Source organism: Martes martes, assembly GCF_963455335.1.
Source record: "Martes martes genome assembly, contig: scaffold_287, whole genome shotgun sequence".
Lineage (NCBI taxonomy): Eukaryota > Metazoa > Chordata > Mammalia > Carnivora > Mustelidae > Martes > Martes martes.
In genome coordinates this window covers 1-65,571 of record NW_027666338.1, presented here as the reverse complement: position 1 = coordinate 65,571, position 65,571 = coordinate 1, and the positions used below count along the sequence as shown (strand labels likewise).

Sequence of the window (65,571 nt, the reverse complement as noted above, 5' to 3'; positions counted from 1 at the left end):
TGACAGAGAGAGAGACAGCGAGAGAGGGAATACAAGCAGGGGAAGTAGGAGAGGGAGAAGCAGGGAGCCTGATTTAGGGCTCGATCCCAGGACCTTGGGATCACTACCTGAGCCGAAGGCAGATGCCCAACAACTGAGGCACCCGGCTGCCCCTGAAAAAAATTCTTATCACTAGTATATATTAATTCTTACTATTCTATTTTTTAAAAACATTTATTTATTTGGGGGGGCACAAGGAGAAGCAGGGGGGGGAGGAGCAGAGGAGCAGAGGGAGAAGCAGACTCCCCGCTGAGTAAGGAGCCCAACTCTGGGCCACAATCCTACTACTCCAGAATAATGACCTGAGCTGAAGACAATCAATGACTGAGCCACCCACGTGCCCCTAATTCTTACTATTTTTTTTAAAGACTTATTTATTTATTTTAGAGAGAGCATGAGCAGGAGGGACAGAGGGAGAGAATCTCAAGCAGATTCCACAATAAGTGCAGAGCCCAAGGTGGGGCTAGATCTCACCACCCCGAGATCGTGACCTGAGCAGAAACCAAGAGTCAGTAGCTTAACTGACTGTGCCACCCAGGCACCCCAATTCTGACTATTTTATTTATATTTATCTATCCATCCAGTCGCTCACTCTTGCTGTTACTTATTCATTTATTCTTGCCATTGTTTATTTATTTAGCACTATAAATTGCTGTTGCACCTAGGTAACTAGTTTACTAGGGATAGTAAAGATACCAGGAGATTTGTTTGAAAAACCATTTCTCACAATCCTGATTCTTATCCTTATGGTCATAGATTTAGTACTATAGATTACTTAGCACTGGGCAACTAGTTAAACTATAATAACTACAGATAAATAGTTGAAGCTAGAATGTAGAAACCACAGTAAACTCAGCCAAAAATTCTTATTTACCATTGAAATAATACAACAGTTCCTCAATTTTCCAAGACCGGTTAGGGAAAAAGTCATCAGGTAACTGAATTTCTCAGCCCTCTATTGCAAAAAATTTCTTCACTTTTGCTGTCAAGCTATTCAGTAAGCCATAAGTTTAAAAAGAAATAAAAACCAAGAAGCAAGGATCTAGCTATGAAGCCAAAATAATTCCCTGGAAGACCAGTATGGCAAGAGGGCAATAAGCACAGTTCCTATGAAACATTACAAAATGCCTTAAGAAGCACGTAAAGTTAGGGGCGCCTGGGTGGCTCAGTAGGTTAAGTGCCTGCCTTCAGCTCAGGTCATGATCCCAGGGTCCTGGGATGGAGTTCTGCATCGGTTTCCTTGCTCAGCAGGGAGCCTGCTTCTTCCTGTGCCTGTTGCTCCCTCTGCTTGTGCTCTCTCTCTCTCTGACAAATAAATAAATAAGATCTTAAAAAAAAAAAGAAGCACATCAAGTTAAGTTTCGAACTAAATGCAAATATGAATTGAGCTATGTCCAAGTGTGTACTAACGCAGAAAAGAGAGGTGGAATTAGTTACAAAGGGCAGTTTACTTATTTTTTTAAAGATTTCATTTATTTATGACAGAGAGAGATAGCAAGAGAGGGAACACAAGCACAGGGGAGCTGGAGTGGGAGAAACAAGCTCCCTGCTGAGCAGAGAGCCCGATATGGGGCTCGATAGCAGGATGCTGGGATCATGATCTGAGCTGAAGGCAGACGCTTAACGACTGAGTCACCCAGGTGCCCTTATTTATTTTTTTAAAAGATTTTATTTATTTTTGCGAGAGAGAGAGAGAGAGAGGTGGGGGAGGGGCGGAGAGAGACGCAAACTCCCTGCTCAGTAGGGACCCTGATACAGGACTTGATCCCAAGACCCTGGGATCATGACCTGAACCGAAGGCAGATGCTTAAACCAACTCATCCACCCAGGTGCCCCCAAAAGGCCGTTTATTTAAAAAATTCTGGTTCAAGGCTGCCTGGGTGGCTCAGTGGGTTAAATGTCTGACTCTTGAATTTGGCTCAGGTCATGATCTCAGGGTTATGAGATGGAGCCTGCATGTGGCTCTAAGCTCAGTGGGGAGTCTGCTAGAGATTCTCTCTCTCCCTCTGCCCCTCCCCCCTGAGCACAGTTGTCCTACCTTTCTCTCTTTCTTTCAAACAAATAAATAAGTCTTTAAAAAATTTTTTTTTAAATTCTGGTTCAGCGTGGGAGGTGTTAAGCTTTCTTTCATTTCAGCATAATTCCTCCATCAACCTAGGTTGCTGGAGTTGACATTAAAATTGTCCTTAGTCAAAGAAAGTAGGACTAGATAAAGGACTAGCTGGGTGATAGGGCAGTAGCAAAGAAAAGTCACCTTGAAATGTAAACTGGATCGCTCAGGAAAGGGACAGGGATTCTGGGTCATTCTCCTGAACCTATACCTCCATGTAGATGCTATATTTGGCTCAAAATCAATGGATTCCATTATTGATACGTAGCAGGTGACCCATAAAACATACTTGGTATTAAAATTAGCAATATGAGTGACCCTGAGAAAACAAAGTACAGGCAAAGCAGAAGCCCAAAATGTCCTGATTCTTCTAGTCAGCCAGAGTAAACCCATGTCTCCACGAGAATTAGGCAGACATTAAAAACGGAAGGAATGTGATTAATATGGAGGCAATGGAATCTGGTCTTGAGAGAAAAGAATAAAACAATTCATAGCACTCCACCTTTCCATTCTGGTTGTAAAGAGTACTCCCAGAGGATTCCAAAACAGATAGTTATTTATTTATTTGACAGAGAGAGAGAGATCACAAGTAGGCACAGAGGCAGGCAGAGAGAGGAGGAAGCAGGCTCCCTGTTGAGCAGAAAGCCCGAATCAGGGCTCCGTCCCAGGACCCTGAAATCATGACCTGAGCTGAAGGCAGAGGCTTAGTGCACTGAGCCACCCAGGTGCCCCTAGTTGTTTTTTTTTTTTTTTAAGATTTAATTTATTTATTTGAGAGAGAGAGAGGCTGCACACATGTGCGCACGAGGTGGGGGGCAGATGGAGAGGAGCAAGTAGACTCCACCCTGAGCAGGGAGCCTGCCATGGGCTTGATCCCAGGACCTGGAGAGGTCAAGTCAGACACTTCACTGACTGAGCCACCCAGACGCCCCCTAACAGAGAGTGTTTTGACTTAATGTCTTGAAATGTGGTGTTGCTTGAAGATAGAAGGGACTGTAAATATAACCCTAGAATACCCTGCTTAAGTAAGACTTGGGAGGAAGAAATAAATATTGAGTATTTGACTTTTAGAGTCTGCGGAGTATGTTACAATAATTAATATTCTCTTGTGTTTGATTTCTAAATCTTATAATTTATTCAATTTATATTCTGTCAGAATATAATGTCAGAATACAAATGTTTTAAGCAGTAGGACCTAGTGAAAACATAAACCACATTCTTACACCTTCTTTATGGAAAGAGTGAGAAAATAGTGTTCTTAACTTTCCACAACTTTATACTTTGTGTACTCTGCAAAAGATGAGGGAAAACCATTCTATTTCCATACCTTGAGCAGCCAGGGTTAACTCAGTTTTAATATAACCTTTATATATAATATAATCCAGATGCTGTCAAGAACATAGGTACTTTCAGGGCGCCTGGGTGGCTCAATGGGTTAAAGCCTCTGCCTTCGGCTCAGGTCATGATCTCAGGGTCCTGGGATTGAGCCCCACATCAGGCTCTCTGCTCAGCAGGAAGCCTGCTTCCTCCTCTCTCTGCCTGCTTTTCTGCCTACTTGTGATCTCTGTCTGTCAAATAAATAAAATCTTCAAAAAAAAAAAAGAACATAGGTACTTTTGAACAACCAGGAAGATCATACAACATGATGCATTTTTTTTACACCTAGACAAAATAGAGTATTAGACAAAATATTTGTCTGTAAAATTTTATCTGTAAAAAAATACTTGTAAAAATTTTTCACACCTAGACAAAATAGAGTAATAGACAAAATAGATAACTTCTTTCTCTAAAGCCCTACCGTCTCTCCTTTCCGGATGACTCCTCTGCATAGCTTTGTTTCTTTTCCACTCTACTACACTGATGTGAATCCAGCTTTGCTGTGTGTAAGCTGGCCTGAAAGTTATTCAGAACAGCCCTTCTCAGATCCAGGCAACTCCTCTGGCTCAAGGAGGAGAGATTACAACAAGGGCAACGTCTCACAGATGATACCTGGTGTACACAGTGGGTACAGTGATGGGTCAGGGATATTAGTCAATTTAAGAGAGGATAAATTCAGGCTGCCTGGGGGGCTCAGTCGTTAAGCGTCCGCCTTTGGCTCCGGTCATAATCCCAGGGTCCTGGGATCAAGCCCCGCATCAGGCTCCCCAATCAGCAAGGAGCCTGCTTCTCCCTCTCCCACTCCCCTGCTTGTGTTCCCTCTCTCGCTGTCTCTTTCTCCATCAAATAAAGAAATAATATCTTTTAAAAATAATATAAATAAAAGGACCGGCTTCCTATTATACTGCCTAAAAATGTATGCTGTCCCCCACACTGGACTTCCAGGACTTCATGGCAGGGCTTGTTGGCTCAAACTCTCTTATACCGCACCCGTCCCCCAACAGGTAATGTTGCAGAGGTTCCATACACATACACTGTTACTCCATACACATACTCCATACACTGTTAATACACCCAGTGTCACCAAAGCACGGCAGTTTGGAGCAGGGACTTGATGTCAGACAGACAACCACGTGAAGATTCAGCTCTGTCACTTGCAGGCACAGGGACCTTGAGAAAATCACCTACCCTCTCTAACACTCAGTTTTGTCATCTGTAGGCTGGGAATAATTACAGAATATAGATAAGACATTTAAAGAACAAGAGATGTCCTTCCTCACTTCTCTGTCCCAAGAATGAGATGTAACATGGGCCAAATCTAATTCCTACCAAAATAAGCTACATACAGAAAGCTTATAAAATTATCTTAAGCTGTTTTCTCCAGGTTTCAGCCTTAAAATGGGAGCTGACTGTCATTTAAAAAACAGGATTACTGATCTCCCTAGTACCTTCAAGATCTGGCACATGCCACATTGATTAGGTATTTTATTTACTGCCACTACTCTAAATCATAGATTTGGAACACATGGCCAAGGAAGCAAAAAGCTTGAGTGAATGAAGAATAATTATGTTATAATTGCAGTGCTGTAGGAGGCACTGTGTGATTTGGTATCACATACCTTTGAACTAGGACTACTGGGGCGCCTGGCTGCCAAGGTCGCAAGACCATGCAAACTCTTGATCTCCAGGTGAGAGTCTGAGCCCCACATTGGGTATAAAGATTTTAAAAAAGAAACTTAAAACAATAAATACGAGTACTGACATGTTCTAAAATAATTTATTTCTGCCAAGATCTTGGTTTCAAGGTGCTATTTCTCATTAAGGAATCAGGGTTCCTTGGTAAAAGGGCTGATCTTAGGTCTGGGACAGGAAAAGTAAAAGAGTTGCTCAGGGGATCTTTGCTCCAGAAAACAAGTACCTGCTCAGAGACCAGTAAGGCCATGCCAGAAAGGATCACAAGTAGTTTAAAAGAACTTCTATTAACAAATATGGGATTCAGCCATCGGAGAGAATAATCAAAATAAAGAATATAAAATAATGGGGGCAACTGGGTGGCTCAGTTCATACCTCAGGGTCGTGAGATGGAGCCCCATGTCGGGCTCCATGCTGAACACACAGTCTGCTTGAGATTCTCTCTTCTCCCTTGGCCCCTCCCACCTGTGCTCTCTCTTTCTCTCAAATAAAGAAATAAATCCTTTTTAAAAAATATTTTATTTATTTATTTATCAGAGAGAGAGATCACAAGTAGGCAGAGAGGCAGGCAGAGAGAGAGGAAGGGAAGCAGGCTCCCTGCTGAGCAGAGAGCCCGATGCGGGGCTCGATCTCAGGACCCTGAGACCACGACCTGAGCCGAATGCAGAGGCTTTAACCCACTGAGCCACTCAGGCGCCCCAGAAATAAATCCTTTTTTTAAAAAAAGATTTATTTAGAGAGAGAGAGAGAGAGATAGAGAGAAGCAGACCCCCCGCCGAGCAGGAAGCCCAGGGGCTCCATCCCAGGACCTGGAGATCATGACCTGAGTTGAAGGCAGATGCTTAACCTACTCATAAATAAATAAATCTTTAAAAACTAATTTAAAAAATAGAATACCAGCTGAGATGGTGACTGCGCTTACCGTGGTGAGCATTGCATAATGTATAGAATTGTGGAATCACTATGTTGTACACCTGAAACTAACACAGCATTGTGTGTCAACTACGCTTGATTTTTAAAAAAATGGATACTCTGGGAAAAAATTACGTTATTGTTAATAAACTCTAGCTAGGCATTGTTGACTGTCATGGTCTCTAATCTTCAAAAAACAAAAAATATAAAAATATTTTAAAAACTACCAGCTTGGGCGCCTGGGTGGCTCAGTGGGTTAAGCCGCTGCCTTCGGCTCAGGTCGTGATCTCGGGGTCCTGGGATCGAGTCCTGCATCGGGCTCTCTGCTCAGTGGGGAGCCTGCTTCCCACTCTCTCTCTCTGCCTGCCTCTCTGCCTACTTGTGATCTCTCTCTGTCAAATAAATAAATAAAATCTTTAAAAAAAAACCTACCAGCTTATAAAGGAGAAAAAACATTAACATTTATGAAGTAATCTTGTCAAAATTTTTAACCTGAATTGATTCAGTTACATTGATAGAGCTAGCCTGCAGTTGATGGGAAATACAGGAAATATGGGAACAAATTAAATGACACCATAATCAAACAGAGTAATCCGGAAGGTGGGACAATCTACAAGACAACTTTTCAAAAAGCCAATGTCATAAGGAAAAAAGGTGGGAGATAGATGTGTCATAGAGTAAAAGAATCTGAAGAGGCATAATATCTAAACGCAGCGTAAGTGCGATGCATGACCTAGATACTTATTCTGAAAATAGCTATAAAAGACAGTTGAGACAACTGGGGAAATCTGAATACAGACTAGGTATATATGACATTGCTGTTAGTTGTTTTTAGATGTGGCAATAGCATTGTGGTTATGAAGGAACATATCCTTTTTGAAGGAGATGTCTAATGGAAATATTTAGAGTTATAAGTATCGTAACAACTGACTTATTTTCTCAAGGTTCAGGAGACACAGAGAGAAAACAAATTTGACATTTAAGTTTTTAAAAATGTAGGTGAAAGATGTGCCAGTGTCATCCTAGTATTTCTTCCTTTTTCCCGAGTATCTGAAATGATTTGACAATAAAAATAAACCAGGCAAAGGGCACCTGGGTGGCTCAGTCTTTTAAGTGTCTGCCTTTGGCTCAGGTCATGATCTCAGGGTCCTGGGATAGAGCCCCACATTGGGCTCCCTGCTCAGTGGGGAGCCTGCCTCTCCCTCTCCTCCCCACTCGTGCTCTCTCTCGCAATCTATGTCTCTCTCTAAAATAAATAAAATAAAATAAAGTTAAAATAAAATAAAACTGGGCAAGGAAAGGATATAAAAATAAATATTTCCAGACATGGTATATGCTCCCTTCATAAAATTCATTTTCCAAGAAAATTATATAAAATATAGCTAATACTTGTAACACATTTAAGGGGATTTCTAAATAAATTTGAGGACTTAGTTAAGCACCAGATTTATGTTCTGCAAATTACACACCCCAACAAAGTTACTCTTGTAACTGGGAAAGTCTGTACCGATACTGGTTAAAACAGGCAGAGGCAGGATCACTAAAATGCTTCTGAGGGTTTGGTCTCGACAGAGAACCCAAACAAATCCTGCAGAAATATCGCATATAGCTAGTACCTGTCATCTCATCTTGTTATGCCCACCAATTTCTGGAGGGAAGGATAGAAATGAAAAGCATCGGGACTATAAAACCAAAAAGAGGGGCGCCTGGGTGGCTCAGTGGGTTAAAACCTCTGCCTTCGGCTCAGGTCATGATCTTAGGGTCCTGGGATCGAGTCCCGCATCAGGCTCTCTGCTCAGCAGGGAGCCTGCTTGCCTCCCTCTCTGCCTACTTGTGATCTCTGTCTGCCAAATAAATAAATAAATAAAAATCTTTAAAAAAAATAAATAAAAAATAAAACCAAAGAGAAGCTCACTTCTCCAAAGAGATCCAGTACAACCATTCCCTTTTTTCATGAACAATTGAGATACACAGGAAGCACGACAAATACCTTTTTATTTCATGTTTAATAGTGAGGCTAGTAAAACAAAATACTTAGCAGGCGTTCCTCAGCTAAATAATTAGCAAACCTTCTTTTTTTAAACATTTATTTATTTATTTGAGAGTGACAGAGAGTGAACAGAGGGAGAGTGAGAGGGAGAAGCAGACTCCCCATGACTGAGAGCCTGAGGTAGGGCTTGATCCCAGTACCTTGAGATCATGACCTGAGTGGAAGGCAGGCACTTAACCAACTAAGCCACCCAGGCACCCCATAAATAACTAGCAAACCTTCTGATAAGTAATAGGTACAAACTAAACACAGATGCTCCAAGTGGAGTATAGTAGTTACATGTTCATGCCAAAATTGAAAATTGCTGGGGCGCCTGGGTGGCTCAGTCATTAAGCGTCTGCCTTTGGCTCAGGTCATGATCCTGGGGTCCTGGGGTTGGGCTACCTGCTCGGCGGGAAGCCTGCTTCTCCCCTTCCCACTCCCCCTGCTTGTGTTCCCTCTCTCTCTCTCTCTCTGTCAAATAAATAAATAAATAAAATCTTTAAAAAATAAAAAAAAATTGTAAATTTTATTTTCAATGTGCAATTTAAACTAGGAAATGATTTTTTTAAATTCCAATCAACACCTGGTGCCATGTCCTGCACTCTATCACAAGGTCTGAGGCATGTCATGAAATGATTAAGTATAATGAGAATTTCCTCAGTTAAGTAGTTAGGGACTTATCACTAGGTTAAATTGTCATAAACACAAGGGACAATAAAATCTGAAGCAAACATCATTATATCTCTATTGAAAATGTTAAGATTCTTCCTTTTTTATTTTAAAGATTTTATTTATTCATTTGGCAGAGAGAGAAGGAACACAAGCACAGGGGAGCTGGAGAGGGAGAAGCAGGCTTCCTGCTGAGCAAGAAGCCCGACTTGGGGCTTGATCCCAGGACCCTGGGATTATGACCCCAGTTGAAGGCAGCCGCTGAAGGACTGAGCCACCCAGGCGCCCCAAGATTCTTCTTTTTATGCAGCAAAAGATTTACCTACTCAGATTAGTAGAAAAATGTCTACATTTCCAGGGCTTCACATCAGGGTGCTGTATCCCAGGATAAGCGGGTCTGAGGACAAAATTAGGAATGTGTGTGTGTGTGTGCAGTTTAGTCTTACAAGCCACTTGACTTTGAATGGGTGTGATGTTGAGAACAATCAATATGAAATTAACAGTTATGAAAGCACTTTGAGGGGCATCTGGGTGGCTCAGTTGGTTAAACGGCTGCCTTCGGCTCAGGTCATGATCCCAGGGTCCTGAGATAGAGTCCCGCATCAGGCTCCCTGCTCAGTGGAGAGCCTGCTTCTCCCTCTCCCTCTCCCTGCCACTCTGCCGCTCCGCCCCTACTTGGTCTCTGTGCTCAGTGGGGAGTCTGCTTGAGATTCTCTCTCCTCTCCCTCCATCATCCTCCTCCCCGCTCATGCTCTCTCTTAAATAAATAAATTTTTAAAAAAAATTTTTTAAAAGGACTTGGCAGATATAATTAAGGTTACAGACCTTAACAGAGGGAAATTATCCTGGGTTAGCTGGGTGGGGCCCATCTAATCACACAGCAGCTTTAAAAGCAGAGAACTTCACCTGCCTAGAGGCAACAGACGTGAGGGTACACAGAAAGCACGAGAAGGAAGTTTCTAGAAGCAAAAAACTGCCTCCAGCTGACAGACAACAAGGAAATGAGGTCCTCGGTCCCCAAACAACAAGGAATCGAATTTCACTAAAAACCTGAATAAGCTTAGTAGTGAATTCATCCCCAAAGCCTCCAGAAAGAAATACAGCCCTGCTTATACCTCGATTTCAGCCCTGCCGCATTGTAAACGGGATCCAGCGAAGCTACCTATTACCTAGACTGCTGACCTACAGAACCAGGAGATGAGAAACTTGGGTTAAGGGACAAAGTCTGTGGTCATTTGTTATGGCTGCAGTGGTCAATTCATACATGCTAAGTTGGGGAGGATTCTGAGTCTAGATCTGGGGACTGTGGGAAAGCGCTCATTGACTGATCAAAGATACGCGCCATGGAAACAACACAGAGGTGGCTTATAGGGTTCATCATTTGTCACTCATGATGGACATGCTGTGCTCAGGGGTTGAAATTACCTAGCTCTTCCTTCTGCCAGGAAAGCCCTGCACAGCGCCCCTCTCCCCCCACACCCCAGATACCTGTAAAGGCTTGTTCTCTCACTTTCTTCTGGCCTAAACTCAAAAATTTCATCTTTTACCCTTCTCCTGGAAACATTTTACACCATGTCCCTGCTCCATTTTTTTTTTTTTTTGGCTTTGGCTGTTATCACCTCGTCATACCTTATTTACTTGGCTTACCCCCTGCGTCCCCACCAGTAGAAGCAGGCTCTGTCCACTCGGAGGTTTCTGTGCCTTCTGTTTGACGATATATTCCCAGAACCTAGAACAGTGCCCAGAGCCTAAATAGCTGTTGAAATGAACATTAAAATGAAGAGACTTTTTTTTTCTGGTTTATCAAGGTCACACATCCCAGCATACAACGGTCACCTTATATGGAGGGACTGGAAGGGAGGTTGGTCGGCACAGAGTACAGAAGGCATAACCGTGGCGGACACGTGTTCCCGTGCTGGAGCTTGGCTCTTCTGTCACAGCTGGCAGCCTGGATGGAGGCAAGTCAGCACACTCCCATCCCGTTCAAGGAGGACTGGAGGAGGACGTGGTCACAATATGCAAATGATTCCTCTCGCACTAGTTCTTTCACCTGGAAGGAAGCAGAACACACATGACCAAGCTGGATGTCTTCCCATCCAGTTCTCCCCCTGATGCTATCACACAAGGAAATCCTTCAGCTTCTGGGCCAATTTCGGTGCTTAGATATGTAAAACTGGGTCACTTCAAGAGCCAACCAAGTGTGGCTGTCCTTTGCTTACATGCTATAAAAAAACAAATTAACCCATCTCGAGGATGTGGGCTGCAGACAGCAAGCTTGTTGAATCTAATCCAAGTAGTCTTGGATTTTGATCAGAATCAGAAGAAAGAGTACTTTAACGCAAGAGTGTACCCATGTCATAGCACTTTCTGGGTCAAGCTCAACAGCGAAGGCAGGTGTTTCTTGAACTGTACGCATGGATGCTGCAGGGCCCGTCTGAAGGTCTGCTTTGGAAGCCAGATCATGGATGACCAAGTTCACTGCCTCAATTGCCCCAAACCAGAGTGCCCTTCAGTGACCACCTGGAGTCACGTAACAGCTTACCTGTCTGGAAGCTCACTTCCCACTTCCAGTTCCCCACAGGAACCTGCTTCTCGAGAACTTCATTTTAGCGGCTCACCAGGACATTCCCAGGCCTGGAGCCAGGCCTTAATCTCTTCTCTGTCCAGCAAGAATGCTGCTTGTGTCTCACTTTAGGGTTCAGCAAGTCAGAACCCATCTCTGCTGACCCTGAAATCAGCAGTCCTCGGCAGGGCAAGTGCTACTTTGTAATGCTGGCCCTTTATTTACCTTGTAAACCTGCTAAAATTCCATCATCCTTGGGAATGTTCTAACCTTTCTTTTTTCGAGCTTGCTTTCGGCTCGGGTCATGATCTCAGAGTCCTGGGATGGAGCCCTGCATCTTTGGGCTCTCTGCTCAGTGGGAAATCTGCTTCTCCCTCTCCCTCTTACTCTGTGCGCTCTCTCTCTCTCTCTCAAATAAATAAAATCTTTAAAAATAGTAAATTAATTTTTAAAATAATAAAATGCATTTTAGGGAGGAGGAAGAACTGTGGATTGATAGTGAAGTGTTTCTGATTCTCTACAAGCCCATCCATCTAGATACTCTGCAATAATTATTAGAAATAGAAAGGTACAAATACTGCTATCATGTTTATACCCGTTACAAGCCCCCAAAAGAGTTTGACTGTCAGAGGGAAAGCTCACATTCCTCAAGTTTAAGCAATCAAAGCATGAAGCATTTGATCCTTGGGGCGCCTGGGTGACTCAGTCAATTTAGCCTTTGCCTTCCACTCAGGTCATGATCCCAGGGTCCTGGGGGGAGCCTCACATGGGGCTCCCTGCTCAGAGCCTCGTTCTCCCCTCCTGCCACTCTCCCTACTTATGCTCTCTCTTTTTCTCAAGTAAATAAATAAAATCTTAAAAAAAAATAAAGCATTTGATCCTTTCTTCCTTTGAAGCGTTCTGATCAGTTTAATTTGGAAAGGAAATATGGAGGATTTTCCACTAAAGATTTATTTTTATTTTTTTAAGATTTTCAAATTCATTTATCTGACACACACAGAGAGACAGTGAGAGACAGAACACAAGTGGGGACGGGGGGTGGAAGAGGGAGAACCAGGTCTCCTCCGACAGGGAGCCTGATGCGGGGCTCGATCCCAGGAACCCTGGGATCACGACCCAAGCCGAAGGCAGATGCCTAACGACTGAGCCACCAGGTGCCCCTCCACTGGAGATTTAAAATATTTTTCAGCAGAACAACTGTGATTAGAAAATTTTTTTAGGTAAATGTATAAAAAATATATCTCCCATAGGACAACTTCTTTAAAAATCTGATGATTTAAAATTAACAAGGAATAAAAAAGAAAAAAAGGGATAATGGTGGACTAGATTATATCCAACTAACCTGTTTGCCAAAATAAGTTATAAGCCAACTAACCCGTTTGCCAAAAACAATGATAAATTCTAGCAAAAATGAAAAACTGCAGGCCTTGATGAGTGACCTAAGAGAGGCAGAAGCTGAAGGGGATCAGGCCGTCGGAAGAAGGGAAACATTATCGGTCACATCCACATCTAGGTTTGTCGCCCTGCAGTAACCCCCAGGCTGTACGGCACGTGGTCACAGAAAGTGAGCAGAAGCTGCAGCATTCAGGGGTGCTAGATTGGCTGTAAATGTCGAGGATAAACTAGGAAAGGGAGATTCCACGGGAAGTCCTCAAATCTGCATATAAACTTCTCTCGGATTCTTGAAAGACTCTAAACTCTAAAATTGTACACGTGTGGGCTTCAAATCCAAAGAGCGCAGGGGCAAAGCGACAACCAGAAGATTAAAAGATAGGCGCCAAGAGTCCAACAGTGTCCACTGCCATGGAGACAGACACAGGAGTTTATTCAACCCAAGTTAGGGGCTCTGGGACAAGACATCACGGTTCCTAGGGAAACCACAGAAAGGCCGCATTTGGGGATGAAAGAGTGCATAAGTGGACCAAGAGATTCTCCCTAAAAAGAAAGGGAAAACTGAAACAGACATGTACTAAAAAAGGATAAAATCTGTCAGTAATGAAACTACTTGCTAGAACAACCCATAACATGGTTTAGAGGAAAATAATAGAAAACCCAGACTACCAAGCACAGAGTTTCTACAATGGTCAGGGAATGAATGAAGGAATGAATAACTAATGAAAGTAAAACAGTAATCACCAAATTCCCCTAAGTTGATCTGTTTATTTAATGCAAGTCCTATAAAAATCCCAGCAATGTTTGTTGCAGACATAGGCTAGCACATTCTAAAGTTTATATGGTGGGACACCCGGGTGGCTCAGTTGGTTAAGCGTCTGCCTTCGGCTCAGGTCATGATCTTGGGGTCCTGGAATCGAGTCCTGTGTGGGGCTCCTTGCTCAGCGGGGAGCCTACTTCTCCCTCTGCCTGCTGCTCCCCCTGCTTTACTCTCCCCCCTCTCTCTGACAAATAAATAAATAAAATCTTTAAAAGAAGAAAATTTATGTGGAAAATCAATTGACCTAGAAGAGCTAAAAGAATTTCTTAAGTAGGCTCCTTGCCTAATGTGGGGCTTGAACTCATGACCCTGAGATCAAGAGTCGCACCAGCCAGGCACCCCAGAGCTAAAAGAATTTGGGGGGAAAAGTGAAAATGGGTGGAATTATTCTATCAGATGTTAAGTTTTATTATATGCTGAATGAAATTTAGAAAATGTGGTATTGGCAGAAGTAAAGAAACATAGATCAATAGAACAGAACTGAGAGCCCAAACACAGACCCACACAAATATGCTCACATGTTTTTGTCAAAGCTGCAAAGCACATTAGTGGTTGCCAAGGGAGGGATGGGGAGTGACTGCTAAATGAATGAGGGGTTTCATTTGGAGGTGATGAATATGCTTTGAAAGTAGAGGGTGGAGGACATTATGAATGTATTAAATGTCACTGAATTGTATACATTAAAATGGATAATTTTATGATGCTTGAATTTTACCACAATTTAAAAAAATGATATAAGGGAAAAACAATCAGTATGGAAAGACTGTGATAAAGGGCACAAGTGGAGTAAGAATCGGGACAACACATCAGTTTGAGTGTCCTGAGACTCTTATAGGTACTGTGTTCCCCCAATCCAATCCCACTCCCATTAAATCTAGATTGTTTCAGTTTGGGTACATATTGATGAAGTTGGCAATAACAGAACAAATATTGAGATGAAAAGCCTTAGGGTATAAAGGAGCTAAATCTAAAAATTGATAATCAGTCCTTTTATACTTTTCATTTTTCCTAAAATTTGTTTCAAATTTTGAATTGTGGAAGGCTTGTAGGTATTTTTTTCCCTGTAGAAAATTAAGATCTAATATCCAGATTTCAAGAACAGGTAGAGCCTAAAACCATATGTTACTTTTGGCCTTAAGCTTTTTATACCGAAATTAATGCAGATGATGTAAGTGAGGCTTTTAAAGATTTTTTTTTTTTATTTGACAAAGAGAGAGAGATGGCAAGTAGGCAGAGAAGCAGGCAGAGAGAGAGAGGGAAGCAGGCTCCCCGCTGAGCAGACAGCCGGATGCCGGACTCAATCCCAGGACCCTGAGATCATGTCCTGAGCTGAAAGCAGAGGCTTAACCTACTGAGCCACCCAGGCGTCCCAAGATTTTTAATGACCAATAAAAACATGACCTTATCAAGTCACCATTCCATCTGAGGTTATCTGGTAGTTAAATCTCTTAGGATAGTGATGACGCAATCAAGGAAAGAGGACCCATGAATAGAGATATTACAATTAAAAACAGCCAATTTCTCTGCACAGAATCTATAATTACCCAATCTCTATATTGTGCACACGAAACTAATATAACATTGTATATCAACTATATTTTGAGAATAATTTTTTAAAAATAAAATTAAATTTAAAATACCCAGTTCAGGGGTGCCTGGGTGGCTCAGTGGGTTGGGGCCTCTGCCTTCGGCTCCGGTCGTGGTCACGGGGTCCTGGGATTGAGCGCCGAGTTGGGCTCTCTGCTCGGTGGGGAGCCTGCTTCCTCCTCTCTCTCTGCCTGCCTCTCTGCCTACTTGTGATCTCTGTCTGTCAAATAAATAAATAAAAGCTTAAAAAAATAAATAAAATACCCAGTTTAACTCTAGCATCTGACACTATTAAAATACAGGAAGAAAAAGAATACATTAATCTCCATCAACACACGAATAAGTGGTTTCAAAATAGCTATTTGGGCTATAGATCTAGACAAAGTGTAGTGAGCCTGAAAACCTCCAGTTTGAGAAGATGGCTAACCTTTGGCAGGAATGCAGGGATTATGCAGTAACCTTAGCAAGGCAGGCTGGAGAGCTGGTTCTTGAAGCTCTAAAAAAATGAAATGAATGTTATGGTTAAAAATTTTCAATTGATCCTCTAACTGAAACTGACCAAAAAGTAGAAAAAAAGTAATGCCTATCGTTTCTTATCAAATTCCCTATTTAATTACATGGCGACTGGCTTATATTCAGTTTCTCATTAATCCTCGATAGACTTTGGCTTATCAACCTCAAAAAGGAAATTGTTCTGATTTGATATATTAAAAAATATTAATTTACTGCTTAGCCTTGTCCCTTGGCACATGACAGATTATTAAGTCTCATTATACTCTCATGCGAGCCTTGTATTTGATGACATGAAAAGTGAATCCAAATTTTTTCAAGTTAGGGTATTATTTTATTGTGTATATTATATATATATGATACAGAGATTTGGCTATTGTAATTACTGATATGTACTACTAGTCAAGAGTAGTAAAAATATTTCATACTGTTAAAAAAATTTGCTATTTACAGCAAAGGTCCTGGAAAAAGCGACACGAAGATGATCTTCACCAACGAGAAGATGGTGCCAGACTGCTCCTGAGAACACACCTTCAGAGGAAGATGAAGGATGGGGTCCAGGGCCCTCAGCTGAAAGCTGCTGCCACACAGGTCTCTGCAGGGAGGAAGGAGGTGAGTCACAGCGGCAGCTACGCAGAGCCCGCAGCGTTGCCCGCCGGGGGGATGGGGGCTTCGAAGAAACGCTACGCTTTCCCCCTCCCGAGGCAACACCCCGGAACCACAGCTAGCACGGGAGGGGGGCCACGCGGGAGATCGCGGACACCTCGGCTCACAGAAGCCGCTGCGGCGCCACAACGCAAAACTGGGGGACCGGGGGAGACATTTTGGGTGCACCGGCAAAACTCGTCCCCAGGAGAGGGATCGTCCTGGCAACAAGGAGGGTGGTGTGTGCCAGTGTAAATAACCCGATCGGGCAACAGGTACACGCCCTCGGTTCCGCAGGAGCCCCTCTCCCTGCCCGAGTCCCAGGGGACAAAAAGCCTTGTCCTTGCATAGCCGCGGGCTTGCATCTCCTGCACCCAAGGACAGCGGGCCACCGGCAGCATCTCGCCGAAAGGGGCCGGGCGGCTGGGAGCTGGCGACCGAGCGATGCCTGCCTCGGCACCTGGAGAGTGGGGGGAAAGGGAGGACAGAGAGCCCCTCGCTGGCCTTGGAGGGGGCCCCTCTCGTGTTACTCTTGCGGACGCAGGACGCAGGACCCTCCCGCCCAATGCGATCGCCGCGTCTACTCCACCCAGAGGGGCGGCAGCGGACACCACTTGCGGACCTCCAGCAGCACGACCGGCTGCCGCTTCTCCGCGAGCCTCGTGAGTAGCCCCTTAGAAGAGTCCCTTCCAGATCCCGGGTGGGCCTCAGCTCCTCACCGCGACTGGGGCTCAGCACAGCCTGGAAGCACACTGTTCTTCTCTCCCTTAGAAGCTGACGCCACCCGGTCTTGCACAGCGGCGTGGTTCCGCGGGGGCGGGGGCGGGGCGGGGGCGGGGCGGTGTGGAGGGCGGGGGAAGACGGGGTGCTGGAGGACACGGTGGGTCCTTGTAAGCCGGCCGAGGGCACTTGGGGACACTTCAGATGGCCATGGCCTTCTGATGGTGGCTCGGGCACGCGGGTGCGTGAAAGCAGCCGACCCCATGCACTGACCGCACGGCGCACACAAAACAATTACACAGAGAATGAATTCATAACTTTATTGAAAACACAACAAGTGCCCCCAGATAGAGGGTCCGTGACTTTGCACGTCTCTCGAATACATTTAGCGGGCATTTAGTGAACTGCTCTTTCCGGTGAGCTCCACAGAACGGGAATCGGCTGCAAATGTTGCCCCGTGGGAAAAAACGGTCACGGAGGCCATTCCGTGGGAAAAGAGCTTACAGGAAAACCATGGACGGGGGATACCCGGGAGCGACCACGGGAGGGCAGCCGCAGGGCGGGTAAGGCGGAGGACGCCAGGGCGTTGGAGGCAAGAAGACAACAGGAAAGGGTGGCATGGGCGGCGGGGGGGGCCCCAGCAGCACTGGCTCGCGAAGAACCCACATGTATTCCGCCGGCTCCTGAATGAGGATGGTACGGCAGGGTCCACCCACGTTAACGACGACGGGGGGGACCATGGCCACGGGGGGCATGTTTCTGAACCTCAGTGCCCTCTGATGTCTCCTCCACTTGGCCCTCCTATTCTTAAACCAAACCTTCAATCAGAGAGAAAAAGGGATCGTTTTAGTACATTGAGCATTGAACGTCATCCATGAAAAAACACAGCAGGCTACTCTCTCTGCCTTCAAGCTTTGCAACCGCATGGGGGAAGCTATTTCCTCCTTGCTAAAACAGCTTAGGGAAGGTAGGGCCATGGGCCCCCCTGCAGCTCACCCCGACAGGGCACCCACCCCGTGCCAGGCTCTGGCTCAGCTCCCTGCTTTGACTGGCCTCCCACCTTGCATGTGACTTCTCCCCGTTCTCAGCAGCAGGCGCAGCTGAGGAACTGCTCTCCGTCCCTGCTGTGACTTTTACCCCTGGGATGCCTGTGTCCTCCCAGCCAACCGACAGCTGCGCAGTGGCCACTACTCCCTAGGCACTAGGCAGGTGTCACCCTGCTTCTGGGGGAAGCTCAGATCGTTCAAAGGCCCTGCTGAGGGGAACAACCCCCATATTGAAAAGCCCATCTTCAACACAGTGTGAGCAAATAACCCAGAGGAACGTGCTGGGTCTTGCAACAACAGCTTTCCTTTAAGGATGACAAAAGGGTCATTCCTCTTCTGAAACCTCTTCCCAGTGAGAAAGAGGGCATTGTGAGCGAGGCTTTGGGCCCGGAGGGCCCAAGAGTCTGTGGCTGGTCTTGCTGGGACAGAAGGAAGCTGGACACTATCTGAATATTATAGATGTTGGGGACAATGCCTGTTTACATGAACTAGGACCAGATTGATGAAATTCTTACACCCTTGCCCAGCCAGCAGCCTGGGGGCAGAGAGGCATGCCACCCTCACTGTGCCCCATTCGGCCTCATCCAGCCTGCCCCACCCTCCAGGCTTTCCTGGGCTCAGCAGCCTGTCAGTTCCCTCTGCTCTGGCTGAGGTTCCAGCACCCTGGACAAGACCCCTGCTCTCTTGCTCTAGCTCTCTCTCAATAAATAAATAAATAAATAAAATCTTCAAAAATAAAAAGGCAAATTCAAAGTGCTGTAGAGTTCGGAAACAGAGGAGAACGTTATGTGTTTTTCCTCACTTGTGTCTTGTGACGCCTCTTCCCTTCAGACCCGACTGAGAGAGCAGGGTGCCAGCCCAAGCAGGGGAACATCAGCTCACCCAAACTTAAGGGTGCCTGTTCCTCTGAGCTTGCTTTGCCTGCTCTACAAAGCAGAGAGGCCTGGGCCTCCCCAGGTCTGGGCACAGCTGACTGGGAGCCCAGCCCCTGGTCCCGGGGGCCTGCTTTGTAGGCTGTCTGTGTGGCCTCCCTACCTCTGGTCCGCAGCCCCTCTCCATCACAGATTACACTCTGTGCGGGTACCGAAGCAAATACACCCACCCTGACTTTTCTATTCCATTTTTCCCTTCTTACTTCTCTTTTTTCCCCCCAAATTATCCTTTGATTCCACTCAGGCGAGAGATGGCCTCAATCGCCCCCTGATCCATGGACCCACAAATTAGCCATCACCCACTGAGCCAATGAAAAAGTCTTTCCAATCAGCACATGCCAGAATCCAGCCTAACTAAGAGCCAGTCTCCACTAGTGACAAATGCCACACAATCTCTTCGTAAAAGGACCACAAAAGGAAGACCAAGATCTCAGGTGTCAGACATTCCTCTCCGGAATGTCCACTAACCTGCTTGGTGGTTTCAGAAATTAGAATGTGAGTCCTATCCCGAAGGCATCATCCTCGCCTGCCGCTTCCCCCTGTGCTCCCATCCCACGACAGCCACCTGGCTGGACCGGCCTCCACCTTTGCTAGCTTGGTGGGACCTCGCTGGGAAGTGTTGTTTCCGTCTATTTTCTCTAGGAGACCGATTTCGAAGGTGGCACCTCCCCCCTCCCATCTCCACCATAATACACCATCTACTATTTAAGAAGGTTTTCAGGCTGACAGATCTTTCCTCTCTCAGGCTGAAGGAGTTCCAGAAAATGAAGACGTAGGCCTGCCACTCTCCACACCTGTTTGCCAAATACTTAAAAGCAACAGCTCTAAAAATAAATTAATGAAATTTAAGATTTTTTAAGTAAAACAAAAATATTTTCTTCAATTGAAAGTGAAATTGCCTTCGTCTGAATCCTAGAGCAAGAAATCGTATTATATTAGGGCGCCTGAGTGGTTCACTGGGTTCAGCGTCTGCCCTCAGCTTGGGTCAAGATCCTAGAGTCCCAGGATCCAGCCCCATGAGGGGCAGCTCCCTGCTCAGCAGGAAGCCTGCTTCTCCCTCTGCCCCTCCAGGCTGGTGGGCTTGGGTTAGCTCTGTGGTGTCCTCACTCACTCTCTCAAATAAATAAAACCTTTAAACAACAACAAAAAAGTAATCATATGTATTAAAAAAAAACAGCAAGAGATCTAGACACTTGCACTAAAAACAGTTAAGAGTAAAAACAAATGTTTGAACTTTTAAAATTAAAAAAAATTTTATACTGACAGAATAAAATGGTTTTTGTCTGAATCCTAGAGAAATAAAATCATAATATTAAGAGGGAAAAGCATAGCAGGAGCCCCAGGCGGTTGTACTTGACGCCCTACCCTCCGCATAAGTCTCAGCTTCACTGGACAGAAGGTAGTTGCTTATCTGCTGTGTCATATGTGTGAAATCTTCCCTCAAGTCTACGCCAAAATATTTGTAAATTCGCTCCTTATGCAACGAGCTTATGCTCGTTTTCAGAAAGTTAGTGTAATTCAGCTCCTTAGTGCATTAATTTGAATGATTTCCACTTCAGACTGCCTCCCGACGTGACCCGATGATGAAGAGGGGCCCACATGATAACCCTCTCAGGAGTGGAGCTATACGTGAGTAGGTGAGCTTGTGGCTATCCTTTTCTTTCTATGTGTATAAAATGTCTATGTTTCTGGAGCTATTATTATAAAAGAACATTACATATTATATATATAAACATATATATATTACAAACTAAAGCCCATTATAAAATGGGGTACAGATAATATATGTATATATATACATATATATTATATATATATAATACATATAATATATGTATTATATATATAATATATACAAGTCACATGAGTACTTATACGGGAATATATACGAAGTACATAAATATACCCTTATACTATAATACTTAAATAATACATGAGGATGCTGTTGTAGAAAAACATTACTACTATATAATGATATTGCTGTATCAACATATGATCATACCAATCAAGAACTAGTATCACTTAATAATAAATATTAATCTGTAATTGATACAATAAAGAACACTCTACTGGCTCTAGTATATGGCAATTATATACTACATAAGACTATAATAATCATATCATGGATAATACTTATATTAATTATCTGTGAATTATATAAATATATTTTATATTAGCTCTAACAATTAGGTCACACTGATATACATATATAGTATTCATCTGTTACTGAAAATACTTAAAAAAAGAATATACTTCTGATATACTGCAGATTCCTTGTATATACATTCAACATATCAAATGTATGTTCTGTCCTAGGTAAAGATATACGCATCTATTCTATGAATGAATGTACTTCATTTAGTATATAATTGATATGCATACTTACTCCATTCCATGTATTTCTATCTTACATATTGGTATTAGATATAAATACGTAGGTAGGTCCGTATATAGATAACTATTACCTATAAAAATAGTGCGTATACTATATATATGCTCTGTAATTCTGGTTACATTACTATTTACACTATATTTAAAAATCCATCTAAATATGAGTATTCTATGTCTAATTCAGTGACATCTTAAAGTATATATACGTACAGTTTATACAAACATATATGTGTATTGTATACAAGGGATACTATACTATACTAATTTTTCCATTCCTTTAGGAAATCGCGTTCCCCTGGAAATGGGCAATTTCCCTAGCCTGGGCTTTCTTTCTCCCATTCTCCCCCCCACCGAGACCCAGAAGTTTAACACTTATTTCCCAAAACCAGCAAAGGCAACCAGACCCGGGAAGGTGAGAAGGTCTAGGACAGAGGTGTCCAAGTCCTGAAGCCGGTTGTAGAACCGCTCCCAGCCCAATGGTTTTTTTCTGGTTTACTGACCTGCACTCTGGCTTCAGGCACATCCATGAATCTTGCAAGCTCCTGGCTGAGGGGAGAAAATCCCAAGTACTCAGGATTGGGAGTTGGGGGTGAGTTAAAATAGAGGATTTTTCCTTCCTCTTCCTAAAATTGTTCCTCAGGGAGGCGTCCGTGACATCTGAGGGACCAATCTCTACATTAGGAAAAGTCACACCATTTCGGGATTTACAGTGAGATTCAGGTGACCAAGAATGGAAGGAAAGCCAGGTCTCCCGATTGAAGGAGGCAAAGTCCCCGAGAGCACAGGACATTCTAATTCAGTTTCTTCTCGTGCTACCAATTTCAAAATGAAGAAAAATCTCTGAGGATCTCTCTCTACAGACTTTCGATCTTTGCTCTTACCCATTTTATGGATTAACTTAGAGCCCTCCCATAAGGTGCTGTCCATCCACATGTCTCTCTCTCTCTCTCTCTCTCTCTGACTTTCCCCCCCATCTCTCTCTCTCTCTCTCTCTCTGTGATGATCAAGTTCGAGTACATTCCCACTGGGTGCTAAGGGAGGGCACCGATTGCTGTTCATTCCTTGGTGGTGTTATTTTCAAGTTTTGGTCTCACTGACTTCCCCCCTCCTCCCCCCGCCCCACCCCCCCGCCCACACCGGCAGACGCCGCACCCCCACCACTCTTCTGGAACCTCTAGGCTGAGCTTTCCTTCTGCAGGGCAGCTTTCCCCCAAGCAAGATTTTTTTTTTTTTTTTTTGACAGACAGAGATCACAAGTAGGCAGAGAAGCAGGCAGAGAGAGAGGAAGAAGCAAGCTCCCCGCTGAGCAGAGAGCCCAATGCGGGGCTCAATCGCAGGACCCTGGGATCGTGACCAGAGCCAAAGGCAGAGGCTTTAACCCACTGAGCCACGCAGGCGCCCCACCTCAAGCAAAATTTAATTGTACTTTTTTTCTTCAGATGTTCAGATTTTCATTTTAAATAATCTCTACGACCGGCGTGGGGCTCGAATTTAAGACCCCAAAGTCAAGAGTCCCAGGCTCGACCGAGCCAGCCAGTCGCGCCTTTTCTTTCTTTCTTTCTCTTTTTCTTTCTTCCTTCCTTTCTTTTTTAAACTTTTAAGGTTTTTCAAGACCTCTAGCAAAACCTAAGGGAAGGCAGAATATTCAGGAATCCAGATAGTTTCCGACTGTAGTCTTTGTAAAAATGAGGGGCGCCTGGGTGGCTCAGTGGATTAAAGCCTCTGCCTTTCGCTCAGGTCATGATCCCAGTGTTCTGGGATGGAGCCCCGCGTCGCGTCGGGCTCTCTGCTCAGCAGGGAGCCTGCTTCCTCCCTTCTCTCTCTGCCTGCCTCTCTGACTACTTGTGATCTGTCTGTCAAATAAATAAATAAAATCTTAAAAAAAAAAAAAAGTGACGACGAGTAGGTTTCTGACGACGTTAAACAGAGGTAGGCTCCTAAGCCATTCGCTCCCGCGTCCCAGACCTGCGGCCCTGGTCCCCGCCAGCCGGCTTCCAGCAGGACCTTCCTCTACTAAGGGCGGCAGACACTTTGCGGGCCAGACGCGTTCAAATGGGCGTGAACGTCCGCCTTCAGTCCCCACCCGCGCCCGCGTGCCCGGCAGCCTGGAGGCCGCTGGCCTTTCCATCCGCGCCGAGGACCCACACGCTGAGAGCCCGGCCGCGCCCCACCGGGCCGCCCCGACCCCCCCCCCCCCCAGCCGCCCGCGCCCCGCCCCGGGCCCGCGCCTCCCGGGGCCCGCGCCTCCCGGGGCCCGCGCCCAGCGCCGCAGTCCGCTTACCGCATCAGCGCATTGGGATACTGGGTGCGCTGGAACAAGCTCTCCAGCTCGCGCAGCTGCAGCCGGCTGAACGGGACGCGCTGGGCCCCCGGTGCCCGGCCTGGGGCGGCGGCCTGGGGCGGCGGGCCCTCCGGCAGCGGCGGCCCCTCGGCCCCCTGTGGCCCCTCCGGCTCGGGTTGGCCCTCCTGCCCCTCCTGCCCCTCCTGCTTCTCCTGCTCCGGCTGCCCTGGCGCGGGCGGTGGAAATTCTGCGGCCTCGCGGCCGGCCGCCTGCTTGTCGACGCCGTCGCCATCGCTGTCGCCGACGCCATCGCTGTCGCCGACGCCATCGCTGTCGCTGACGCCATCGCTGTCCGCCTCCTCCTGGACTTCAGCGGCTCTAGGGCCCTGCTCAGGTGCGAACTGGGCCCCCGCTTCTGCCGCCGCTCCCTCTCGGGCGTCTCCGGGAGCCTCGGGGTCTCCGGGCTCAACGGTTAGCGACATCGCCTCAGGCTGGGTTTCTGCAAAGGACGAGATCCACACAAAAAGATCAGGGCGTCGGAGCCCGGGGCTGTGGGAAGGGGGGGGGTGAGGGACAGCCTCTGCGGGGTGACCGGACCGCTCCCCTCGCCCGGGGACCTTGGTCCCTGGGGCTTGACGCCGGCCCCTGTCCCAGCGGGCCCGGACCTTGCGGCTCTTCCCGCTCCTCGTCGACGCCCAGGCTGAGGAAGCCGGTGCCATGGTCTTGGTCTGGGCCCGGAGGCTCCATATCCCTGGTGCCGTCTGGCCCAGATTCCCCATCAGACCCTGTGGGATCCATGGGTGACGCAGAGAGCGGTGGCCTGCCAACGGGCTTCCGCCAAGCGGTCCTGGCGTTGTCAGGTACCGGAGAGTGTGAGTAGCCGTCCTCCCTATATATACTGCCCCTCCCCGCCCCCCGCTGCGGGGGGCGGTTGGGCTCGAGGTGCGCATGCGGCTCGGGCTCGGGCCTCAAGCCTGCGTGTGCACTTGCGAGGGTGCTCCGCGGGGGGAGCACTTGGCCGAGGGCATCCGAGCCGTCGGGGCCTAGCTAGAGAGGCTGCGTCTTCCAGTCGGCGCTGGGCTCACACGCCCCGGACTGGTGGCCTGTGCCCCCCCCCCCCAGGGGAAGGTTCCGCGCTGGATCGTGCCAGCCCGTGTGGGCAGGGGAAGACGTAGAGCCCACCCTAGCTCTGGAGACCCCGCCGAGGGCTCGGGAGAAGGTCCCTGGCCAGTCCTGCGAATCCAGCAGCGGCCACAAGGCAGGGAATAGTCATCCGAGGAATGTGATGGGCTCTGAGGTGGCGCCCTCTGAGGCTTTTCGGGGAGGCGGCCCAAGTCAGAGCCCGCCACACCCCCGGGTCCCCGGGAACGGGAGCTGGTGCTGGGGTCTTCTGAGCGCGCCTGGTGCCCAGATGCACTATGCAGATGAAATCACTCTTGCCCCTTCACAGGGGCCTGGGCCTCCGGGATTTTAGTCCCGAAGCCACACCTCAGGACGGGGCTGCGAACCTGCACGGGGCTTAGCGCGTTCCAAGTTGGCTCAAACTGGACAGCCCTCCCACGGGTTGGGGTTTTGTTCAGTTTTCCTTGTTCAAACTTTGCTCTTCTCATCGCCACCATGGATGCCGAAACCCCTTCGGGCACAGCGCCTATACCTCCGCCTCGAGACTCTCTCTACAAGCATGCGTGTCCCTTATGGTGGGACCCTTTGGATCTGGGTCATTACCCACTTTCTGGCCTTTGTTCCCCCCCCCCCCACACACACACACACAGACACCCTCCTCCCCTGGGTTTTCCAAGAAATATCTTCCTGAGCCCTTGCTGAGGAATAGGTGAATTTTATTTCTTGTTTGTCGTTTTTCTTTTCCGTTCTTGTTTTTGTTTCTTCTAGCGAGGATACATCCTTATTGGTTGGAGAGTTGAGTTGAGCAAGTTTTTGGTTTCTCCAGGTGAGTCCGATAAAGCGACAGGGCCCAGAGGTTTGGGGTATGGAAGGAATCGATGATAGTGAGTATACAGTTTGTCCCAATTCAGTAAATGCCAGGTGTCCTGCATTCTTTCAGAAGTGAATTTTACATCCAAAGAAGAAAACCCTAAGCAAATACAGAGCTCAGCCTGATGGTAGGCATGATTTTTTTTTTTTTTTTCAAATGAAAGAGAGCAGGCCCGATTGAGGGCTCTGTGGTTTTCCCTTCCGGAACTGTTTTATAGATACTCCAACACCTGTTAGTATCCTAAGTATTGGAAATAGCTCCTAGGCCCGGGTCCTGTGCTGGACAATGTCCCTGACAGACCCCGCGACCACCGCACAGCCGAGCTCACCACTCTAGTTGAAATCCGAAGCTACAGCATTCCCACGGGCTCCCGAGGGCATCGTGGGCCCAAGGTACCTCAGCCACCGCGCCTGAGGGGGAGAAGTGCCCCTGCCTCGTGGTCCTGGAGGATGGCTCGGACACCCACCGCAGGTTTGGGGACCAGTCCCTTTTCACAGAGGTGGTAAGGGATGGAGACTGCACTACCCCTTCCTGACTCGAACCAAATGTCTCCTCCTGGGCTTTGGTCTTGTTGAGTGCCGCCGGCCCCCGCCCGGCACCCCCTGGCCAGGTACCCCGGGCACAATTTTGACCCGAGGCTACTTATTGCGTGAGAGACCTCAAGGGCTTCCGTCCTATGCCTGTTGGCCTCCCTGCGGTCTGCGCGTGCCCTTTCCTGTCTCCGTCTCCACGGAGCGGTCCTGTCTGCTGCCCTTCAGTCTCGCGCGGGACCCTCGGCCTCTCTCGCCCTAACTGGGCATCAGGTGTGCTAGCATTTACTTACACCGTTTCCTTCAATCACTTCACCCTTGGCACACCTTAGAAAGCAAATGAAACCTCGTCCTTAGCAAAAAGAGCCGGGAGTCACGGTTCCTTGGGCCCCGCTCATCGGAGGGGGCCTCTGGAGCCAAAAGGATGCCGGCGGCCTCCGGCTGGCTCATCCCTTGCGAGCTGGCGGAGCTGGCGATCTGCTTGGTCTCACTCTGCCCTGGTTTCCTCATCTGTAAGAGGAGAGCAACGACCTCGGCAGCGTGCTGTGTGACTGAGATGACACTCAGGAACTTTGGCCGATGGCCCTGCCCTGCGCTCCCCCATCTGGACTGCAGCCCGTCTTGTGTTTCTTTACTCACAGGCGCCGTGAGAGCAGTGAGCCGCTGGTTCATCGCCGGCGGTCGGCAACGAGGACAGAACGTGATCTTGTGACCTAAGGTCTCTAGCCTTACCTGTCCCGTGGGGCTCTGTTTCGGTTTTTTTGTTTTCTTGTTTTCTTGTTCTTATTTTTCTTAAGGAATCTCTCTACCCAGTTTGGGGCTGGGACCCCTGACTCCAAGATCAAGAGCCACGGGCTCCCCGACCTGAGCCAGCCAGGCTTCCCCCACCGTGTCCCTTGGTACCTACACGGGCTTCAGGCAGTAAACCTGTGTTGGCCGCTGTGTTTCCAGGGCCCTCTGCCAGGCAGTGCGGGGAAGGTGTCCGGTCCAGACCCAGCCGTCCTGGCGCCCTGGTTCTCCCAGCCCACGGGAGAGACAGAAGCTGGAAGTGATGGAGTCCCAGCACCACTAACGGGCTCTGTGACCCAGGTAAATCAGCTGACCTGTCTGGGCCTCCCAGGCCCCCTCTGCGAGATGGGGATCACGATGGCCCCCGCTCTCCCGAGGGGAGCAGTGACTCTTACTCGAGGTGATGCAAGTAAGGCCCAGGGGGAGGGCTCAGTCCGCTGGAGCCCACGCTGGAGTGAAGGGGTGAGGACTGACTGGGGTCAGGCTGGACGTGGCCCCTCCCTGCGGTCAAAGGAGCCGGACAGGGAGTCTCAGCCCTGCTCCCGAGCGGAGCGATCGGACCTGTGCTTGCTCGTGCTGGTGACCTCCCGGGAGTGCTCCCTGTGCACTGCAGCCTGGCTCGTGGGCCTTACCGCTGTCCCTTGAGGAGGGCTGGGCGCTGGGTGCCAGGGCTGGTAGAAGCATCGCGGGTTTTTCCTTTTCGCCTTAAGCAAGGCAATGCAGGCTGAGAGAGGTTCGGTGACTTTGGCAAGGTGACACAGCTTGGTGGAGGGGGGCCCAGGAGCCAAACCTCTGCAGCGACTGGTCCTAGCAGCCCCTGGTCCAAGCCGATTTGGCTTCTGGGGAGTCGTGGGGCTTCCCTTCCACCTCAGAGGGCGTCAGAGTCCGGTCCGTCGCAAGCAGGCTGTGCCTTGAGCTTCGGGACAAGGGGGTAGTGTGAGCAGCCCCAGCAGGGAGGAGAGAAGAGGTCTGAACTTGTCTCGGGGCACCCGGACACGGCCGGCGGGCTCTGGAGTGTGAGCTGGAGAGGAAGCTAGGGAGAAGTCTGCAGGGAACCCTGTATTGAGGGGCCAAAACGTTGCAACGTCAGGTGGGGGCTGAGTTCAAGGAGGGCGTTGGAATGTGTACCTTTGGGATGATGGAAGCTGACAGTGGTTGGGCACGGGGGCGCCCTCGTGAAAGCGCGGCTGTAGGATGAGTTTCCGGGGCGGGGGGAGCCTCTGCTGGCCCCCGGCTCCGTTCATTGCAGTTAGTGGGGGTGGGGATCAAGGTCCGGAGCCGGAGTCCTTACTTGGAGGCCACCGGTGTCCACCAGGTACGTCGGGAGTCCCCTGGAATTGGAGTGGAAAATTCCGTGTGTGATGGCATTGCAGTGATGTGTACCTTTCATCAGCTAGAGGGGGTCAGTGCCCCTAACCACCCCCTCCCACCTTAGGAAACATCAGAGGAAAGACCAGGGTCTTGAGTAGAGTAAGCGGCTGTGGACTTGGGGCACACGCATCGGGTTTCAGGGCACAGCCTCGTTCGTCTTCTTTCCTGCTCTCTGCTCACTGCATCGCAGGGGCAAGGCTGACTGTCTCTGTGCCTCCGTTTCCCCAGTGGGAAATAGGGCAACGATCCCTGTCACTACCACTGCCACTAGAATAATGACAATCCTCCCACGGACTTCTTATGAAGTCAGAATGAAGTATGGAAAGATGGCTGCCTTTTCTCTCTCCTTCCTTCTCTCCTTTCACTCTTCTTTCCTCTCTCCCTCCCTCCTTTCTTCATTCTCTCCCTACCTCTTCTCTTCTCTTTCCTCCCTCATCTTCTCCTCTCTTCTCCCTCCTTCCCTCCTTCCCTCTCTCCTTTCTTTCCTTTTATTCTCCTCTCCGCTATCCATTCTTCTCTTCTAGCTGTGGTATTTTTTTTAAGATTTTTTTTAAATTATTTGACAGAGAGAGCTGGAGCAGGCGGTCAAGCAGTGGGGAGCCGGATCGGGAAACGAAGGCTCCCTGCCGAGCAGAGAGCCTGATGACAATGTGGTGCTTGATCCCAGGGCCCTGGAATCATGACTTGAACTGACGGCAGATGCTTAACTGACTGAGCCACCCAGGCGCCTCATGGTTGTGAAAATTTAAAGGAAACTCAAAGCTGGGGCACCTGGTTGGCTCAGTCAGCAGAGCCTGTGACTCTTGATCTCGGTGTTGTGAGTTTGAGCCCCCTGTTGGGTGTAGAGGTTACTTAAAAAGATGTTTTTTAAATCTTTTTAAAAAATGAAAGTAACTCAAGACATTATGTCTTTTCATTTCTACATCTTTATGTGTGTGGCATTTCCACAAAAGATAGCCATTTCGCCGACATAATCACCGCGTCATCCAAGCACATAATAGCAACCATAATCTGTCAAAATCAGGCCCAGGCAGCTACATCTTGACTTCCCTCATTGCCTCAACAATAACTTTTTATAGTTGTTAATTTTAGAACTTAAGGGGCACCCGGTGGCCCAGTTGGTGTAGCGTCTGCCTTCAGCTCAGGTCATGATCTTGGGGTCCTGGGACTGATCCCTCTCTGGCTACACGCTCAGTGGGGAGTCTGTCTCTCCCACTCCCTTCTGCCCCTGCCCCTGCTTGTGTGCACGTGCTCTCTCTCAAATGAATAAATGAAATCTTAGCAATAAATAATAAATAACGTGTGAGAGTTCTGCATTTTCATAATACTGTGTGTTCATACACCGCTTATCATTCATGTAGGGAAAGGGACATTGTGTTTTCTTTGAAACATAACAGCTTAACCCACCTCTTTGTTTTAATCCACCTTTTTAAAAACAACTTTTCCTTTTCTTTCCTCGTTGTATTGTATGCATCTTATATATGTTGCCTTAAATCATAAGGTAGAGAATAAGTGGATGAATGAATGAATAACAGAAAAGGTAGTTAAAGCACAGAAAAGAGAATCCTTTTAAATGGTTCAGGTATAAGAAGAAATGAGAAATACCTGGCTTGTACCTAGTGATTTAGTCTGTTTAATTTGAATCCAGAAATATTGCATAAAGATACATTAATGTGAATCCTTAATTCATTAGAATGTCCACGGTATGGGGTTAATTTGGCTAATGAAATCTTATGATGGGGACACCTGGGTGGCTCAGTCATTTAAGCATCTACCTTCGGCTCAGGTCATGATCTCAGGTCCTGAGATCGAGCCCCACATCGGGCTCCCTGCTCAGCAGCGAACCTGCTTCTTCCCCTCCCTCTGCCTGCTGCTCTGCCTGCTTGTGCTCTCTCTATCTCTCTCAAGTAAATAAATTTTTTAAAAATGTAATGAACTGAGAATGAACACACAACTTATGTTTTTTTTTCTTTCCATCCTTTCCATTGACGAGAAACGTGAAAACATGCACAGTACGTTTTTCTTCTCAAATTCAAAAATTTATTGACGTGAATTGAATATTTAAGTCAATCAGTTTCATTATGGCCCCTTGTGAGTTGTGTGATCTTGGGGATGCTATTCATTCTCTGTCTGTGCTCGTTTCTCTGTCTGCATACGAGGTTCAGGGTGATTCGTGAATGTTGCTTGGCGAGGTAGTGGTTCACAGTGAGCCCTCGGAAAGCTGTGGCTCTTATTACTGTCCATTCGTGTTACATGTGAAACACCACCCAGCTGTGTTGGGGGAAGCAAACAACGTGGAAGACTCAATCTTGTGCAAAGGACCCTAGAATGCCAAATAAGTATTAAGAGTTATTCAAAATATCATTTGTCGGGGCATCTGGGGAGATTCAGTCAGTTGAGCGACCAACTCTTGGTTTCAGCTCAGGTGATGTTCTCAGGTCTTGGGATCAAGCTCCACGTCAGGCTCTGCACTCAGTGGGGAGTCTGCTTGGAATTCTGTCTCTCTCTCCCCATCCCTCCCCCTGCTTGTACACTGTCTTCCTCTCTCTCTCTCATATAAATAAATCTTTAAAATATATATATTATATATAATATATATACACATGCGTGTATATATATATTATATATATTATATATAATTTAATATATATTAAATATATAAAATATATATATTTATATATAAATATATAAAATATAATATATATTATATATAATATATATACACATGCATGTATATATATAATAATGTATATATATAATGTGTATATATAATAATATATATAATATATTATATATAATATACATATACACACGCGTGTGTGTATATATAATATATATAGTGTATATATATAATATACATAATATATATTATATATATACACACACGCGTGTGTATATGTATATTATATATAATATATTATATACACACATGTGTGTATATATTATATATGCATATATAGTATATATGTATATATGTATATATAATATATAATATATTATATACACACGCGTGTGTATATATTATATATGTATATATAATATATGTGTGTATATATGTATATATAATATATAATATATTATATAATTATATAATTTAATATATATATTAAATATATAAAATATATATATTTATATATAAACATATAAAATATAATATATATTATATATAATATATACACACATGTATATATAATGTATATATAATGTATATATAATATATACATATATGTATATATTATATATACATATATAATGTAATATACATATATACATATATAATGTATATATAATATATATACACATGCATGTATATATAGATAATGTATATATAATGTGTATATATATAAATGTGTATATAATAATATATATATTATATATAATATACATATACACGCGTGTGTGTGTATATATAATATATATATAGTGTATATATAATATATATATTATATACACACGTGTGTGTATATATTATATATGTATATATAGTATATATGTATATATGTATATATAATATATAATATATACACACGCGTGTGTGTATATATTATATATGTATATATAATATATGTGTATATATGTATATAATATATTTAATATATATACGTATGTGTATATATTATATATATTATATATATTATATATGTATTATATATGTATATATAATACACACACACACATATGTGTGTGTGTGTGTGTGTATAATTTGTCTATTGCCCATGGGTTAAGTTCTTTTCCTGGTTCTCAGGGGAAGGAATGGTGAGAAGGAGCAGGGTGAGGCTAATGGACTTCGATCTCTGACCTTGAATTTGGTTGCTACTCTTGGACGCTACCTCAAGACCGTGAGCTCTCTTTCCTTATCTTTTCACAGCCCATCTGAATCAGGATTGTGGCCAGCTTTCTTGTTTCTTGCTTAGAATGAAGATTTATTCTCTTTTTAACTAAAGGTTACAGGGAGTTTTGAAACTATATAGAGTGCATTCATCTAACAGAATGTCAGGCTCTATGTGAAATAGATGGCAGAAGATCCAGGTGCTAAACTGACACCTTGAAATTGTTTTATTTTTTATTTTTTAATTTATTTTAGAGAGAGTCTATGTGTGAGTGAGCATGAGTCAGGGGAGGTGCAAATAGAGTGGGAGAGGCAGCGCATTTCAAGCAGACTCCACACCAAGTGCGGAGCCGCTGGTCAGGCTCCCTGCTCATCAGGGAGCCTGCTTCTCCTCCCTCTGCAGCTCCCCCTGCTTGTGCTAGCTTGCTCTCTCTCTCTGTCACATAAATAAATAAAATCTTTTTAAAAAAATGTTAGAACCTAAGCTTTATTGTGTGCATACTGATAAAATACAGGAGAACTCTTGGGAGTCATTTGCATATAGAATTCTAGCCTTAGGAGGGGGAGGAGGAAGTCAAAGGTAGCCCCAAATTAACTGTAACTGCTGATGGTTAGAAGAGGCAATAAAGCAGCATGGATTTTTGTGTTCTCTGCCCCATCTCAGCACACCGTGGACTCTTCAGGTTGTTCCAGGAAGCTGTATCATTTTCCATACTGACCCCCAGCCTGAAGCCCGGGACAGCAGGTTCCTCTCCTGTAATCCAGTGTTAAGGGTAAAATTCCATGATTTTTCTTTAAATTGTGTTTGATATACTAGACCATTAGGACCAGGAAACTTGTAAAATCACCACTGTTCATGGCTCCATGTGGTGAAATATATTTAAATATAAAGCATGTGTTTAAATATTAAGTATATTTATATAAAATATGTATTTATATATTTTATTAATTATTATTTATTATATATTATATAGAAAAACATATATTTATATGTAATATATTTTATGTTCTATATTATTTATAATTGTATATATAACATTTATATAACAAAAACATAAGTTTATTTAATATTTAAATTAAATATATTTAAACATAATGGACTATCATTTGGCCTTAAAAAATTAGAAAATGCTGTTTACAAAAACTTGGGTGAACCTGGAGGACATTATGTTGAAAGAAATAAGCCAGACACAGAAAAGACAAATAGTGCATGATCTCACTTACATGTGGAATCTAAAAGAATTCAGCTCATAGAAGCAGAGAGCAGAAGGGTGGTTTTCAGGACCTGGGGTTTAGGGGAAACGGGGAGATGCTGGAGCAAGAGGACAGAATTTCATATATGCAAGATTAATATGTTCTGGAGTTTGTACACCATGGTGATTAGGTTAACAATACCAGCTTGATATTTGAAATTTGCTAAGAGAGTGGATCTTAATTGTTCTTACCAGAAATAAAAAGCAAACTAGTGAGGTGATAAGTAGGTGTGTTAATCACCTTGATTTGGGCAATCATTTCACAGTGTATACACATATCAAAATACCAAGTTGTACACCTTAAATATTTGCAATCTTTATTTGTTACACCTCCTTAAAGCTGAAAGAATTCAGATAAAATGACACAGAAATAGAGGAAGAAGATGATAAAGGTGATAAATAATGCCATGTGAGGACATTTAAAGGAATATCTACAACAATAATAAGAGGAACAATAACTAACCATCATTTAGGAGCAACAGCTAAGCTTATAGAGCACTTAGGAAGGCCTTTTGGTTCTCCTCTGCTACCTTAACCCTTATTCTCCACCCTCCCCAACTCCCAACAAAGAATTTGCATTTATAAATAGTGTTATTATCTCAAATGAGAGATGTTTGTTCAGCACCCAGGAAGCGGTGGAAGTGGTGGTTGATTGCCTACTTAGTGTCAGGCACTCAGAATTTTTTGATAAATAAAGCAGGGCTCCTAGTCTGCCTTCGGCTCAGGTCATGATCTCAGGGTACTGAGATCGAGCCCTGCATCGGGCTCTCTGCTCAGCAGGGAGCCTGCTACCCCTCCCCCCCCACCTGCCTCTGCTTACTTGTGATCTCTCTCTCTGTCAAATAAATAAATAAAATCTAAAAAAAAAAAAAAAAAGCAGGGCTCCTAGAGCACACTTAGCATGATAAACACCAAGAAATGTACAGAATTGTTGAATCACTACATTGTACACCTGAAACTAATATAACACTGTATGTTAACTACACTGGAATTAAAATAAAAAACTTAAGAAAAAATAGGGCTCCTTCCTTCCATGAGCTTAATTTAGTGGTGGAAAAAAAAATGTGTTCTGGAAAGAGAATATAAAATGAGTAAATTCCTGATGGGAGGGAGATCTGGCTCCGACATCTGTCACCCCACTGATAGCCAGGGCTGGATCACCGGATCTGGCTGGGAAAAAAGATAAAGTAAAATTAAATTAAAACAAGTAAATTCCAGAGGGCAGGAGGTGCTTGGCCGTGTCCTCATCAAGTTGGGAGGTGGAAGGTTGAATGGGAGAACAGGTTGCCTTATGAAGGGACCAGAGTAAGAGTGAGGATGTAAGGGAGTAGGATTTATAAGGGCTTGACGCAGATGGATGAAAATGGGTGCAAAGAAGGCAGAAAACGCTTAAATGGGATCATTCCGGAACTGGATGAATTATGAAAGGGACGTTGAAAGCAGGCAGGCTTCTCAGGGCGAAGGCACGTCCTTCTCACTCACCTCCTCCCTCTCCTAGCCCAGGAGGCCAGGGCTCTGCGCGGGGAGCGGCAGCGACAGAAGGGACGGGGGTGCCCCATGGCACAGAAGGCCAAAGTTGGCTGCGGGATCGGGAGTGGGATCAGTAGGACTGGTTTGGGGATCCTTGATCGAGGCCACCCCGCTGATGGCTCAGGCCGTTCCAGTTCCCAGACCGAAGGCAAGAAGGTGGATTTGCTGAGCGCGGGATGCTTAGTGCCACGCTTCCCTCTGGAGCCCCTGTTGCTGCCCGCGGTTCCTTGGCTTCCAGGACACAATGCCACGCATCTGCCCAAAGCAGAGACTTGAAACTAGTGCCAGGGAAGTCAACAAAGCCCTTCCCGTGCCTAGAGTGGGCTCCTGCCAGAGACGGGACCAGCTGTGTGCATCTAGGGAAATGAGCCACGGAGGCAACACGTTCCCTGCATCCTTCCAGTTCCTCAGGACCTTTTGGAGCCTAAGTTGAACAGGAGACTGTGTCTTTTCTTAGCCAGGTGCCTGAACTGACTGAAGGTTAGGGCGATGGGCCACAAGACATTTCACAGACACAGTCATTTCCCCTTAGGACTATAGTCAATTCAGCTTGCATTAGGGCGTGTGTGTGTATCACATATTATATAATATAGGGTGTGTACTGTATCGTGTACATATGTGTATGTATGTGAGTGCATATAAAAATGGCTCTGGGCCCCTGGGGGAATCAGTTCCTTAAGCGTGGGACACTTGGTTTTGGCTTAGATCATGATCTCGGAGTCCTGGTGAGGTTGAGCTGCTGCATCAGGCTGGGCACTGGCTCAGAGCAGTCGGCTTGAGAGTCTTTCCCTCTTCCTCTTCCTCCTCCTCTGCTTCTACCCCGCTAGCACTCTCTCTAAAACAAACAAACAAACAAACAAATAAAAACTTTAAAAAAAAGGAATGGCTCAAGTCAAAGTACATTTTTTAAAAATATTTTATTTATTTACTTGAAAGAGAGAGATCCCAAGTAGGCAGAGAGGCAGGCGGGGGGGGGGGGGGGAAGCAGGCTCCCCGCTGAGCAGAGACCCCCCCCCAATGTGGGGTTTGATCCCAGGACCTTGAGATCATGACCTGAGCCTAAGGCAGACACCAAACAGCTGAGCCACCCACGAGCTCCTTTTAAAAAATATTTTCTTTATTGGGGCGTCTGGGTGGCTCAATAGGTTAAGCCTCTGCCTTCGGCTCGGGTCATGATCTCAGGATCCTGGGATCGAGCCCCGCATCGGGCTCTCTGCTCAGCGAGAGCCTGCTTCCCCCCCTCTCTCTCTGCCTGCCTCTCTGCCTACTTGGGATCTCTCTCTGTCAAATAAAGAAATAAAATCTTCAAAAATATATTTTATTTATTTATTTGAGAGACAGAGAGAGAATGAGCAGGGGGAGAGGCAGAGGGAAAGGGAGAAGCAGACTCTCCACTGAGCTGGGAATCTGACATGGGGTTCAATCCCAGGACCCTGGGATCGTGACCTGAACCAAAAGCAGTCGCTTAACTGACTGAGCCACCCAGGCACCCCCCCTTTTTAAAAAAGATTTTGAATTACATTTTAATTATGGATAAACAAAAAAATATTTTTCAATAAGAATGTTCCATGCAACGTTTGGGAAATACCTATACAAAAACATTATTTGTTGTTTATTTGAAATTCAAATATAAGGGAAAGTTTTACACTTTATCTGCCAATCCAAGTTTATTTCCCAATCTTGAAAATCAGGAAGATTAAGGGATGCCTGGGTGGCTCCACTGTTAAGCGTCTGCCTTTAGCCTAGGTCCTGAACCCAGGGTCCTGGGATCAAGCCCCATATCTGGCTCCCTGCTCAGCAGAAAGCCTGCTTCTCCCTCTCCCTCTACTGCTCTGCCTACTTGTGCTATCTCTCACTATCTCTCTCTGTCAAATAAATAAATAAATAAATAAAATCTTTAGGAGCACCTGGGTGGCTCAGTGGGTTAAAGCCCCTGCCTTCAGCTCAGGTCATTATCCCAGGGTCCTGGGATCGAGCCCCGCATCGGGCTCTCTGCTCAGCAGGGAGCCTGCTTCCCCCTCTCTCTCTGCCTGCCTCTCTGCCTACTTGTGATCTATGTCTGTCAAATAAATAAATAAAATCTTAAAAAAAAAAGAAAAAAGCCTCTGCCTTCGGCTCAGGTCATGATCCCAAGGTCCTGGAATCGAACCCCACATCGGGCTCTCTGCTCGATGGGGAGCCTGCTTCCCTTCCTCTCTCTCTGCCTGCCTCTCTGCCTGCTTGTGATCTCTGTCTGTCAAATCAATAAATAAAAATCTTTTAAAAAAAGAAAATCAAGAGGATTAAAATATTGATGCATTAAAAATTTTTGAATTTCTGTTCTTCTGTTCTTTTATATAATACTTTTGGTCATAAGTGATAACTGACATTATGAAAATTCAAGGAATTCATAGACGTCCAAAGCAGAAAGAACAAATCTACTCACATCTCAGGAAGAAAAAAAATAATGAGGGTTGGTATTGGTGATATTCAATATTGCTTGATATTCTCAAGGATATCCCTAGGCACACAAGGATGAAGAAGAAAGGGTGAATGGATGCATGTATGTAGAGAGAGAATCTAATAAGACTGAAATCATGCTACATATGCTTTTTAAAAAGTATTAAATTCAAATTATACTTCATTTTATTTTGTTTTATTTTTAAATGTTTTAAAACACTTTATTTATTTATTTGACAGAGAGAGACACAGCAAGAGAGGGAACACGAGCAGGGGGAATGGGAGAGGGAGAAGCAGGCTTCCTGCCTAGCAGGGAGGGTGACGCAGGGCTCGATCCCAGGACCCTGGGATCATGACCTGAGCCTGAGGCAGACGCTTAACCGACTGAGCCACTCCGGCACCCCAAATTTTACTTCATTTAATAGAAGAAAAAGAAACATAGGAGATCGAAAGAACAGCTGAACTTCAGGAAGTTGTTTCTTCACCACAAGAAATATTAGTTTCACAAAATCCCCTTTTTTTTTCTTCTCCAGAGTACTCTGAACTTCTCAGTCTATTACCTTGTCTCTAAAGCATAATATGTCTTTTTTTAAAGATTTTATTTTTTTATTTGACAGAGAGATAGAGAGAGAGCACAAGCAGGCAGAGCAGCAGGCAGAGGGAGAAGCAGGCTCTCTGAGGAACAGGAAGCCCGAAGCGGGGCTCGATCCCAGGATGCTGGGATTGTGACCCAAGCCAAAGGCAGACGTTTAACCAACTGAGCCACCCAGGCACCCTGAGGCATAATATTTCTTAAGACTTTCCCAAAGATGCCCACTTATCCTTAAGAACAGCTACAAAATGTTCCAGCAAGTATGATCAGGTCATGTGAGGTCTGATTTATTACGTAAGACCTCCTGTCCTGGACACTCAGATGTCTTGGTCCTCAGTGGTCAGAAATTTGAGATCAGAACTAGACAAGCAGAGTGAAGAATGAAGTTAAAGATACTCACAGCCAGGGACAGAGAAGAGAGAGAACAAAGCTTATATGAGAGCAGGACTTATAAACAGAAGGAAGAGGGTAGAACAATGGCATCCTAGGACGGTGAATTGAGGAGTTCCTTCTTTCTTACTTTCTTTCTTTTCAGTGCTTTCAGTGACATTCTTCTGTTCCAGAGAATGAAAATTGTTTAATGTTAGCTTCTCATGCAAAGGTTGCAAATTGGCAGCTGCTGCCGGCATCTATCCTGCAGACCTTTTTTAGATGGTCAGCACGCTTTTCGAGAAAACAGATTTCAGTTAGGGGCAGCTGGGTGGCCCGGTCAGTTAAGCATCTGCCTTCGGCTGGGTCATGATCCCAGGGTCCTGGGATCAAGCCCCACATGAGACTTCCTGCTCAGCAGGGACCTTGCCTTTTCCATTCTCCCCACCTGTGCTCTCTGGCTCTATCTCTTTGTCAAATAAGTAAATAAAATCTTTTTTAGGGGCGCCTGGATGGCTCAGTGGGTTGAGCCTCTGCTTTCAGCTCGGGTCATGATCTCAGGGTCCTGGGATCGAGCCCCTCGTCAGGCTCTCTGCTCGGCGGGGGCCCTGCTTCCCCCCCCACCGCCTGCCTCTCTGCCTACTTGTGATCTCTCTCTCTCTCTCTCTGTGTCAAATAAATAAATAAAATCTTTTTAAAAAAATATTTTAAAAAAAGATATTTCAGTTAGTCATCAGCATTTTTTAAAAAAGATTTTATTTATATATTTAACAGAGAGAGAGAGATCACGAGTAGGCAAAGAGGCAGGCAGAGGTGGGGGTGGGGAAGCAGGCTCCCCGCTGAGCAGAAAGCCCGATGCAGGGCTCGATCCCAGGACCCTGAGATCATGACCTGAGCCGAAGGCAGAGGCTTAACCCACTGAGCCACCCAGGCACCCCCAGTTGTCAACATTTAAAGAATGGAAGTTTTCATATAAATATTTGGATTCGGGACCAGTCTTGAAAAATCTGGAAAATCTGGCAGTCTTGGCCCAACATTCGCCCCCGGCACACTGAGCTGGGGCTAAGTACCAGCCATCCCCTTTGAAAGAGATACATTCTTCCTCAGTTTGCCCATCTCTACTCTCCTTGCTGTTATGTCACCTGCCTTTATCAGCATTTGAGTTGGTAATCCAAATCATTTAATAACATTTTTTTTTAGGGGCGCCTGGCTGGCTCAGTCAGAAGAGCATGTGACTCTTGATCTCAAGGTTGTGGGTTCAAGCCCCACATTGGGTGCAGAAATTACTTAAATAAATAAAACTTTTTAAAAAACCCAAAACATATTTTTTATTACGTGAAATATCATACATACACAAAAGCAGAGAGAATCACCATCTTATGTAGTCATCTCTCAGTTTCAACAACTATTCTTTTTTTTTTAATATTTTATTTATTGGACAGACGGAGATCACAAGTAGGCAGAGAGGCAGGCAGAGAGAGAGGAAGGGAAGCAGGCTCCCTGCTGAGCAGAGAGCCCGATTTGGGGCTCGATCTCAGGACCCTGAGATCATGACCTGAGCCGAAGGCAGAGGCCTTAACCCACTGAGCCACCCAGGCGCCCCAGTTTCAACAACTATTCTTACCAGCCTTGTTTCATCCATACCTTAACCAATTCAACATACTTGCGTAAGCTCCTGGATTATTTTGATGCGAATCAAGACATCACATAGTTTCATCTGGAGATATTTTAGTGTGTAATTCTAATCACGCCTCTTTCCGTTATGCCACATATGCCACAGGTTATACTGTGGTGATAGGATATATTATGCAATAGTAGTGAACATTTTTTAAAGATTTATATTATTTGAGGGGCGCCTGGGTGGCTCAGTGGATTAAAGCCTCTGCCTTCGGCTCAGGTTGTGATCTCAGGGTCCTGGGATCGAGCCCCACATCAGACTCTCTGCTCAGCGGGGAGCCCGCTTCCCCCTCTCTCTGCCTGCCTCTCTGCCTACTTGTGATCTCTGTCTGTCAAATAAATAAACAAAATCTTTTTTAAAAAAAAGATTTATTTTATTTGAGAGAGAGAGAGAGCACACAAGTTGGGGGAAGAGCTGAGGAAGAGAATCTCAGACTCCTCAGCGAGTGCGGAGCCCAACTTAGGGCTCAATCCCAGGACCCTGAGATCAAGACCTGAGCTGAAAACCAAGAGTCGGCTGCTCGACAGACTGAGCCAGCCAGGCGCTCCAGTAGGGAATATTTCTTTTTTTTTTTAAGATTTTATTTATGTATTTGGCAGACAGAGATCACAAGTAGGCAGAGAGGCAGGCAGAGAGAGAGGGGGAAGCGGGCTCCCTGCTGAGCAGGGAGCCTGATGCGGGGCTCGATCCCAGAACCCTGGGATCATCACCTGAGCTGAAGGCACAGGCTTCTTTAACCCACTGAGCCACCCAGGTGCCCCAGTAGGGAACATTTCTGAGGGCTTCTTCTGTGGCTAGACATTGGGCCGGGTACTTCTGTATGTTATGTCGTTTCTTCTCTCATCAATTCTATGGCGGATACTTCGCTATTATCCCCCTCTTCTAGAGAGTCTCCACATACAAGTCCTCCCTAATATAGATACACATACATATACATATGAAAATATATACTTATATATAAATATAACATTTATACATGACTAATATGTTATCCATATCATAGAAAAATTTAAATACTTACATAAATAATTTAATTTTATTTATTTATAAATTTATATTTATTTTACTTTTAATAAATTTATTTATTAAATATATATATACAATTTTATACAGAGATTAGAAGAAGTAGTTTCATTGTTTTTTGTTTTTTTGTTTTAAGGAAATCTTATTCGCCCTGGTGATATTAAATTCCCATAAACTGGGGTTCACATATCTCATTTTCCACTCATGTTAGGGTCCGTTATCAAATGGGACATGTGAACCCAAACTTCAAAACTTATTTTCCAGGAGCGCCTGGCTGGCTCACTCAGTGGTGCATGCAACTCTTTATCTCAAGGTTGTGGGTTGGAGCCCCACAATGGCCGTAAAGAATACTTAAAAATAAAATCTCTTTTTGTTCTTCATTTTTAAAAAGATTTTATTTTATTTATTTGTCAGAGAGAAAAAGAGGAAGAGTGAGCATAAGCAGGGGGAGCGGCAAGCAGAGGGAGAAGCAGGTTCCCCTGAGCAGGGAGCCTGATGCAGGACTTGATCCCAGGACACTGGGATCATGACCTGAGCCAAAGGCAGACACTTTAACTGACTGAGCCATCCAGGCAACCCTAAAATCTTTTTTTTTTTTAAATAGATTTCATTTGGGGCACCTGGGTGGCTCAGTAAGCCTCTGCCTTCTGCTCGGTTCATGATCTCAGGGTCCTGGGATCGAGCCCCATGTCGGGCTCTCTGCTTGGCGGGGAGCCTGCTTCCCTCTCTCTCTCTCTCTCTCTGCCTGCCTCTCTGCCTACTTGTGATCTCTATCTCTCTGTCAAATAAATAAATAAAATCTTTAAAAAAAAAAAGAAAAAGAAAAAGAAAATTAAAAAAAATATTTCATTTATTTATTTGAGAGAAAGAAAGAGAGAGAGAGAGAGTACACACACAAGTCGGGGTAGAGGGAGAGAATGTCCAAAGACTCCTTGCTGAGCATGGAGCCTGACTCAAGCTTGATCTCATGACCCAGAGACCCGTGACCTGAGCCGAAATCAAGAGTCAGACCTTAACTCACTGAGATACCCAGGCACCCCTTAAAAATAAAATCTTAAAAAAAATTATTCTCCAAACATGGCTAATTATTTCTCACCAAATAGTTTTTTTCCAGATATACTAGCCTGGGTGCTGCCTTCAGTTACATGCATGCATCTCGGCAAGCTCTTTTCTGAGGTGCGCAAACCACAAATATTCTGCATTGGGAGCTGTAGAGGAAATGAAATATATCACCTTCAATTCCTGTGTGCTTTTAAATACCTATCCTTGGGAGGGGACAGGGCGTCTGTGTGGCGCACTCCTGATTTCAACTCAGGTCATGGTCTCCCAGTCTTGACATCAAGGCCTGGGTCAGGGTCAGGATGGATTCTGCTTGAAAGTCTTCCCTTCTGGCCCTCCCCTTGCTCTCTCTTTCTCTAAAATAAATGAATTAATTAATTAATACATACTCCAGGGGTGTCTGGCTGGCTCAGTCGGTAGAGCATGTGAGTCTTGATCTTGGGGTTCGTGAGCTTGAGCCCGACATTGGGGGGTATAGTTTATTTTTAAAAAATCAAATCAAATCAATCAATCAATCAATCAATTGCATCACACTCTCCCCCAGTACATTGCTAGGTAATACTCAGATTGAGGCCTTGCTGTAGAGATGTTTTTTCCTCCACACTAAATTTAAGGGGCGAGACGCCTGTGTGGCTCAGTCGGTTAAGCCGCTGCCTTCGGCTCAGGTCATGATCCCAAGATCCTGGGATCGAGTCCGGCATCGGGCTCCGTGCTTAGTGGGGAGCCTGCTTCTGCCTGCGTCTCTGTCTGCTTGTGCTCTCTGTCTCTCTCTCTCTCTCTGACAAGTAAATAAATAAATAAAATCTTTAAAAAAATAAATTTAAGGGGCATCAAAACCTCAAGGTTCCTGATAAATGATACCTTTTGCACAATTAAAAAAATCAAAATTAATTATCATGAACAAATTATCAAATTTTTAAAAGATTTTACTTATTTGGGGTACCTGGGTGGCTCAGTCATTAAGCGCCTGCCTTGGGCTCAGGTCATGGTCCAGGGGTCCTGGGATCAAGCCCCGCATCTGGCTCCCCGCTCAGCAGGAAACCTGCTTCTCCTCTTCCGCTGCCCTTGCTTGTGTTCCCTCTCTCGCTGTGTCTCTCTGTCAAATAAATAAATAAAATCTTCGAAAAAAAAAGATTTTATTTATTTATTTGAGAGCAAGAGAGAGAGCAGGAGCAGAGGGAGCAGAGGGAGAGGGAGAAGCAGGCTCTCTGTTGAGCAGGGAGTCTGATGCAGGGCTCAATTCTGGGACTCCAGGACCATGACCTGAGCAGAAGGCAGATGCTTAACCAACTGAGTCACCCAGGGGCCCCTTGTTTTGTTTCATTTTGTGTTTTGGGCACAATAGACAGAGATATAGACCCACTGAGTTGTGGCCTCACAACAGGGACAATACTGGAGACCATGCTCTTCATGGTGATTTTGAACTTGGAGAGACCCTTAGCTGTTCCCAGCATCTAGGGTCCATAGGACAGGACTTGGTCACTTGCATCTTTAAGTAACTGACACTCATTGAGGTAACTGAGATTGTTGCATTTTATCCTCAGTCAAGGAAGAGGGAGAAAGAGAAAAAAGATAATGAAATAGCATAAGAGAAAAATGAAATAGGTGGGGTGCCTTGGTGGCTCAGTGGGTTAAAGCCTCTGCCTTCGGCTCGGGTCATGGTCTCGGGGTCCTGGGATTGAGCCCCTCATCGTGCTCTCTGCTCTACGGGGAGCCTACTTCCTCCTCTCTCTCTGCCTGCCTCTTTGCCTAGTTGTGATTTCACTCTGTCAAATAAATAAAATATTTAAAAAATATGAAATAGGGAAAGGGGTACATGGTGGGGAACAGGAAAAGGCCACTAATAATGGGGAAGAAGCAAGACTCTTAACTCTAGGAAGCAAACAGAGTTGCTGGAGGGGAGGTGGGTGGAGAGATGGGGTAACGGTGATGGGCATGAAGGAGGGCACTTGAAGTCATGAGCTCTGGGTGTCATATGCAGCTCATGAATCACTAAATTCTACCTCTGAAACTAATAATACAGTATAGTTTAATCAAATTGAATTTAAATTTAAAAAATGAGGAAGAGGCAGTTAAGAGTGTGTGGGTACGGGGGTGTCTGGGTGGATCAGATTGTTGAGTGTCTGCCTTCAGCTCGGATTATGATCTCCAGGTCCTGGATCCAGCTCCACGTCAGGCTCCCAGCTCATCGGGGAATCTGCTTCTTCCTCTCCCTCTGCCCTCCCTGCCTGCGCTTTCTCTGTCTCGTTCTCTCTCTCTCAAATGAATAAATAAAATCTTTAATAAAAAAGAGTGTGTGGGCCCAAAGCCTGACCCATTGTGTGTCCTGAGCCAGTTGCGTGAAGTTGTCTCTCAACTTCCTCACCTGAAAAATGAGCATGATAACAGTGCCTGCATCCTTAGGCTTTCAAGAGGGTTCTGTGAGTTAATGCATGTAGTCTCTTCTACTCCAAACATTCAATCCACCAGCAAATTCTCTTAACTCCACCTCAAAAACACATCCCCAGAACTTTCACTTTTCCCGCAGGCCTTAAACCTCACCACTCTTATCTGAAAGTGCAATGTTGCATTACCTTTCTGTCTCCGTGCTTTCCCATTTTCCCTCCTCTGACCATTCTACCCTAGGAAGCCAGAACAATCTCATGGTAAAAATGTGAATTAGACCCTGTCGTGCCGGTGACTGTAACTTTTTTAGTGCTTATCCCTCTGTTGGGCCTAGAATAGGCATTTAATACACGGCAACTATTATTGCATTATTATTTTCTGGATTCTAGGAAGAAAATGCATTAGGTCTAGAAAGAGAATCTATCTGTTGAGTGAAATGAACATGAACATGAAGCAGCCAGCTTAGGCTTATGGACTGAAGCATATACATGTGCAAAAAGAAACGATACAGGTATTATTTTCACAAGAAAATGTCCTCTTTTCGTCCCACACGTGGCACGATCTCTCTCTCTCTCTGTCCCCTCTTGGGCTCATATGGAAAAAAAGAGATGAACAGGGCTGAAGTAGAAATGTGAGGCCACTTAATGAATGGTCATTTGTGAAGTTTTGTTATTGTCACCTTGAGGAATCCTCAGCATACCCCATTATAATAGGTAGTTACAATTGTTATACCCATTTTTAAGATGGTTAAACCAAGGCAAAGTAAGAATAAGCAGCTCCCCAAATTAGCCAGATAGCACATGGTGAGCAAAACCTGGATGTAGAACTCTATGGTCTGGCACCAGAGCTTTTGCTCTCAGAAACCTGTCACATCAGACCATGATTCCTGGCTACATCTTTTTATTTTATTTTTAAAGTAGGCTCCATGGTCAGCATGGAGCCCAACACGGGGCTTGAACTCACGGCTCTGAGATCAAGACCTGAGCTGAGATCAAGAGTTGGACACTTAGGGGCGTCTGGGTGACTCAGTCGGTGAAGTGTTTGCCCTCTGCTCCAGTCATGATCCCAGAGTCCTGGGAACCAGTCTTGCATGGGGCTGCCTGCTCTGCTGGGAGTCTTCTTCTCCCTCTGCCTGCCCTCTGCCTGCTGCTGCCCCAATTTGTGTGCGCTCTCTCTCTCTCTCTCTGACAAATACATAAAATCTAAAAAAAAAAAAAAAAAAAAGAGTCGGACACTTAATCAAGAGCCTGAGCCAGGCGCCCCAGTTTCCCGGCTACCTTTGCTTAGGATAGGGCCCCATTTGAATTTTAAAATAAAAATAAAAAGCAAATTAAATTTAGCTTGAAAATTTTTAAATAAATACTAGCATGGTTGGTATGGAGTTAGAGCAACACTCAGCCGGGGTACATGAGTGATGGGAGGTTAGATAACACTGAAGGACACGGTGGGGAGAAAAAAAAAATGCTGAGCAAGAGATCAGGTTGATATTTTTTTTAAAAGATTTTATTTATTTATTTGACAGAGATCACAAGTAGGCAGAGAGAGAGAAGGGGAAGCAGGCTCCCCGCTGAGCAGAGAGCCCGATGCGGAGCTCAATCCCAGGACCCTGAGATCATGACCTGAGCTGAAGGCAGAGGCGTTAACCCACTGAGCCACCCAGGCGTCCCCAGGTTGATATTTTTAAGAAAGGGGGTGGAGAGGACGGGGGGGGGGGGGAGAGGAAAGAGGGACAAGCAGCGGGGAAAGGTGGAAAATCACCTGGGTTGATGAGGAGCCCAGCCCAGGAACCCGCAGAGTTTGCGCTGCGGACCTGCTACCACAGACTGGCGTGGAACACTAGTGAAGATGCACGCACCCCCCTCCCCCATTGTGGTATCCAAAGTTAGTAAAATGTACTAGGTTTTTTGGGTGCATTAGGCACTGGTGTGGGGGGGCGGGGTCTACACTTGCACTCTGATGTGAATTCATCACCCAAAATCTGGAGTACTTGAACTTTTTCGAGGGGCATATTGGATTTCTTGTGGAGCGCGTCTTACCCAGAATGCTTCACAAACCCCGCCCCGAGATCCCACTCCCGGCACTCCCGGGAACATGGCAGGCTCTGCTTTCCGTGTTCTTGCAGAAACTGTTAATCATTTTAGCTTAATCTCTAGCCTGTGGTGTGTGCAGGCTGCCAAAGAGAGAGGGTTCGACCACGAGACTTTTCCAAACTTTTCTACCAGCATTCCTGTAGGTAGTGTGAAGCCCCCACCTCTCCCCACAACGCCCCCCCCCCCAGCCATTGCCCCCAAATCAGTTTGCATCATCCAGTACAGCCCCTTCCTCAGAGCCGACACTCTGGTCAAGTCGGGGACTGGTAAACTGAGCTGTAAATTAGAGCCCCCATTCTCCACACACTCCAGCCCCCTACCAACACCCATCTTTCCCATAGTGCCTACATTTTGGCCACGCCCCGACCATTTGTGTGCCTAAGTAAGTCCCACCCACCGCAATTGGCGGGAAAGGGAAAGCCAATAGCAATCCTTTAAGGGGGAGCGCGGGCATTGAACCTGCCCCAAACCCTGAGGAATCCCAGGAGGCGCCAAAAGAGGACCAGCAGCTCTGCAGCTCTCTTCTCAACCACCAGAGGGTTTGTGGAAGCGCCGGACTTCCAGCTCACCACGGTCATGGAGCCTCTGCCCAGAGGCAGCTACTATGACCCCGGTGAATACTACGACCCCAGCTACTGGCTGGGAATGTACGAAGTAGAAACAAGATCTGAATCTGTGCAGGGCGCAGCACCAGAAGCCGAAAGAGGCCACATTCCTGAAGGAAATCCAGGCTTTGTGGGCAACATACGCCACCAAGGTGGCGTCAACTACGAAGGCGATCTCAACTTTGAAGGCGACCTCAACTTTCAAGGTAACCTCAACTTTCAAGGCGACCTCAATTTTCAAGGCGACCTCAACTTTCAAGGCGACCTCAATTTTCAAGGCGACCTCAACTTTCAAGGCGACCTCAATTTTCAAGGCGACCTCAACTTTCAAGACGACCTCAATTTTCAAGGCTACCTCAACTTTCAAGACGACCTCAACTTTCAAGGCGACCTCAACTTTCAAGGCGACCCCAACTTTCAAGGCGACCTCAACTTTCAAGGTGACCCCAACTTTCGAGGTGACCTCAACTTTCAAGGCGACCCCAATTTTCGAGGCGACCTCAACTTTCAAGGCGACCCCAACTTTCAAGGCGACCTCAACTTTCAAGGCAACCTCAACTTTCAAGACAACATCAACCTTGAAGGCGACATCAACGATGAAGGAAACATCAACCATGAAGAGATCGTGAGCTATGAGGGCGAAGGGAACCACGAGGTCAGCGGTGGCGTCCAGGAGCTGGGGCAGCAGCAGCCCGAAGAGCTACCACAAGCAGTGGCTGCTGAGGCTCCGCAGCCCCGGAGCAGACCGCGAGGAGTCCAGCGCAATAAGTTCACGCCGATGCAGGTTCAGGAGCTGGAAAGCGTTTTCCAGCACACCCAATACCCAGATGTGGTCACAAGGTGAGAAGCTTGCCCCGGGAGGTGTCTGGCTTTCCGGGGACCTTGGGCTTATTTCCAGGAATCTTTGTTTCCTACCCCTACCCCTACCCCTCAGCCTCCTCCTTTCCCTTTTAAAACAAAGGTTAAGCGCTGAGGGAAGGAGAACGCCTTCGGTGTATCAAGGGAAATACTTTTATATGGTAATTACGTGAAACAAGTCTGGAAAATGTGGTGGGTGGTCTTTGGTTTTGCTTTTCATTTTTATTTTTTTAAAGATTTTGGTTACTTATTTGACAGAGAGAGACAGCGAGAGAGGGAACACAAGCGGGGGGGGGGGGAGGGCGGTGCCGAGAGGAAAAAGCAAGCTTCCCGTGGAGTGGGGAACCTGATATGGGACTGGACCCCAGGACCCTGGGCTCATGACTTGAGCAGAAGGCAGGCATTTAACTGACTGAGCCACCCAGGCGCTTCTGGTTTTGCTTTTTAAAGATTTTATTTATTCGATAGAGATTACAAGTGGGGGGGGGGTAGTAGGCTCCCGGCTGAGCAGAGAGCCCAATATGGGGCTTGATCCCAGGACCCTGAGATCATGACCTGAGCTAAAGGCAGAGGCTTAACCCACTGAGCCACCCAGGTGCCCCTGGTTTTGTTTTTTAAATTGTGGTAGGGCATCTGCCTGGCTCAGTTGAGAAAGCCCACGACTCTTGACTCCAGTGCTTGTGAGTGGGAGCCCCACATTGGGAGTACAGAGTACTTAAATAAACTTAAAGAAAAGAAAAAAAAAAAGACTCGGGGCACCTGCGTGGCTCAGTCGGTTAAGTGTCTGCTTTCAGCTTTGGTCATGATCCCGGGATCGTGGGATCAACCCCGATCTGGCTCCTGGCTTTGTGGGGTGTCTGCTTCTCCCTCTCCCTCTGCTTGCTGCTCCCTCTGCTAGTGCTCTCTCTTTCTCCCTCTCTTGCTCTTGTCAAATAAATAAATAAAATCTTCTTTAAAAACTTGTGGTAAAATAGGGGCTCCTGACTGGCTCAATTGGAGGATGGTACAGCTCTTGATCTCAGGGGTCCTGAGTTTGAGCCTCACTTGGGTGTTGAGATTACTAAAAAAAATTTAACAAACTTTAAAAACAATAAATTGTGGTAAAATATACATAAAGATAAAATTTATTATCTTAACCATTTTTAAGTGTACAGTTCAGTAGTAGTAATTACATTTATATTTTTGTACAACTAATCTCCAAAACTCTTTTTGTAATGATTTTTATTTATTTATTAAAAAAGATTTGTATTTATTTATTTTACACAGAGAGACAGTGAGAGAAGGAGCACAAGCAGGGGGAGTGGGAGAGGGAGAAACAAGTTTCCGTGGAGCAGGGAGCCTGATGCGGGGCTTAATCCCAGGACCCTGGGATCATGACCTGAGCCGAAGGCAGATACTTAATGATTGAGCCACCCAGGCACCCCCAGAACTCTTTTCACCTTGCAAAACTAAAAGAATACACAGTGAACAACTCACTATTCCCCTGTCTCCCCCAGCCCCTGGCAATCACCTTTTTACTTTGTGTTTTGATGAATTTGACTATTGTAGGTGCCTCCTTTAAGTGGAATTACATAGTGCTTTTCATTTTATGACTGGTGTATTTCACCTAGTGTGATGTCCTCAGGGTTTGTCCATGATGTAGCATGTCTCAGACTTTTCTTCCTTTTTAGGGCTGAGTAATATTCCATTGTTTGTAAATACCATATTTTATTTATCTGTTCATTTATTAATGGGCTCTTGAGTTGCTTCTACCTTTCGGCTATCATGAGTAATGCTGTTATGAACATGGGTGTGCAATTAGCAGTTGGCATCCCTATTTTCGATTATTTTGGGTATATACCCAGAAATGAATTGGTAGATCATATGGTAATCCTGTTTTTAATTTCTTGAGCAGCTGTTCTGCTGTGTTCCATAGTGGCTGCACCATTTTATATTCCCACTAGCAATGCACAAGGATTTCAATTTCTTCATATTCTTGTTAGCATTTGTTATTTTCTTTTCAGTGAGAGAGAGAAAGTGTGTGTGTGTGTGTGTGTGTGTGTGTGCAAGCAGTGGGAGGGGTAGAGGGAGACAGAGAACCTTAAGCAGGCTCCACACTCACCAGGAGCCCAATGCAGGGCTTGATCTTACAACCCTGAGATCATAACCTGAGCCCAAATCAAGAGTTGGGGGAACCAGGTGGTGGGTATTAGGGAGGGCACGGATTGCAGGGAGTACTGGGTGTGGTGAAAAAACAATGAATACTGTTATGCTGAAAATAAATAAAAAATTTAAAAAAAAAGAGTTGGATGCTAAACCGACTGAGCCACCCAGGCGCCCTGACACTTGTTATTTTCATTTTTTTTTAAGATTTTATTTTTAAGTAATCTCTACACCCAACGTGGGGCTTGAACTCACAGCCCCGAGATCAAGACTTGTATACTCGAGGTGCCTGGGTGTCTCAGCGGGTGGGATTGTTACCTGTTCCTGGTAACCTGGTAATCCTGGTAACCACCATTTTACTTTCTGTCTTTAAGCACCTCATACAAGTGGAATTAGGCAGTATTTGTCTTTTTTTTTTTAAGATTTTATTTATTTATTTGACAGAGAGAGACAGAGAGAGAGGGAGCACAAACATAAGCAGGGAGAGGGGCAGAGGGAGAAGGAGAAGCAGGCTTCCCGCTGAACAGGGAGCCTGATGTGGGACTCCATCCCAGGACCCTGGGATCATGGCAGACACTTAGCCAACTGAGCCATCCAGGTGCCCCAGAAGTTTTTAATTTTGGTGTACTCTAATTTATACATTTTTTCCTTTTATTATCTGTGTTGGTGGCTTTTTGTAAGTAAGATTTTATTGGAATAGGGTAAGGAGAATAAGGTAGTCTCCTGCAACTGCAGTGCTGGATCCTTTAATTTAAAATCTTGAGGACAGGGCGCCTGGGTTGGTTAGTGAGTTAATCGTCTGCCTTCAGCTTGGGTCATGATCCTAGGTTCCTGGGATCGAGTCCTGCATCAGGCTTCCTGCTCAGAGGGGTGTCTGTTTCTTCTTCTACCTGCTGTTCCCCCTGCTTGTGCTCTCTCTGTCAAATAAATAAATAAAATATTTTTAAAACATAATAAAATAAAATCTTGAGGGAGGGGGTGCCTGGCTGGCTCAGTTGGAAGACCGTGTGACTCCTGATCTCGAGGTCATGAATTTGAGCCCCACATAGGGCATAGAGCCTATTTAAAAAATAAATAAATAAAATTTAGAGGGAGGGGCACCTGGGTGGCTAAGTCCAGTAGAGCATACAACTCTTGATTTCAAGGTAGTGAGTTTAAGCTCCATGTTGGGCATAGAGCTTACTTTAAAAATAATTAAAAAAATAGGGACGCCTGGGTGGCTCAGTGGGTTAAAGCCTCTGCCTTCGGCTCGGGTCATGATCCCAGAGTCCTGGGATCGAGCCCCACATCGGGCTCTCTGCTCGGTGGGGAGCCTGCTTCCTCCTCTCTCTCTGCCTGCCTCTCTGCCTGCTTGTGATCTCTGTCTGTCAAATAAATAAAATTTTTTAAAAAATAATAATAATAATAAAATAAATAAAATTGTGATAATTTGTTCACCATAGATTTTTTTGCATCAATTCTTATTTTTTTAAATAGTGCATTAAAATTATTTATCTTGACTTCCAAGTTTTTGATGCCACCTCAAATTTTGAGGGGAAACCATCTATAAAGCAAGCCTGGAGCTGGGAATAACAGAGAAGTTTACTTGGGGGCGTCTTGAGGGAGAGGGTACACATTTTAAAGCAAGCATAATATGTATCTCATACATTTTATTTTATCCACAACTCCAAACTCTAAACATGTGTGGTTTTCTCTCCTCAGACGGGAACTTGCAAGACGCATGGGTGTGACTGAAACCCGAGTGCAGGTCAGTAAACCTGGATGGTGGGGCAGCCATTTTAATATTGGCTTTAAGACTCAGACACTCTAGGGGTCCCTGGGTGGCTTAGTGGGTTAAAGCCTCTGCCTTTGGCTTGGGTCATGATCCCAGGTCCTGGGATGGAGCTCCACATCAGGCTCTCTGCTTAGCAGGAGCCTGCTTCTTCCTCTCTCTCTGCCTGCCTCTCTGCCTACTTGTAATCTCTGTCTGTCAAATAAACAAATAAAATCTTAAAAAAAAAAGACTCAGACACTCTTGTCCTAGACATTCTCAAGTTGGTGCATTTCAGTTGTCTTTTTTTAACATTGGCAAATAAGTTGACTTTAGGAGTCTTTGTGGGTAGAAAATGGGATATGTGAACTCCAGCTTATGGATATTTGCCATTACCAGAGAGAGCATGATTTCCTTTTTTTTTTTTTTAAGATTTTATTTATTTATTTGATAGAGAGAGACACAGTGAGAGAGGGAACACAAGCAGGGGAAGAGGGAGAGGGAGAAGCAGGCTCCCCACTGAGCAGGGAGCCCGATGCGGGGCTTGATCCCAGGACCCTGGGATCATGACCTCAGCTGAAGGCAGATGTTTAACCTACTGAGCCACCCAGGCGCCCCAGGGAACATGATTTCTCAAAGGAAAAGAAGAAATGAATTGCTTCTCCCATTCTTTATGCAAAATTAAATACATATACATGTGTGCATGTGTGCATTTTGCACACATATAGATGGTATATCCTGTGTCCCTATAGTGCATATATTCATGTATATGTGTATATTTGATAGAGTTCAACTCCTTCAAACAGATACCCTTCAGAGAGTACTTCTGTGTGGAGTCATACTGGGGCTCAGGCTGACTGTGGAAGTGTTCAAATTAATGCAGAGAGGAGCCAGCTATGAGAGGGTTCACTTGTACTAAATTAAAGGCAAACATAAACTCTTAGCTAAGTGGGTGAATTTATAAACATTGAGGTGAGGGATAAAGGCATCCTCAGAACACATTGTATAAGTAACTAATGTCTGTTTAGTGGTGCTGAGACTGATCGGGGGAGACAGCTTCAAAGTCCAAGTACCTGGGCTTCCTACCATTGTTTTTAAGTGTTTGGTAAAGTGGTATAGAGTGGCAGCTCTACGTTTTAATTTTCTGGAATACTTCGATGTATCAACCTGAAAGCGTGGCTAGAATGTGAATACACGTTATGTGTGAGACTGGGGGGGCAGAGTTTGCAAGCTTTGGAAATTTGTCTAAAGAATGAAAGAAACAAGCCAAAAAACCAATATTGAATGAAGAGTAATTGACCTAAGAAGGGCAAAAAGGTCAGAGAAGAATTACATATAGCCAAAATAGACCTTACAGACACGACGCAAATTCAGTGTTACGCATCTGCTAAATATGTAAGAGAATATTCTCTTAAGGACTTCTAAACTTCAAGGATTTTTTTTTTTCATTTTGGCGATACTATTTTGAAGAGTTGAGTTTTGTGGAATTTGTTTGGGGTTTGGGTGGGCCTTATTTCGGGGTAGATTCACTATGTTATTTTTTTTTAAGATTTTATTTATTTATTTTTAAAGATTTTATTTATTCATTTGACAGACAGAGATCACAAGTAGGCAGAGAAGCAGGCAGAGAGAGAGGAGGAAGCAGGCTCGCTGCTGAGCAGAGAGCCCGATGTGGGGCTCCATCCCAGGACCCTGGGATCATGACCTGAGCCGAAGGCGGAGGCTTTAACCCACTGAGCCACCCAGGCGCCCGCACTATGTTACTTTTTAAAATAATGTTATTTTTAAATACTTTTATTCCCTCAGGCTGTGTTGACTAATTTGTAGGTCGTGGGATAAAAAGGTGACCAAAAAATCAAACAAACCCCCAAACCCATTTGAGTTATTTCAAAGTGGTATTTGCCCAAAACAGAAGGGAAAGGAAATGAGGATGGGCGTGTTGGCTTTGCTGCAGAGTGCATGTGAGGAGCTGTAAGGGCGCTGGCTAGGTCGGTTGGAGAAGTGCGTGACTCTTGATCTCAGGGTTGTGGGTTCGAGCCCCACGTTATGTGTAGAGCTTACTAAAAAAAATAAATAAATAAACTTAAAAAAATATTTTTAAAAGAGAAGGAGTTGCAGATCTGGTGGTGGGAGTATCTGAAAAGCAGCCCCACAAAGCTGACCATTGAGTAATGACATCCCAATCCCAGAGACTGGGGTCCCAGACCTGGCTCAGATTGGAAAAGTTGGGAGGAGGTTGGGAGCACTTTTTCAGCTGACAAGGCATGTGCAGAGGAAAAGGAAAATGTAAGATTTGGTGAACTAGCTTTTTCTCCTTCCTGGGTTTATGTAGTGCTCTCTCCATAGCATTCTGAAGGGAACATAAGCCCCAAGAAACAAATCAGGGAAAAAACTTAGTGTTCCCATGTATTTCCAAACCTTACAGCATGAATTTCCCCCAAGAAACTTAATATATGGTTTTTCTCCTTTGTCTTGCAAATAGAACTGTTTTTGTGAAACCAACATTGAGAGTACAGCTAGCTGTGGGGTTTTATTTTATGTTTATGGAGATCTGACCACTGGTACACTTGGATCCCCCCAAAACGAGCTCTATTACACTGGCCTTGTTGAAATTATGTATTTCTGCTGCAGAAATACCACCAATTTTTTAAAAAGATTTTATTTATTTATTTGTCGGAGAGAGAGGGAGAGAGCCACAAGCAGGGGGAGCAGTAGGCAGAGGGAGAAGCAAGCTCCTTGCTGAGCAGAGAGCCTGATGTGGGACTCGATCCCAGGACCCTGGGATCATCACCTGAGCCGAAAGCACTTAACCAACTGAGCCACCCAGGCCTCCCCAAACACCACCAATCTTAAAGTAAGAGAGCAAACATGAGGCCTCAGGACAGGAGAAAAAGCCCTATGTGCAGTTTGGGAACTTCTGAAAGGATTTAAATACAATGTTAACCCCATCAACTAGGACACTGAGAAGACAGTGAAGTCTGACAGTTTTGTTTGTGTGTGTGTTTGCAAAAATAGTTGGCAGATATGTAGGAAGGAACCATTTTATGACCCCTTACCCTCATTGTTGTCAACTGTCCTCCTAAAATGCGTGTTCCACCTTCTTGCCTTAAGAATAAGGGGTGGGGGGTGCCTGGGTGGTTCAGTGGGTTAAAGCCTCTGCCTTCGGCTCGGGTCCTGATCCCAGGGTTCTGGGATCGAGCCCCACGTCGGGCTCTCTTCTCAGTGGGGAGCCTGCTTCCCCCCCTCTCTCTATCTGCCTCTCTGCCTACTTGAGATCTCTGTCTGTCAAATAAATAAAGTCTTAAAAAACAAAAAAGAATAAGGGGTGGGAGGGTGGGATTGGGAACTCCTGGTTGAATAGCAGCACCTAGGATAAGCTGCCCACCGGCCAGCAACACTTCCAGTCGGGGATCCCGGAACTGTAGCCAGAGCAGAGCAAGCTGACCTGGTCCTGAGCCCGGGAAGGTTTGTAGAGTGGGCCAGGCTGGAGTATGCGGAACTGACAGTGGCTGTGGTGGTCTGCCTCTTTCCCCTCAACTCCTGGGTGGCCAGAGATTGGTGAGCATTTCAGTTAATTTCGGTCAAGTTGGTCTACACTTTCCTTAACACTACAGGCTAAAATCAAGGCAGTGTTCATGGTTTCAGCAACTCTCACGTCCCAGCTAGACATGCCACGAACACCATGGGACTCCAAGACTAGGGCCTTCCTTTGCCAGACTACTTTTTAACTGTCAAGAGGTTTCAGAAGACTAATGACCCCTCAGACATCCTTGAAGAAAATCTGTCTAAAAAACCAACGCTTTTCCTCCTATTAGTAATTGACTTTGTGCTGCAGATAAGCCTTTCAAATAGGGACCGTTCCCGTCAATATAACTTTCAATAGGGCCCACTATTTACAATGCCTATGTTGCACCCCAAAGCACCCCAAAACTCTCTCTGTAGTGAGGAGGGGGGCAGGAGGTAACTGGATGGCTGAGGATCTGCTGTCAGGATACAGACCTTTTTTTACCCTATTACCAAGTGTTGGGTCAACAACAAGGACCCAGGGCTAGACCAGGTCATAAGCTAGACCTGCGTCCAATACCTGAAAAAACCCATTTGAATATTAAAACTGGGAGGAGAGAGACAAAGCAATAAGCCTATTCCAGAACTTGGCACATAGCTGGTGCTCACTAAGGATGAGCTAAAGGGAGGGGGTCTTGTGTTAACTTTCCTGAGTAAATAGCTTCCCTTGGTGCGACGTGTAAAATCTCCATGACATATACAGTTGCATGTAAGGTTTTTTCTATAATGACATTAAGTGTCCAGTATGTTAAACCGATCCCTTTTCGCCTCTGATTGTAGGTGTGGTTTAAGAACAGAAGAGCCAAGCGTAGGAGAGATGAGAGAGCATCAATGCTCAGAAATGCACCACCGGCTAACCTGGACCACCTGTTAATCTTCATGCTGGATGGGCCCTAGAATGCCACCTTCGTTCAGAAGCCAAATTGGAGATAGGTTCTTCTTGTGTCACTGACACCCTACTACCCTATCTCCCCTATAGTTGCATTATCAATAAAGAGGCAAGTTCTGCATGCATTTGTCTTTGTGAACCAAATGGGGGCAAGTAGGGTCTGTACGTAAATTGATAAGGAAATGCCGTTGAAACGGAACGACAAGGTTTCCTTTCACGAGGCTACCTCCTGGAATCACTCGGTGTGGGCGCTGCACATCTCAGAAGCTCACCAAGGGCCCATGATGAGCTTGCCCTGACCCATATATGCTCTTCTCTCCCTCAGCCCGCCTTTATCCCCACCTTGCCCCTTTGGGACCACAGATATGTGCAAGATGGGGTGGGGTGAGTCCCTAGTGAGAGGACAGCGTCATTTCCGGAGACTAGCTCCACTCATGCTGACGTGTTCGGGCTGAACACTGGACTCTGGGGAAACCTCTTAAGAAGCTCCTCACAGGGATTCAGGGGAAGACGGCTGCCAAACATCGAACGAGTAGGTTTCAAATTCTGTTCATGACCCTCCATTTTTGTGGAGGAGACTGGGAAATAGAAGCCATTCTGGCACGCAGGTTCTGTTGCTTCAGCAGAAAAACGAGAAGAGATTCCATCAAGGCCAGAAAGAGGCTCTTCTCTCTTTTCTTCCATCCCCCCCGCCCCGCCCCACCAGCCCAGGACAGCATTTTATCGATCTTTCTCCAGCTCAGAAGCTGACCATCATGCCTTTAAAAGTATTTTGTCACCTTCAACATCCTTGAGAGGAACCCAATTCCTGTTGTTAAACACCGAAAGGGGAACCAGTTGGTTTACTGCTGCTCAAAGCAAGAGTAAGGAGACGTCTCCTGAGCAGTGTTCTAGAAGAATCACTCATTGTGAAGAAGCAGGCATATCTTTGCTTTGTTCCTGCTGGCTTCTTTGTGTGCAAATGCCAGTGTAGAGAAAAACAAGGAAAGGTTGGTGAAGTGAAGAAGCCAGGCCTACTTTTTTTCTCTTTTTTTTAAATACAGAATGCTTCACTAATTTGCACCTCACCCTTATGCAGGGGCCGTGCTCACCATCTCTGTATTGTTCCAATTTTAATGTACATGCCGCTGAAGGAGCACAGGCCCACTTTTTTTTTTTTTAAAGGATTACTTTTTTCTCAGTTCCACCTTTGTTTTTGAGGACTCTGTAGCAATGCGAGGCTCGTTTCATGGAGTTCTGTGTGGAAAGCGATCAGTTGTGGCCGCCACGGTCGTCTGAAGTGATTGCAGAAACTACAGACAAAGTGCCCTGGTCACATCAGAGTTTCCCCTCATAGGAGTTGATCAGAAACCAGTTTCACAGTGCTTGTATGTTCCCAGTGTGGGAGGCTCTGTTTTCCTGGGAAAGCATATGCTCTTGGCCATGGTGGCCACGAATGTTTTATTCCTTCTTCCTATCTTTCTCACTCGTGAGTGACAGATGTCAGAGAAGTGGCTGCAACGTCAGGCTTCCACAAAGGGGATGTAACTGTTACCCAGAGACCCCAGGCCTTGCTGGGAGTGAGGGAAATTCAAGAATGTTCCTGTGCAGACATGCCCATTGCCATTCTCACCAGATGATCTTGAAACCAAAAATCATCTCTTAGTGTTGACTGATGAGGGAGCAGAAGGCTGGCTGAGGACAAAGCAAAAGCTGACACCTTGCACCCCCTCTCCACCCGCTCCCCTCCCCTCCCCCTCAGTAATATGTGTGACATTCCTCAGGCACCCCTGGTTGCCCTAAAAGAAAAACAAATAGTTAACTTGCAGAGATCACAATCCTGCAAGACAGGAGTCTCCCTGGGTCTCCAAATGTCCTAGTGATTTACAACAAAAAAGCTGTCTTTTCAATAGCCCAATTTCCAGAGGCAAATAACTCAGTTCCTCAAGCCCTAATGTCACCCTCCCCTCCATAAAAACTGAAGGAGGCTGAGGTAAAAGGAAATGTAAATAAAGTTAAATTTCTTCTAAACCCAAGTCTCACTAACAAGGATGTTGATAGGAGGAATGTGACATTCCACCAGGAAGCTCCCAATTGTCTTCATGTTAGTGCCTCATTAGAGGGAAAAATGGCCTTGGCTTGACAATAACCAGGCCTCCAGTATCCTGACTGTCTTCTTTACCGTGACAGCCCTCCCCTTTGACCTCACCTACCCAACTCCTGTGTATATAATCAGCCACTCCTCAGGATAGCGGGGCAGCAGCTCTTCCTGCCCACGGGTCCTGTCCCCGTGCTTTAATAAACCACCTTTTTGCACCAGAGACGTCTTAAGAATTCTTTCTTAGCCATCAGCTCTGGACCTCACCCCATCGAACCTCATCTAGGTTCTAGAACTTCATCATTGACCACAGTCTTTCTTTTTTCTTTTTTAAAAGATTTTATTTATTTATTTGATAGACAGAGATCACAAGTAGACAGAGAGGCAGGCAGAGAGAGATGAAGGGAAGCAGGCTCCACGCTGAGCAGAGAGCCCAATGCGGGGCTCCATCCCAGGACCCTGGGATCATGACCTGAGCCGAAGGCAGAGGCTTTAAGCCACCCAGGTGCCCCATGCCTTTCTTCTTTAAATATCGAGTTTCTCAATGCTTTAAGCACCTTCAGAACTACGGGGTCTGTACCACTATGCTCCAGGTACCGTCAGACCCAGTCCTGATCCCTTCTCTGCTCTAGTCACAGCCGGAAAAACCACATGCAGCTTTCCCACCCTGAGACTGAAAGCCGGAGAACATTCAGCACAAATCCCTCAGTTAACCCTCACATCCAGTCTGACACACGCTAGGAAAGAACATTCTTTTTTGAAGCTCAGGCTGTCAGGAAGAAACAAACAACGACAAGAAAGTATACCTTTCCTGTAAGTGCATGGCATTTTTGTCACACGTGTTTTTAAACTTGTCTTTCCTTTCAGATCCCAGATGTATTAAGGCAGAGTGGTGGCTTGAAGCATAAGAAATACACAGAACTGTCTGCAGATAAAAATTTACACTTAGTCTAGGTTTACAAAGAAAGGTCTTCATTAATCCCCCAAATTAATGAATGCCCCGAAGGGAATTCTTTTTTTTTTTTAAGATTTTATTTATGTACTTGAGAGAGAAAGCAAGCTAAAGCAAGACCATGAGTGAGGGGGAGGGAGAAACAGACTCTCCACTGGGCATGGAGCCCACATGGGGCTCAATCCCAGGACCCCAGGATCACCACCCAAGCTGAAGGCAGACGCTTAACTGACTGAGCCACCCAGGAGCTCCAAGAAAACTTCTCTTAATGTACGTTTCAAACGTCCTGAAAGCATAGCTCAGGAATTAATTATTCTAATATAAGGAAATAACTTTGATTTATTAAAAAAATCTTTAGAAACCGGTTACCAGTGGGGCGCGTGGCTGGGTCACTTGGTGGAGCATTGGAGTCTTGATCTCAGAGTTGTAAGTTTGAGCCCCATGCTGGGTGTAGAAATCACTTAAAAATAAAATATATTTTTTAAGATTTTATTTATTCCTTTGACAGAGAGAGAGAGAGAGCACAACCAGGGGGAGCTGCAGGCAGAGGGAGAGGGAGTGACATGGGGCTGGATCCCAGGACCCTGGGATCGTATGTGTAACGGACTTAGCCACCCAAGCAACCCAAAAATAAAATCTGTTTTCTTAAAAAAAGGAAAAAGAAACTAGCAACCAACAACTTCATCGACTTGAAATGGGTTGTCTTTGTAGATGTTAGTTTTTTTAAAGACTTTTTTTTTTAAAAGATTTTATTTATTTTTTTGACAGAGATCACAAGTAGGCAGAGAGGCAGGCAGAGAGAGAGAGAGGAGGAAGCAGGCTCCCTGCTGAGCAGAGAGCCCAAACCGGGGCTCGATCCCAGGACCCTGAGATCATGACCTGAGCCGAAGGCAGAGGCTTAACCCACTGAGCCACCCAGGTGCCCCTAAAGACTTTTTTTTAAAGTAATCTCTACACCCAACAAAGGGTTCAAACTTACAACCCCAAGATCAAGAGTTGCATGCCCTACCAACTGAGCCAGTCAGGTGCTCCTATAGATGTTGGTTTTTGCTGAAAAGTTGTAAGTACAATCTTTAAGGAGTTCAGCAGATTCAGCATTTTACAGTAATCTAATAGTTCTCAATGTAGTCTTGCTTTCTACAGTTTTCCTTAATAAACAACACATGCCAGCTAACTTTCAAATGGTAAAGTTGATGGTCAAATTAAGTAGGAAGAAGGCATGAACTGTTTGGGGGAAAATGTTTTTTGACTAAAATTAGATTTACGTAAACTAGATCTTGATTTAAACAACTATGATCAGAACCTTGGAGATTTCACTTGGAAGTACCTGACGATCAAAATTCCAGACAACTATTTTAACTATAAGTACTTAGCAGCAAAGGGCCAGGGGCAAAGGAAGGGACCAGAAACAATTCTTTATATCTCAATACAAGAGTATGGGGGTGGCTAACTGACTCACTCAGTAGAGCATGCAACTCTTCCTCTCTGGGTCCTGAGTTCAAGCCCCATGTTGGGTATAAAGATTACTTAAAAAAAAAAAATTCAGCACAAGAGTGTGGTCTCTCAGGGACACTGGGCTGGCTCAGTTGGTAGAGCCTGTGACTCTCAATAAAAAAAAAAAAGTGGTCCTTCCAAACAGGTATGAGAAGTGACTTTTTAAATAAAAATAATATTACTATAAATGTATACAAAATAGAGGAATGGAATCTGTTCCGAGTTGTCTTCACAAGAACAGAAATACATTTGCCAGAGTTCTGATCATGGGGCGCTGCGCTTATCACTGGGCTTGCTCTGAGTACCCCATGCATGGACTGACCTAGCACGTAGTTATTGGTGATGATGTGACATCTCTAGGGAGGGTTGGAGTCCTGGACGTGGAATAATGGAGCGAAAAGAGAGTCCTTCACAGGCTTTCCTGGTAGGTAAGGCGAACTTGGTCTCATATGACTTGCTGTAGCCCAGGATGGGGACTGGAGTTCTCAAAACCTTGAGTGGACACCTCGGAAGTCAGTTGCTATGGTAACACACCCCTGGTCCTCGGAATGTGGTCCTAGGAATGCCTTGTGCCATTACTTTTGTTTGGGGATTCCTTTGAGACTTCTGTCTGCTCCCATTAAGCCAAGGCAGCAAGGTGTCCCAGAGAGAACCAGTCCTTGCCTCAGTCACCTCCTCTCGGCAAACTGGTACTCGTTTTCCTTTGTGCGACTCTCACACAAGCTCACTTGCATGGGGCAAGTGAGACAAATGTTCACAGGCCCTGTAGGAAAAGGTGAGCAACGACAGAGAACCAGCCTCACCATCTCGTGCTGTTCTTCCAAACAAAGTACCTGTGTCTTCTGGGGGACACCCGGGTTGAAGGAAGAAATCACCGTCGCCACTCTGTTCCGTAAGGGACTTGCGCCGGCATCCCAGTCCATTCCCTTCATATGACAGAGGACAGAACACAAGCACAGAGCAGTGGGTGACCCGTGAGAGAGAGCGTGCAGGGTTCATCCCACTGAGGTCCGGCCTCTAAGCAGCCATGCCCTGCCATGGGCCCGGAGCCGCCCAGAAAGGAGCAGCGCTCACCCAGGTTGAAAGCTTCAGCACTAACCCCACCTTTGCGCACAGAGCTCTCCTTCAAAGGGCTCTTCAATCAAGGTTTCTCCCTCCGTCCCAGCATGAAGCCACCCCTCACTTAAGGCATGGAGTCCTGGTGTGCCCTCTTGCTCACCAAACATCACCGCCTTTCTCCCTTCACATAAAGATACGATTTGATAGTTACTCAGTTTCTCTGGAATCTGTGACACCAGGAGCCATCGGCTGTGCTCTGGGATGGGGGCTGCTGGCTTAGGTTTACAGCGTCCTCATTCTCAGTCCTTTCCAGATCCTGAGGACCAGTTTCCCGGCAACTCAGCATGACTCCCTAGCATAGCCGGCCAACATCCCAGGGGCCTGGTGGGCAGTAGAAGACAAACAAACCAAAAACAGAAACAGAAACACACACTGGTGGTTGCCAGAGGGATAACCTCGCCAAGTTTATACGATACTGTCCCTACCTGTGCTGATAGCTCTCTTTCTGGAACAGGTGCTCAATCTAAATTCTTTCAGGCAGTTAGGGGTGCTCGGCTGGTTGTCAATGGAGTGTGCGACTCTAGATGTCAGCGTTGTGAGTTCGAACCCCACCTTGGGACTAGAGATTACTTAAAATAAAATCTTTAAAAAATAAATTCTTTTGGGCAATGAGAGGGGAGGCCAAAAAAAAAATATGAGTCTTCTATTTTTTTTTTAAATAATTACCAAGGGGTGCCTAGGTGGCTTAGTCTGTTAAGGCTGCCTTTGGCTGGGGTCTTGATCTCAGGGTCCTGGGATAGAGCCCCATGTCCCATTCCCTGCTCAGCCAGGAGCTTGCTTCTCGCTCTCCTTCTGCCCCCCAGCTCCCTGCTTGTGCTCTCTCTCTCCCTCTCAAATAAATAAATAAAATCTTTTTTTAAAGATTTTATTTATTTGACACACACACACACACAGACAGCGAGAGGGAACACAAGCAATGGGAGCAGGAGAGAGAGAAGCAGGCCCCCCGCTGAGCAGAGAGCCCAATGCGGGGCTCGATCCCAGGACCCTGGGATCATGACCTGAGCTAAAGGCAGACACTTAACGACTGAGCCACCCAGGCGTCCCAATAAATAAAATTTAAAAAAAAAATTACCAAAACGAATCCACATACCGAGGAGACACATGGAGGGGAGCAAATATTGCTCCCCTGCACAGCCCAACCTAGAAGGGTGAAGGGAAAGTTCTTTTTCCTCCACTATTGTACTTTGAGTCAAGAGCACGTCCTTTTCCCTGTGGGCCCCCGTGGCAGGTAAAAGAGCCGTGAAGGCAGAGATGGCGGCTGAGGCCAAAACCCAGGCGCACCTGGAGCCATCACCTCAGTAAATATCAGGCTTGCCTCTGCTGCTGGCACGCTCGAATCCGCTGACAACGTCATTCTAGCCTTGTCCCAGAGGGCCATGGAGTCCCCAGCCCTTGGGCCGAGCTGACTAGTGTCACTTGAAGTGACTAAAGGCAGGGAGGTTGACATTCCTGTCCCTCCCAGGAAGGAGGCGGCTGTCCTCCCGAACAGGTGCTTCAAACCACCAGACGCACTGGGCTTGGCGCCTGGCGGCTTCTCTCCAGGCAGACTACCTGGTAAAGACACTGCCTGAAAATGCAGAAGCTTCGACCTCTGCGGGAGACAAACCAGAGAAGATCCGCGGAGGAGGAGGACCGGTGTGCTCCGGGGGAAGGCAGCACAATGACCCTGACGGTGAGGAGGACAAGTTCCCGTCTGTTTTGCCGGTAACCACCCGCACAATGCTAAAGGCAGAGAAGGTGAAATGGCAGTGCCGAGGATGGCCTGGCCATTCCCTCCCAACGCACTCACACATGTGCGTGCGCGCACACACACACCCAGGCCCAGGCTGTCCCTGAGGACCTCATCCAGGTGCCAAGTGGAAAGGGGGCTGCCTGGCTCCATGGAATGGGGAGTTAGCTCCACTTACTGGGGGCCGAACTGAGACAACTGGGGGGATCCCTCACAGTTAGCGTGGGAAGAGGGAATTCTCCCCAGATGAGGCTTTACCCTGGTCCCCACTGACCTTGGTGACAGGGATGTTCTGGTGTGCAGGGCAGGCCAACAGACAGCAGGCCTCATGCTGACCCAGGCAGCCTCAATGGAGAGCCTTGGTGGAAGCCTCTCCCTGTCTGTTGCCTCATTTCCCCTTCCCATCTTAGCATTTGCTCCTTATGCTGCATGAGCATGTCGGCTAAAGAAGCCAGTGTCTTGGAGCTCATTTTGGGGAGACCCAGGTCTACTGGAGGTCAAATCTGCATCAATACAGCCAAAGCACAAAGCGGGCCAACTAAGGTATAGGCTGACACTAGTTGCCTATTTCCAATACTGGGTTCATAAAACAACTCTTACCATGTTTGCAAAGTAGACAGAGGGCTCCACTAATATTTTCTTTGGTCGAGTACTGTATGATCTCATATACATGTGGAATCCTAAAAGAAAAAAACGAAACTCATAGAAAAAGTGATGAGGGACACCTGGGTGGCTCAGGGGGTTAAGCCTCTGCCTTCGGCTCAGGTCATGATTGCCGGGTCCTGGGAACGAGCAGAGAGCCTGATGTGGGGCTCGATCCCAGGACCCCGAGACCATGACCTGAGCCACCCAGGCGCCCCGAGTCCTCAGGACTTTTTAACCTCTTGGTACAGGGAGGGCACCTTTCACATGGGAATAGATAGTAATTAGTAGGTTTATTTCATTGTTATTACTATTATTTTAACTTTTTATTTAGAATTAAGATTATGATGGGGCACCCCTGCGGCTAAGTCAGTTAATCAGCTGACTGTTGATTCAGGCTCAGATCCTGTTCTGGGAGGGTGGGATCTGACCATGGGGCACCCTGCTCAGAGCACAGTCTGGTTAAGATTCTTTCCCTCTCTGGGGCGCCTGGGTGGCTCAGTCTGTTAAGCCTCTGCCTTTGGCTCAGGTCACGATCCCAGAATCCTGGAATCCTGCTCAGAAAGGAGGCTGCTTCTTCTCCGTCTCCCTCTCTAGCTCCCCCTGCTTGGGCTCACTCTCTTCCTCTTCCTCTCTAAATAAATAAATAAAATCTTAAAAAAAAAAAAAAAGAGAGCCCCAGGTTCTACTGACTGAGCCAGCCAGGCACTCCATGATACGTTACTTTTGTTTTGAGGAGGAAGAGTTTATCTGAGGAAGGCCAGTAAGAACTTCCATCCACGCTTCAAGAGTCATTTTAAAGTCTACCTCTTTAGACTGTGTTTCCAGAATTGTACTGAATATAAATTCTACCTTTACTGAACTCCCACATATTGCTTTGTTACTTAGGTATGCCATTTCCCTTGTTCTAGATGATATGTGATTTCAAATCATGTATTATCTTTTTTACGATGACTTGCTTATATCTTTGAAGCTTGTTTATGGTACAAAGAGACAGACTGACACAATTAAATACACATGTGCACGAACACACAAGACAGGGAAGAAAAAAGAAACAGAGGAATGGAGGAAGGAGGGAGAGAAGGGAAGAGGCAGAAGG

The 65,571-nt window shown here is 45.7% G+C and overlaps 2 long non-coding RNA genes across 4 annotated transcripts; one reads left to right on the top strand and one right to left on the bottom strand.

Moving 5' to 3' along the window:
• Positions 1–10,432: 10,432 nt before the first annotated feature.
• On the bottom strand, positions 10,433–17,158 carry LOC308338073. 3 transcript variants are annotated; one of them, XR_013966371.1, is made up of 5 exons: positions 17,068–17,158; positions 16,155–16,298; positions 15,621–15,689; positions 15,247–15,413; positions 10,433–10,881 (listed from the first exon to the last, which is right to left on the bottom strand). It is a non-coding gene; the product is annotated as an uncharacterized lncRNA (long non-coding RNA). The 3 variants fall into 3 exon arrangements; XR_013966373.1 differs by lacking the exon at positions 17,068–17,158 and having other exon boundaries at positions 16,235–16,541; XR_013966372.1 differs by lacking the exons at positions 15,247–15,413; positions 17,068–17,158 and having other exon boundaries at positions 16,235–16,548.
• A 9,720-nt stretch (positions 17,159–26,878) lies between these two features.
• LOC308338072 lies at positions 26,879–56,576 on the top strand. Its single transcript, XR_013966370.1, has 5 exons — positions 26,879–26,959; positions 27,193–27,330; positions 32,895–33,003; positions 51,955–52,000; positions 56,348–56,576. It is a non-coding gene; the product is annotated as an uncharacterized lncRNA (long non-coding RNA).
• Positions 56,577–65,571: the final 8,995 nt, after the last annotated feature.